The following is a 72,089-nucleotide window of genomic DNA, read 5'->3' as shown; positions in this document are numbered from 1 at the left end:
ACTACATTAGAGCTAGATCTGCTTTGACAGAATCATCCAGCAGAGGACAGTAAACACCAATCATACTCCTCACAGTGTAGGCTCCACATTCCCAGACTCAGCTCATGCGTGGAAATCATTTGTTTTTACTGTACTTAGATCTCACTAAACGTGCAATGGTTCACAAAGTTTAGACACATATCAGGCTACAGCTTACATTAAGTAATCGGGTAAAATGACCAGGAACATGAATCATAATATTTGTCTAAATACTTTTATTTACATGCACGTAGATTAAAAACGAATATGTAATAGTAAATATGCGAAGAAAATGTAAATCTATGAATTACATTACAATAATGTAACAACAATATTATTATTCCAAGGGAATGAGCCATTAACGCCTTTAAAATATATATATTTGTGTATACTTTTTATACATACACTTGGTTTAGACTACACCAATAAATTACATTTGTATGACGGTAACTTCAAATAATATTTTCATATTATTATGGACATTGCATAAGGACATTGCATATTATTATTATTATTATTATTATTTTGCTCAGCGAAACGTCAAACGAGTGTGCAGTATAAAAACAAGTAGCTACCGCCCGCTCACGAGACTATAGCCTATACTCTCGGTTTTGATTTTTTTTAAAATGTCGTCGAACACGCAATGGTTTACAAAGTTTTGACATCTGAAAATTAGACCCCTGCAGAACTTTCTCCATGTAAGTGTTCATGTTTGTAAATATAAATACAGTCTGTGTGTTTTGTTGTTATCTAGATTGTTGTGTTTCTATTTGTGGGAACTGTACGCAGTGAGTCAACATGTTTATTCTATGCGCGATTATGACGATGATTTTAGCGAAGTTTTTAATATATTACATATATATATAATCTTATAGAATCGTTACAATGTTAGCCTACTGAATGTGTAAAGCCTGTTGTAAATTTGACTGATCATTTTGAGGAATCATTAATTAATTATTCATTAATTATCATTAATTACACCAAAGATTAAGATTATAGTTTGATTAAGATTATATACTTCTTTTAACGTCACATTAAGATCCACAGGTGTTAAATATTCAGATAGAATGAAAGTGAAAGTGAATGTTTATATTTTACGATCAGGAGGGGTTTTTTTTTAAAAAAAAAAAAAAGAAGGTGTTTGTGATGTGTCTTTATCTTCACATAAACCATCTTTTCTGTTTTCTCATCAGGTTTTCAAATCTTCTGCGGCTGCTGTTCTGCTTTATCTGTTACAGTGGTAAGTATTTGTGTTTACAAATTGTAACTTTTATTTATTTATTTCAGTAGCATGTAGAGATGTTGTAGTTGCTTATTTCACTTTCATGTCATTTAGTCAAGTGACTGTGGGAGATTGATTATGAAAATTTCCCATCATGGTATCATCACACACAATGACATAAATGTGTTATCAATGCAGTTCAGTCCTGTTCATTAATTAATAACTGCACTGACACATCTGATACAGTTTAGCATTTTTGTCATCAACATTTGAAGCTTTTGAAATGTGGCACAGCTAATGTTATTGGCTCCTTATTACTTTCATTTATGTAGTCTTTAATCCAGTTAACTAAAATATTTTAGATGACCTTGATTACCGAGAATAAACAGAAACACATGTATTGATACTTTGTATTAAATTAACTGTCTGTATTTGCAGGAACTCCTCGTGCAGGAACTAAACTTGTACATGTGACAGGAAAAAAGGGAGACAGCGTCATCCTGCCGTGTGAATTTGAGGCCAGACAGATCTCTCATTATCATTTAAGCAGTTGGTCAAAAACGATCTATGTTTGTCAGAATGAAGAATGTGAAAGTGAAAATGGACGAGTATTTAAACAAGGAAACTGTGACGTCGTCATCAAGGATCTGAGTTTCAGTGACGCAGGGAAATATGTTTTGAGAGTCAATTACAATAATGCTCAGTCAATGCTTGAGCGACTGACCCTGGAGTACTATCTTCATATTCAGGGTAAAGTCCAAACTGATCAAAGCATCAGCATGTGTTTTCCTAACAACAGTGTGATAATGTTGGTGTTGCATGCAGGGCCATAACCAAAGACATAAAGATTGACACGTCCCATCTAATATTCAGATTATTTCAATTCAATACAGACTTTCCAATGGCTGATTTTTAAAATAATCACAATTTTGTCCCCTAATATGTGTTTATGGTCTGGATTGATTCCACTATAATAATAATGGTGAAGGATGAACTGTCTGTCTGTTTGTCTGCTCAGATGAGATTTCTGTGAAAATGGGTGAGGAGCTGAAGCTTGATGATCTGTTGAGCAATACTAAAAAAGTTGTGCATCAGAACAAAATCAGCACAGAGTGGACGGAGGTCTGGAAGAGAAGAGCCGGGGTCAGGAGCGATCAGTTGACTGTCAGAGATGGAAACCTGACCATTAATGCGTTAACAGTCACTGATGAAGGAACATACAGAGTTCTGGACTTTGATGATGAAATCTTGATCACAGTGACAGTCACAGGTGACAGAAACTCAGTGGATGTTTAGAAATATTATTCTTAAAGTGGACAGCTGAGGTTTATTCATGATTTGAACAGCAACTGTATGACTAATCTTTGATATTCTCACAGGATCCGGTACAGACTCAAAGGAAAACCACACAGATGATGACAAAACTGATGACACTAAACAAGTTTGTAAGTAAAACAGGAGACAGTAATAAGGGATTCATTTTCTGACAAATGTTTTGTGGTCACAGATCAAAAACAATAGGTGTGAATCAAAACTTTAAACACATTTAAAATTATATTTCACAAAACCAGGTGTGTGAAGTAACAAATTACAAATACTGCTGTTACTGTAATTGAAGCTGCAGTCCATAAAATTTTTTGGTTAAAATGATTTAAAATAGATTTTGGGTCAAATACATAACCAGCCACTGTTCAGTCTTCAGTCTTCTTATTTTAGCCTGCGATTCACAACAGTAAGCTTGTAATAATGTTTTCTAATTTGAGTGGTACAGGTAGATTTTTGGGGGAAATTCGAGCATGCTTCCGTGTCATTATGTCACATCTGTAAACATAAAGAAGTTGAAATTGAACTTAAAATTGACTGAAATTGGGTTAAGTTCCAGTTTTAAATGTGCATCTGATTACAGATAGCCTATGCAGGATTACACAAGATTTGTATTTTAAAGAGAAGCAGTTCTAAGAAACAAAAATTTGATTTTAGTGTTAAACGAACGATTTCGTTATATAATTTATTTATATTGGTTTGGAATTTTGTGAATATTATGTATTGGAATTTAAATATATATGATTGTATATAATTCACACATGTAGTCACACAATGCTGATGTTGTTAACATTAACAATTTGAGAACAATAATAATAATAATAATAATAATAATAATTTGCACGGTTTGATGCGATGCTTTTTTCCAAAGTTGATCAGAACATAAGCGGCAGACTTATTACTTGTTCAGATGACAATATCCGGTGAAAGTTCATATTTGGGTAAAATATTCAAAGATGTAAGCTTTAATCTGTGATTCCAAAGTAAAGTATCCACTCCTGTGTGATGACTGACAGCCACACATTCACCTCAAAACATTAGATTCATTCGCACTGGAGCCGAGCCGCTGCACAACCCTCGCAAAGATGATAATTCTGCAAATAACTGCAATTGCAGGTTTCAACACAAAGAGGGTGACAAAGAACAAAACTTACCGACTGCAGCTTTAAGTAGATTTTATTAGAAAATGTCAAAATACTTTAAGTAGTTTAAAAATTGTGTACTTTAACTTGAGTACATTTTAAATGATGGAACTGTACTCCACTATTTCCATTCATTTGTGGTCATTGCATGCTTGTTTTAATTTTTTTTTTTTTTATATAAGACTAAAGTAGTCCATAAGACTCCAGTGGGTTAATGAATGCCTTCTAAAGCCAAGCCATGTTTTTTTTATTTGTAAGAAAAATATCCATATTTAAAGCTTTATAAACTATTATCACTGGCTTCCGGCAACTGCGTATGCACTTTTTACGAGAGAGTGACCACTGACTCAATGTAGGACATAGCTAATACAAAACGTCTCAGGTTACGAATGTAACCATGGTTCCCTGAGTAGGGAACGAGACACTGCGTCCTCTAGGGGTCGCTATGGGGAACACCTCGTCGTGACCCGTGTCTGAAGCATACAAATGAAAAAACCAACGACGAGTTGGCCGGCGACAGCCTCTGACGTCACTACCGGTGCGACTCTAAAACAGGCACTAGGAAAACACGTCATTCACTTCTTCGTCTGAAGCTTGCGTCCGAAGCATGGCAGGGAGCTAGAGGTCGCAGTGTCTCGTTCCCTACTCAGGGAACCATGGTTACATTCGTAACCTGAGACGTTCCCTTTCAAGGGAACTTCGAACTGCGTCCTCTAGGGGTCGCTATGGGGAACAGTATACCCACGCCGCCATGCTGAGGGGAGTGCAGGCCAGAATCATGGCGAACACTAAGTACCAACTCTACCATTTCAATGGGAGTTGCCCCCGGGACGTTTAGACGGCTGTCTGTGACAATACCCCTTACGGCCAAAGGCCTAAGCTACATACCCAACTTAATTGTTAGGGCCTCGGCCCGGTGGTAGAGCTAAAGGCTTGGAATCAGGAAAGATTCCTTTAAAGGGATACGGCTAGGAACCTAGCATTTTATACTAAGTCTTGCCTGTCACACAGGGGCTACAGCTTGTTTCCGCAAAAGCTTGCTGAAGGAGCTGTCTCAACAGATCTCAAGTAGCAACACCCTGTTTAGATAGGTATCCGAGGATACATAGGTGGAGTGGCGCCCAAGATGAACGGGGCTTTTTACCAACTCAAGAAAGGGCACGAAGCAACCGCGCGAAGCCCTCACCATATAGGATTTTAGAAAGAACGCAGAGTACTAGCGTGCGAACTTACCACAGTGTGGATTTCAGTTGCAAAGACTTCACGTGCACACTTACCATATCATGGATTTTCAAATACTGTTCTAAGGAAGGGCTCTCGTGGCACTCTGATAGAGCAGCTCATAGATGGAATGGTGCATCTCAAAAAAGTATGTTTGAGAGTCATCAACTCGATCTGTGGAAATAATGCTGGAGCGCTCTGGGAAAAACAGTTAACTCAGTCTCATATGAGAGGAGAACTCCTAAATCCAGAGTAGCACGCTCATAGGCGACCCTTCTTGGAAAAGGGGAGCGCTGCTAAACTACCACGAGAATCGCCCGAATAGCCCCTCATGTTGAGGGAAGCGATGCTTGAAGTGTATAAACAAATACACACTGGCTGAATGGAGCCCAAGGAACCAAGGTCTAATCATCTCAAGAAAGAGAACGAGGCGGAGCGCGTAACCCTTACCATACAGGATTTCAGAAAGTGCGCAGAGTCTTGCGTGCACACTTACCAATACGTGGATTTTTAGAAAGTGCGCAAAGTGTTCACGTGCACACTGACCACCATGTGGTTTTCAGAAAGTACACAGAGCTTAGCGTGTGTACCTAAAAGTTCCTAAGCATCGCAGAGGCGCTGAACCGCACGGGAGAGGCAAGCTCAAATTTTATAAACCTCTGGCGAGGGGAGCATCACCTGAGGCAGCATATACAAAAAGACTTCTGTAACTGCCACCTTCACTTCCCGCTGGATGCGACAGCACCTAAGCGGCCAGGAGACCCCTCAGAGTGACCTGGCCGGACATCCATGAAATTCCCTGCAGTGCTGTGCCAGGCCTGATGATCAAGGAGGCTCCCGCAGAAACCTGTGATCTCAGCCGCCTAATACCGGAACATGAAGCCGGATGGCTGGTGCTGACGAGTGTTTAGTAAACACTGTAACTGAGCACTGCAAAGGAAACTCACAGAGTTTATTAGTAGACATAACCACCAGAAATTTACACATAAGTATATACAGAAAGGGTTATTTTTATACTCCCACCCTCCCGCGCTGGAGCCCCGCTCAAGGGGCGCCTCCTTTTAGTCCGGACCATCAGTAAGGTGGTTGCTATGAACATAGAACCAGCCAAAAACATTATAGGTCCAGCATAGGAGACTGTTATGCGTTAGATGTTTCCACCTAACCTCGATCAGGTGGAGAGCTGGTGGTTACAGGGGAATTAGGAAGGGGAGGATAAAAGCAGAGGTTAAAAATCCCTAAAGGGAACGAGTAGATACCTCAGTATCACTCTGACTCAGACGAGAACGCTGCCTCGTCTGGATCACATCCCTTAGGTTCTGCTTACCCCCTTGTGACCCACAAATCCTCTTAACCCTGCCCGCAGGTGGGGGAGGAGCGTGAGTCGCGACACTAGCCTTCTGGTGCCCGTCTTTGATCCTCAGATCGAGACAGGCCAGGACCACTATGTTGTTAGGGCTCAGACCTGAACCTTTGTGGAACGAAGGATCTGAAAGCAGCGGAGTGCGCCTTCATCTCCCCGAACTTCTCGATCACCGTCTCAACGGAAATACCGAAAAGTTCAGAAGGCGAAACCTGAGCATCAAGAAGAAAGCCTTTTCTTTCTTCCCGATGTCTGCCAGGTTCATCCACAGATGTCTCTCCGCCACCACCATGGCCGCCATAGTCCTGCGCTTGGCAGAGGCGGCCTGCTTGGTAGCCCGGAGAGAGGCCTGTGGTGCGGCGCAGCTCGGCTACCTGATCAGGAAAAAGGCTTTCGCCTTTATCCAGGTCTCTTAGCAGATCAGTCTGATATGCTTGAAGCATTTATTTTGTAATAAAGCCACAGCCTGACCTGCTGCTGCGTATGCCCTGCCATTTAAGCAAGATGCATTGCTTGAAGGGGCTTAGATGGCAAGGAGGGAGATTAAGAGAGGATGTCTCCCCCGCAGAACGAAAGCTCTTTCTGCAGGGGGCATCCTCTCATAGCCGTTTTCGCGCATCGCCTCGATGTCGGCAAAACTCTTATGCTGAAACCGATGGATGCGAGAAGAAAACGGCCTCTTTCATTTCCTTTTGATCTCTGTATGGAGATCAGGCAGAAATGGAAGGCTCACCTGAGCTGGAGGGCTATTGTCGGAAAGATAACGCTCATCGAGGCGCGATCCATAAACTCCAACAGCTCTACATACGCAGGGCAGGAGAATTGAGAAGGCTCAGCCTCAGCTTCTTCACCATCCTCAAATATCTCCTGCTTTTCCTGGGTAAAAACCCAGCAGAGCACTAACCTCAGTATCAGAAAGTGTTAAAGATATAACATCGTCCTCCCGAGGCTCTCTCTCGTCCGATGCCATTATGAGCGCGAAAGGGAAAGTCCCTCTCTAAACCATTCAGACAGATCCACCTGAAATTCTCACGAGCTCATTCTCCTCCGTGCCTCAGCAGCGGCGGGTCCTGAACCGGGGGAAGCCGATGGCTGCCTTTTTTTTTTTTTTTTTTTTTGAAAGAGAGACGAACGAGAGCGGAGCTTTTTCCTTGAAAAAACGCTCGCAATGCACGCAGACTGCCTCCTCAAAGACATCGCGTGCGTGCTCTTTACCCAAACAAATCACATAAAGATCGTGTGTCATCGGGTGTCAAATAATGCCGACACGGATGCATACATTGTCTAAACGCTTGCTAGTAGTCGCCATGATAGACAGAGAAAGAGCGCTCTTACCGGTTCTTTCAGATGCACGCTTCAAACAAAACAGTCAGTGAAGACGAAGAAGAGAATGACGTGTTTTTCCCGGTGCCTGTTTTATAGTCGCACCGGTAGTGACGTCAGAGGCTGTCGCCGGCCAACTCGTTGGTGTTTTTTCATTTGTATGCTTCAGACACGGGTCACGACGAGGTGTTCCCCATAGCGACCCCTAGAGGACGCAGTTCGAAGTTCCCTTGAAAGGGAACCTACAGTACAGTCGTGGCCAAAAGTTTTGAGAATTACATAAATATTAGTTTTTAAAAAGTTTGCTGCTAAACTGCTTTTAGGTCTGTGTTTCAGTTGTTTCTGTGATGTACTGAAATATAATTACAAGCACTTCATACGTTTCAAAGGCTTTTATCGACAATTACATGACATTTATGCAAAGAGTCAGTATTTGCAGTGTTGGCCCTTCTTTTTTAGGACCTCTGCAATTCTACTGGGCATGCTCTCAATCAACTTCTGGGCCAAATCCTGACTGATAGCAACCCATTCTTTCATAATAACTTCTTGGAGTTTGTCAGAATTAGTGGGTTTTTGTTTTTTCCACCCGACTCTTGAGGATTGACCACAAGTTCTCAATGGGATTAAGATCTGGGGAGTTTCCAGGCCATGGACCCAAAATTTCAACATTCTGGTCCCCGAGCCACTTAGTTATCACTTTTGCCTTATGGCACGGTGCTCCATCGTGCTGGGAAATGCATTGTTCTTCACCAAACTGTTGTTGGGTTGTTGGAAGAAGTTGCTGTTGGAGGGTGTTTTGGTACCATTCTTTATTCATGGCTGTGTTTTTTGGCAGAATTGTGAGTGAGCCTACTACCTTGGATGAGAAGCAACCCCACACATGAATGGTGTCAGGATGCTTTACTGTTGGCATGACACAGGACTGATGGTAGTGCTCACCTTTTCTTCTCCGGACAAGCCTTTTTTTCCAGATGCCCCAAACAATCGGAAAGGGGCTTCATCGGAGAATATGACTTTGCCCCAGTCCTCAGCAGTCCATTCACTATACATTCTGCAGAAGATCAATCTGTCCCTGATGTTTTTTTGGGAGAGAAGTGGCTTCTTTGCTGCCCTTCTTGACATCAGGCCATCTTCCAAAAGTCTTGGCCTCACTGTGCGTGCAGATGCGCTCACACCTGCCTGCTGCCATTCCTGAGCAAGCTCTGCACTGGTGGCACTCCGATCCCGCAGCTGAATCCTCTTTAGGAGACGATCCTGGCGCTTGCTGGACTTTCTTGTATGCCCTGAAGCCTTCTTTACAAGAATTGAACCTCTTTCCTTGAAGTTCTTGATGAACCAATAAATTGTTGATTTAGGTGCAATCTTAGTAGCCACAATATCCTTGCCTGTGAAGCCATTTTTTTGCACCGCAATGATGGCTGCACGCGTTTCTTTGCAGGTCACCATGGTTAACAATGGAAGAACAATGATTTCAAGCATCACCCTCCTTTTAACATGTCAAGTGTGCCATTCTAACCCAATCAGCCTGACATAATGATCTCCAGCCTTGTGCTCGTCAACATTCTCACCTGAGTTAACAAGATGATTACTGAAATGATCTCAGCAGGTCCTTTAATGACAGCAATGAAATGCAGTGGAAAGGTTTTTTTTGGGATTAAGTTTGCCTTCTTTGCAAAGAAGGACTATGCAATTCATCTGATCACTCTTCATAACATTCTGGAGTATATGCAAATTGCTATTATAAAAACTTAAGCAGCAACTTTTCCAATTTCAAATATTTATGTAATTCTCAAAACTTTTGGCCACGACTGTACAGCCAAAACAACTCACTCCAAAGAGAGGCATCAATTCTCACCTTAGCTTCTGCTACACCTGCTTATTTTTAAAGAGTCATGAACCCCCCTGTTTCAGCACCAGTTAGTTCTAGTTTTGAAAATGCTACAAAAGTTGGCACAGTAAAGCTGCTGACTGGAGGGAGAAGAGGGGAGACAGACACACAGTTTTATTTCACTCTCACTGAGTTAAATTAACCATTTTTTCCCCATAAATGCACACTGCAATTTACCATTATATGCATCAAAATGAACATATACACTGCCTGGCCAAAATAAATAAATAAATAAATTGTTCACATTTGAATTTAAATAAGCAAATACTGAAGAGTTTAGGATTGGATCATTATTGCTGTGATTTATAAGTTTTCTAGCATTATTTGGCAACAGTTCTTTTAAGAAACATGCAACATGCCAGAAACATATTAATCCAACATAATCTCATGATAATTCATATGTATTTTACGTAAAATGTGGTTCTACAAAATCGCTGCATTAATTTTATTATTATTGTATTCAGTTGTCATATTAATGGCTTTATGTTTTCAACTGCATTATTAAATTGTTTAATTATTAAATTGTTTAATTTCATTTAATATGAAATGATAACATTTTGTTCTGTGTGATATCTGCTGCCAGCTCATTTCGAAGAATAGGTCTACATAATGTTACACAAGACACTTTGAACCCTTAAAATGAATAACATTTCTGCAATCATTTAACCATTACTTGTCATTTAATATGGGATGATATTGGACTCAAAATTATTCGTAGATGCGTGCACAATTATCCATGTACTGCATAAACACAAAAAATGCCTTTCATAAATTTTCCCTTTGTATAATTGTATTTTATAAATATATAACAATGTATATAAAAATACTGGTTATATAAATTGACACAAACCAGTTACACCAGCTGGCCGTGTTGCTTCTACACTGTAAAAAGATTACTGTGAAATTTACAGTAACTTGCTGGCAGCAATTGGCAAGTAAGTTGCTGTAATATATTCCACAGTATGCTGACTGTAATTTTAATCACAGTACATGGATTAAATACTGTATTTTTTATTACAGTAAAAATCACAGTACCGTAATTGCAATCAGAGTAATAGAATACTGTATATTTAACACACCAACATTTTTTTTTATATTACTGTGTTAATTGTGTGTAGTTTAAAAGGAAGATGGTTTTTGCCACAAAAAGAACATTTATCGACTTTAAAATGTGAAAATACACACAAATAGCATAAAATATATTTCAATTTTGTATTTTTCAGTCAGTAAACACTTTTTATTTTGCATAAACCTAAAATGTATAGTTTTTTAACTATAAAATCTTTTGTGACTGACTTTGTTCCAGTAAAGGGTATATGTCAAACATCACATGACAAACCAGAAAACTCATTACTGCCGCTCCTCAGAGAAAGTGTTAACAGCATTACAAAATAACAGCGATATCTATTGATTTTATTCTGAGGTAAAACGCTAACTTAGCTAAGTGTTTTCAATATCATTTTTCAACATCAGTGAGAAGAAAAATAAAGAAGATTTATATATCAATCTTCATACAGTTGCAGTCAAAAGTTTACATACACCCTGCAGAATCTGCAAAATGTTAATTATTTTACCAAAATAAGAGAGATCATACAAAATGTGTGTTATTTTTTATTAAGTACTGACCTGAACAAGATGTTTCACATAAAAGATATTTGCATTTAGTCCACAAGGGAGAATAATAGTTGAATTTATAAAAATAACCCTGTTCAAAAGTTTACATCCCCCTGACTCTTAATACTGTTTTGTTAACTGTATGATTTTGAGATCCATCTTTTCACACTGAAGACAACTGAGGGGACTCACATGCAACTATTACAGAAGATTCAAACATTCACTGATGCTCCAGAAGAAAACACAATGCATTAAGAGCCGGGGGTGAAATTTTGAATTTGAAGATCAGGGTTAATTTAACTTTTGTCTTCTTTGAAACATGTAGCTTCTGAGCAGGGACGGACTGGGAGTAAATATGGCCTTGGATTTTCCCCCAAATAGGCCCCAGCACAACTACAAACAGCCACTAATATCTCACAGTATATTACAGCAGTCAACGCATCGCATTTATGGCAAATAACATCACAAAACCTATAGTGATTGAAAAATATATATATATTATATTAACTAAAATACTTGAAATCTACATAAAGCTACATAAAGAGCAGAATGCAAAAAAATAAAAAATATGACATATAATGATAAACATAAACATAGAATCAAGAAACCTAAAACAACAGAATTATTCTAATATTTGAGCATTCATGTTTACTTGTGTGTGTGTGTGTGTGTGTGTGTGTGTGTGTGTGTGTGTGTGTGTGTGTGTGTGTGTGTGTGTGTGTGTGTGTGTGTGTGTGTGTGTGTGTGTGTGTGTGTGTGTGAAATAGCAGTGAATGTTCGGACTAGGGCAGTGGTTCTCAACCTTTTTTATTCCAAGGCATCCAAACCTTATATTGCCCCTTAAAATAAAGTCAAATGCGTGATTCACAATTCATTCATTTATTTTTGCTATTCAATTTTGCATTTGTATTTCAGTTTTGTGCAATATATATTTAGGTGTGTTTTAAAATATTTAATTTAATAATTAGATTTTTGATCTGTGACTGAACACTTTTGCTGCAAAATTAATCCCACACATTGAGAGCTTTACAAATTATTTGAGTAGTGAGTTTAAAGAACATTAAAAATGTGTTCTCTTCCCAATTTCCCTCTTCCAGCTGTACTTGATTGGATTATGCGTGTTGGAATGGGTTTTTCTCTGGTTCTGATTGGCCTGGCTCTGATTATAATTATCACCAGGAATCACCGACTATTACGCTACGTAGTTTAAATTTGGTTATAATTATTTCAGACAAGATATAATATATTGCAACACACATTATGGATAATTATAATTTTATAATGCATTATGTATAAAGGCTTTAAAGGGATGCTCCACCCCAAAATGAATATTTAGTCATTAATCACTTACCCCCATGTCGTTCCAAACCCGTAAAAGCTTTGTTCGCCTTCGGAACACAATTTAAGATATTTTGGATGAAAACCGGGAGGCCTGTGACTGTCCCATAGACTGCCAAATAAATAACAGTGTCAAGGTCCAGAAAAGTATGAAAGACATTGTCAGAATAATCCATCTGTAACTGTAACATTATGAAGCGATTACAATACTTTTTGTAAGCGAAGAAAACAATCTATACATTCCATTCTATCTAAATATAATCGATGTATTTTTGCGTGTCCTCTAAAAGTTTTTGAAGAGTGCGCATGCTGTGCACAAACACCTAAGGGGCCCCTGGAGTATGACGTAAGAGGGAACCCGCGATTAATCAAACATCAAATAAAGCAAAATGACAGGGAACAAAAAATATCAAATCAGTCATCAGGTGTCATGTTCAGTACAGCAGCATCTGATGTCTAATCGGTGTGTGACATCATTAACAGTGGCCCTATGTTGTTGAACTAATGTGGTTCAAATGACGGGGATGTGACCGTGTTCGGGAAGCAGTCGTTACTAGTTGGTTTCCACAACAATGCATCACACTATGGTGGTTAATCAGCTAGTTACTGTACTTCGTTACAAGAAACACACCCCAGATCAACAGATCTGCAAAGGATTCTGTCAACATATGTCTAAAATATTGAAGTTTGTTTGCATCAATGTTTATTTCTTTTATGTTTATTATTGTAAACCTGTTTTGAAGCAATCTGTATTATATAATCTGTACTGTATCTGTAATTTTGCATTTATATTTAATATTGCATAAGGAAGAGTCCTCACTTTTCCTAAAGTGTCTTCATCATCATCTGCTACAGTTTTTCCTTACCAATTTTGCTTAAGCTTAATAGAGCATTTGCATTATTCTTTTTGAAAATGCTTTAAAGAGTTATTGTAAAAAACAACAACAACAACAAAAAGTTGCAAAGCATCATTTAAGAGGCCACTTTGTTGATGTTGTTTGTTCATATGTATTTTTGTATGAATAAAGTAATTTTTTTCCAATATGTTCATTAAAATATTTGTATATATTTATATATATTATGATCTGAAGAAAAAATTTAAATAGTTCATTTCTGCTGCATTTACTTACAATCTAAAGAGCTGCATGACAGATTCAGACACAAGTAGAGCTGAAATCTGCTGCTCAAACTGTTGATCAGACAGAAATCTCTGAACATGCATCATGTGGAAGCGCAGCAAACAGCCAGAAGATGCACAATGTTTAATGGACTTCCCCCGCTTAAACTGTACAATTATACTGAGATTCTTTATTTTAAAAGATTAAGTAAAATTGTTATTACACTGTTTTATTTTGTAATAAACTCATATATTTGAAACTCTAGATGCTTCTTTTTTCTCTCTAATCTGTTTATTTTTTCTCAACTGAAAAACTAAAATAAAATTAAGTTTGACCAAATCAAATTTCTAAAGTCAACTGAAACTAAAAATTCACTTCCAACAAAATATATATTTTTTTACATGATTGTATCACAAATTATCAGTATAAATCTATTTGGATTAACTTACATTTTTACACATTTTTTAATCAAATATCCAGATAAATACAAATCTAAATTGTACCTTGTTTGGAAAGAAATGTACTCTTGAAGAGTAAAATGTACATCACAGTGAAATCTTCAACTCTCATTAACACAATTTCCACTTTTTTGCATAGAAATTTGAGAAGGAATGTATGACAGTTAATAATGAAAATTGTTTTAAAACTTTATGGCTTAATAAAAGCATAACATTCCAGAATAGAACATCATACAACAAAATTAATATACCAAAGCCACTCACATTCCAGATGAACTTGCATTAACTTAAAAAAAAAGAAAAGAAAAAAAAGAAGAAGGACAGTCTCTCACATTTGAACAATTTAGAAAAATACATTAGATTTAATGTCAACATTGTAAACTTTTCAAGATTTCAATACATTTCATTTAATTTTTCCGGGGTAAATCATCATCATAATCGTCATGTACTCACCCTCTTGAAGATCCAAAAAAAAGTCATAAATGTGTCATAAAATGAATCTGTATGAAATGTATGTGTGTATATATGTGAATAAAAGCATAAATTAAATCTGTTCATCATAAAAAGCGGTTGTATCTCTTCACAAGAAAAAACAAAAAACAACAAATGTTCAGTTCATATGGAATACTTTTAAAACACATTTACGACCTTCTAGGATATTCTAGTTTTGGTTATCTAAACTTTCTATGGATGGACAGAAATCTCTCAAGATTCATTAAAAAAAAAAAAAAAACCTACTGGACACGACATGTTGACACATCACGCCGCAACAGCTTGAGGCTGTCTACACTGGATGCGACAAAGTGACCTTTACAAATCATTTTGAACTTTGTGTCATACATCATAAACAGAGCGAGGCATCAGTTTACTGTCGGGAACTTTTTGTTTGGAAGAACAATACAAGTGAGAGTGGGTTCTGCATTCTCTCGGGTTCTTCCAGTATAGAGAACAGAACTCCTCAAGGCAGTGTAAGTAGTCCTATTCTTTTTAACTTAATGGTTAATTATATTTTTTCTAATATTGACGTCGGTGTGAGCAGGTCATTGTATGCAGATGGTGGAGTGTTATGGTTTAGGGGGCGAAATGTTTTATATGTAGAAAAGAAAATGCAAAAAGCTGTAAAGGAGGTTGAGGATTGGGCAAGGAAATGGGGTTTCAGATTTTCTGTGGCAAAAACGCAAGTAATATGTTTTTCGAATAAGAAAATAAATCCTTCTCTGAATATAAAAATATATGGGCAACAGCTAGAACAAGTTAATGTAGTCAGATTTTTAGGAATGTGGATGGATTCAAAATTTAACTTCAGAATGCATATTATGAAAGCTGATAGAGAAATGTAAGAAAGGGATAAACATATAAAGATGCTATCTGGAGTTGAATGGGGGCAAGGCTTCAATCAATGGAAAGAATATATAAAGCAGTGATAAGAGCCAACATTGATTATGGTTGTATGGTGTACTGTATACTTCTGCAAATAAAACTTTGATTAAAAAGGATTGAGAACATCTGTACGCAGGCGATGCGAATTTGTTGTGGAGCATTCGGGTCATCTCCTGTGGCATGATACATTTTAATACAATTATAGTCATTACGTGATCACACATTTAAGGTTTAAACTGAATAAGCTCGTTGTCTTGCAGTAATTATTTCTTTGTTGTGTTTGAACACTTAGTACTGTAACACAGAAAAAAATGCTGCTTTTTAATTGGTTTTACTACCGAGGCCTCAAGTATATGTATAGAAATGTTCTTTCTTTCTATTGTAAAACATGCAAATATCAAGAAATGAATGTGTCTTTGTTCTACAACTCACAACAGTAGTGGAACTTGCCTTTATCTGAAGAATTATTTTTCATATAATCCTATATATAGGAAGAAAGCTTGTGGCAACGGTCTTCTCTGAACAGCGGTCTTGTGAGCACGGGCCTCAGTACAATAAAGGTAAGGTATTTCAACAGCAGTAGAGCAGTTTTTGACGCAATCATGTGCTATGCTATATTTGCAATTTCAAATAATTTATTGTAGCTCCAGTATACCTGTAACTGTATTTCTGTATTTGTAACTGTATATCTTTTCACAAATCTAAGAGGACACTTCACACCCTACAACCCCTAAAAATGTTTGTTGCTACCTTAAATGTTTTCAATATTTTTTTATATATTTAACAATAATATTTAAAATAAACAGCGTCAATGACTTCTTTATTGACACTTTGACAAACATATCTCTACTGTAATTTTTTAATGTCTTAAACCTTTGTTTTTCTTTTTTTACTTCTAGAACCCAGATTCGTCAGAACTACACACCCATCTGAGGCCTACTGTACTTGTTTTACTTCATGATCACCCCAGATACTTCTACAATTAACCCGCTTTGTAAGTTCTCATAGTTACACATTAAAGAAGCACATCATTTTAGAAAAAAAATGCATGTGTATTTGCTGGTATATTACTGAGATACCTTTATAAAGATTAATGTTTATTACATACCTAGTTCAACCAAAAATGAAAAATGTGCCATTTAATCTCCCTCCTGTCATTCTATTCCATAAAAAAGTGTGCATCTTCATGACACGAATGAAGATATTTAATCCAAATCTCTAACACCCAAGAAACCATCAAATCAGTCTATATGAATGGAGCCGATTAATCTACTTTTTGGGCCAAACTGTTCAATGAATTGGAAGGAGCAGTTTCAGTTATATTTCCACTTGAACTCTGTTAGGCATGGTCTGATGAACTGTTCTTGATCCAGAACTCTTAGCTGAACACAATGAACCGTGCTGTAGAACGCCTGGAGTGATGTCGCTGCTCAGGATTGGTCGTTTGTCTTTGGCCTAGACACCAGTTTCTCTGTAGCTGGCCAACATGCTATTTGAGTGAAGTAAACAAGTTATTAGTAAAATTAAAAGAAATATTTAATCTTTCATAACATGGGTGCTATTTACATCAGGTACGATATCTTAACTATTGCATTACTAAGGCAACGACTGACACATTTATGTTGCATTCCAAAGAGCTCTGTTAACAGCCCAACTGTGAAAAATTAAACTATACCCGTATTGTCACAGCATGGAATGTTTAAAGGGATAGTTCACCCAAAAATCAAAATTATGTCATTAATGACTCACCCTCATGTCGTTCCAAACCCGTAAGACCTCCGTTCATCTTCGGAACACAGTTTAAGATATTTTAGATTTAGTCCGAGAGCTTTCAGTCCCTCCATTGAGAATGTATGTACGGTATACTGTCCACGTCCAGAAAGGTAATAAAAACATCTTCAAAGTAGTCCATGTGACATCAGAGGGTCCGCTAGAATTTTTTGAAGCATCGAAAATACATTTTGGTCCAAAAATATCAAAAACTACTACTTTATTCAGCATTGACTTCTCTCCCGGGTCTGTTATGAGCGCGTTCACCTCACATCCGGTTCGCGAACGAATCACTCGATGTAACTGGATCTTCTTGAACCAGTTCACCAAATCGAACTGAATCGTTTGAAATGGTTCGCGTCAACAATAAGCATTATTAATGACTTAAGCTGTTAACTTTTTTAACATGGCTGACACTCCCTCTGAGTTCAAATAAACCAATATCCCGGAGTAATTCATTTACTCAAACAGTACACTGACTGAACCGAGCCAGATAACGAACGAGAGATTGACTCGTTGCTCTTGTTCTGTCCAGGCTAGACTATTGCAATGTTCTCTTGGCAGGTCTTCCAGCCAGTTCTATCAAACCTTTACAATTTATCCAGAATGCGGCAGCAAGATTAATTTTTAATGAGCCGAAAAGAATACACGTCACACCTCTGTTTATCAATTTGCACTGGCTACCAATAGCTGCTCGCATAAAATTCAAGGCATTGATGTTTGCATACAAAACCACCACTGGCTCTGCACCCCTTTACCTAAATTCATTACTTCACAGTGCCATCCCAAAGAAGCACAAAGTCACTTTTACGGACTTTTACATTAAATGTTCCCTCCTAATAGAATGACCTGCACAACTCAATCCGAGCAGCTGAGTCCTTAGCCATCTTTAAGAATCGGCTTAAAACACATCTCTTCCATCTTTATTTGACCCGCTAACTTTAACACTCTCTATTCTAATTCTATTCTTAAAACAACAACAACAACAACAACAACAAACACTAACACTCGCTTATCTAATCTTTTTGTATTCTATCTGTTTTCTTTTTATTTATTATACAATTAATAAAAACAAAAAAGGCCTCTAACACTAGCTTGCTCTATTCTTTTTCTATTCTATCTGTTTTCTATTTATTATATTATTTAAAAGCCCTTGCTACGTATACTGCGTTTAAGCTAACTGAGACTTGTTATAGCACTTATATATCATTGCTCTTTTGTTTTTTTTTTTTGATTGCTTCCATTGTCCTCATTTGTAAGTTGCTTTGGATAAAAGCGTCTGCTAAATGACTAAATGTAAATGTAAATATCAGCTGCTCTAAACATAATGCAGCCGTATGTGGAATCAAAGAGCCAGAAGGTGAAAAATGTTTGGTGGATTTTTATTTTTATTTTTTTGTCTTATTATTACTTGTGTCCTCATTAATTGACTGCATCTGGACTGTCTGGACAAATCTACACACAGTGTTTTGTCAGCAAAGGGTTAATGCAAACTGATGGATCACTTATCTGCTTAGAATAACCAGCAGAGGGCAATAAAGACCAATCATACTCCTCCATCTGAGGCTCAGACTCAGGAAGCTCAACTGTGTGGGAATTATTATACTTTCAGTTTTATTTTTACATAGGTCTCGTTAAATCCGCAGTGGTTTACAAAGTTTAGACACACAGAAAGCAAGACTTATGCAGAACTTTTACAATGTAAGTTTTAAGCTTGTGGATTTTTGTGTTATTATACTAAAAGTTTGTTTGTTTGTTTGTTTTCCTTTTTGGTGGAAAATAGTTACCTGCTAACCTGCTAATGATGCTAAGGAAATGTCAACATATTTACCATTATAATGATGAACAAATATTATGTTGAAGTTTTCTATTGGTGGATTTATTCATGTAATTATCAAATTGTTCTATACAGATTGCTTGTAATCAAATGATTTTAGGTAACAGTTACTGAATTTCTATGACTTTCAGTTTTTGTCCTTTGGACATTGGGTTGAAACTAAAATCAAAGCTGCACATTATAGTTTGATGTCTCTTGTTAGACATTTTTATCATGTCAGATCTACGTGTTAAATCTTTAAATGAAAGTGAATCTGTAAGTTTAGAGACGGCTGTATTGAGGTCAGCTGTATATTATTTTACCACACAGCAAAGTATTTTATAGTTGTATTAATGTCTTTGTGATGTGTGTCTGTATCTACCACATAACAGCTCTTCTGTACTTTTATCAGGTTCAGATTCTTCAATCTGCTGCTGCTGTTTGCCCTTGTCTGTCATAAAGGTCAGTATCAATTAAATTGATTCAATTTGTTCATAAATTGTGTTTATTTCTTGTAGTCAGTTGTTTGTCTCTTTTGTCACTCAGCCAAGTGACTTTTGTTGACATTTGTGGATTGGTTGATTTGAATTTCCCAGCATATTATATGCATATCCCAGCATATTACATCACTGATTTATCTTTTTAATAAACATTTGGTGCTACTGTATAATGAATGAAAAAATTTTCAAATGTGCCACTGCTTATTGGCTTCATTTATATGTATGTTCATTCTAGTTGACTAAAATAGCTATATTTTATGATGAGCTTGATTACAGAGAATAAACAGATACCACATTTATTTTTCAGTATTGATACTTTTATTGAATTAATATTTATGGTTTGTATTTGCAGGAAACACAGATATACCAGTGACGGGAAAAACTGGAGGCAATGTCACCCTAACATGTGAATTTAATGCCAATACGATTGTTCAAGTTGAGTTATTCAGTGATTCAAAAGACATAAATGTTTGTGAGACTGAAGAATGTAGAGTATTTAAAAAAGCAGCCTGTGATGTCGTCATCAAGAATCTGAGCTTCAGTGACGCTGGGAAATACACTTTGAGAGTCCATTACAAGAATGATCAGACCAACGTGGCAAAGCAAAAGGACCGGATATACCAACTTCATATTCATGGTAAATTCATAACTGATCAAACCATCAATGTGTGTTTTTTTTTTTTCTTTTTTCAATTATTACATTTGATTAAACATTATAATAATGATTGATGTCTTTGTGTTTCTCCTCAGACGAGATTTCTGTGAAAACAGGCACGCCACTAAAAATGCATGTTCTGATGTCCTTTGCTAATAAAGTGGAGAAAAACTCCAGTGAAGGGTGGAAGGAGGTGTGGAAGAGAGGTCATGGGGTCTGGAGTGATAGAATGAATGTCAGTGATGAAAACCTGATCATTAAAGTGTTTACGGATAATGATGCAGGAACATACAGAGTTCTGGACTCTGAAGGAGAAATCCTGATCACAGTGACAGTCACAGGTGAGAGAAACTCAGTGGATATCTGAAAATATTATTTTTATAGCATTTAGACAGCTGAGGTTCATTCATCAGGATTTGAACAACAAATTGATGTTAAACTGTGTGACTAACCATTCAATATCCTGTACAGAATCAGGTACACAATCATCGGGAAAACTGGACACAGATAAAGACAAAACTGGTGACACTGAAGAACACAGTAAGTAAAACAGGAGGCACTGAGAGCTTTACAAAAATGTAAGCAGTGAGTTTAAAAAAAATATAATAATTGTGCACTCTTCTCACTTTCCCCCTTCCACCTGTAGATCACTGGTTTTTGCCAGTAGGAGTGTGTTCTGGACTTCTGTTGGTTCTGGCTGTGATTGCTGTCATCATATGGCGATGTTGGCCCAGAGGTTACACGCCGGCTCCAGGACAGGAATCCAGAGCACCCAGAGGTATTGGGGAACCTCTAACGATCTTAACTGAATGTGATTAAACTGCACAGGAGCCCTGAACACCTGGTGACACCACTGTTATTGGAATTTGCCTTCAACACTAACAAGATTCTGTCATCCTATACTGGCAGCTAAAGGTGTGCCATAATATCACTGTAATTGATGAGCAAACTGACTGAGTATGTCACTTCATAAAAGCAAAAGCAAACCTTTACTGCAACAAATAAATAGTTGAGAAAAAAATGTAAAAAAATAAACAAGGTAACTTATTGCAGTAAGCGTTTGGAGTTGTCTCAGATAGTTTTTTTTTAAAGTTCTTCTCAGTAAAGATACTTTGTTTAGCCAACATAAATTTACTTGTTCATGCAAGTCCTATTTTGCTAATAGAAATATTCTTGTCACAACTGAAGCAAAAATTACTGTTGTTGAGGTAATTAATTTTTTTCCTGGATTATTATTATTTATTTTATTTTTTTTGTAAAAAGCCACCATTTTTAGATCTATTTATGAATGACAAACATGGACTTATTCCTTTATCAGTTTATTTTAGCATTAAGGACATAAGGAAATTCTAATGATTGTATTGAGAACATAGTGAAATATTAGAGAAACCTTAACAGACAACGCAGTCTTATTTGTAGACAGCATTATCTTTGTAAAGCATCCTACAAAACTAAGATGTCCAGGAAATAGATTTAAGTAGGTGAACATACTCTAAGCCTCAGTACTTGACACAAAAAACCTTGAGAACGAGAGATGAGCTTTTTACATCACACAACACAACAAATAACAAACAGTAATGACAAAACAACAATGAAAACGTTTAAAAAGTCAGCAAACAAAAAACCAATAATCCTATAACAGTAACTGCATACTTTATTCATGCTGCAATGCATGCTGGGAACTCACAAAGTCTTAACATTTCAGCAATATGAAACTGGTGTTTGAGTTGAGACAACATTTGGGGTAATTCTGACAAAGGTTTTTATGAAGTTTCAAGAAAACTGTGTTTCCTCTTATTGAAGACTCAAATGGACAGGTTTCGTAAACTGGAAACTATGCAGTTGCCTTTTTTTACAGAGTCTATAAACTCACTGTGTGATTAAAGTAAGTCTATTAGAAGGCAGTTCATAGGATAAAGATGACCAACTTCATGTTGATTTGCACTGACTGTTCCCTCTAATGATATGATAATATGATTTTACTGTAATTGGTCATGTATGTTTTGCACAGTGTGTGTCAACACAAGGCAGAGGACAGACAAAGTTGAGCCTGCGAGAGAGTTTTTTTCTTTCTTGCTGCTGTTACCTTCTGCTTACTATGGGATTTTAAGGTACTATTATTTGTAAAGCTGCATTATATATACTTACAATATATACTGAGAAAAAAAGGCAAATCCACTTTTAATACAGTAATATTTCTTTATTTTCAATTATGTATTTTGTATGAATTTGATAATTTTATAGTTTTGTAATGTGTGTTATTTAACTTAAAAATCTAGAAGCAGCACAACTTTTTTGTTCATTATATACTGTACCAAATTAATTTATAGTCCTTCACTGTTTCACAATTTTGATCATCAAATCTATGCAAATTAGAGCAGTCATGTCTTGTGAAGTTTCAATTTTTCTGTGCTCTTCTTTCCTTTCGGTTGTATTTCACTCATGTTTATCATTGATTTGTTTTGTATATAAGAGGGAAAATTAAGATTGTCTATACTGTATGGTATATATATATATACTGTATATATGTATGTATATATTAATAAAATGACCTTTTTTATTATTATTCTTTTTACAGCTTGAGAATTTTTCCTTTGATCACCAAAGGCTAAAGTGACTGTGACCTTAAAAATGACGTCCTCTTTCCTCTTTAAAAAAAAAAATAAATAATACCAGAAAACATGAGCACTATTATGAAAGTTTAGCCAGAATACTTAAAAATTACATGTCTTAATATGAGACTGATATAGTCCTGCTGTCTGTTAAGTTACATACACTATTTCAACTCATGACATGTAAACCAAGAAGAGACATGACTTGTATTTGTAAATTTTTTTTAAAGTACTTTTAAGTATTATGATAAACTATCATTAATCAAAATTACATCCCAGATGCTGTTTATAGGGCTTCCAGTATGTTGTATGAAACCTGGAATATTGATGTCTGTACTCACAAATCTAATGTTGACTAAATATCTTTGCAAGACCACATCCAGTATAAAAAAAAAAAAAAAAAAAAAAAAAAAAAAAAAACTACACTGCGTAATCATGAGTATGTTTAACAGATATTTGCAGTGTGTTGATGTTGTAAATCAACTTTGTAATGCAACACCTGAACTGATATGAAGTGGGTATTTTTGGAAGTGGGAATAATTTGTGGTTTAGTGTTCTCTGCATTGTTGTCTAACTAATTTTAACCCGGTCTGGTCCGGGAGGAGCACTCAAAACACACTCAAGAGCAGGAATTACAGAAGAATACACTTTTTATTAACAACCAGGGGCGGACTGGCCATCGGGAGCACCGGGACATTTCCCGGTGGCCTGATGGTCATTCTGGCCTGCCGGCTGCCGCTGTGCAGTCGATCAGGCTGACGTGCAATAGGCTGGGATGCAACTGCGAATTAATTGACGGATTTATGAATCTACGAATCAGGCGATCGCGGAGTGAAAATGACACCACCACATGACATGACCCAACATCAGCGAAGCACTGCCTAATTGGCTATATCCAGAGGCAGGCTTCATCTTAGAAAACCGTGCAATTTGGGCGATTCTCGTGGTAGTTTAGCAGCGCTCCCCTTTTCCAAGAAGGGTCGCCTATGAGCGTGCTATTCTGGATTCAGGAGTTCTCCTCTCATATGAGACTGAGTTCACTGTTTTTCCCAGAGTGCTCCAGCATTATTTCCACAGATCGAGTTGATGACTCTCAAACATATTTTTTTTGAGATGCACCATTCCATCTATGAGCTGCTCTATCAGAGTGCCACGAGAGCCCTTCCTTAGAACAGTATTTGAAAAAAAAAAAAAAAAAAAAAAAACCATGATATGGTAAGTGTGCACGTGAAGTCTTTGCACACTTTCTGAAATCCACACTGTGGTAAGTTCGCACGCTAGTACTCTGCGTTCTTTATAAAATCCTATATGGTGAGGGCTTCGCGCGGTTGCTTCGTGCCCTTTCTTGAGCTGGTAAAAGCCCCGTTTATCTTGGGCGCCACTCCACCCATGTATCCTCGGATACCTATCTATACAGGGTGTTGCTACTGGAGATCTGTTGAGACAGCTCCTTCAGCAAGCTTTTGAGGAAGCAAGCTGTAGCCACTGTGTGACAGGTAAGACTTAGTATAAAATGCTAGGTTCCTAGCTGTATCCCTTTAAAGGAATCTTTCCTGATTCCAAGCCTTTAGCTTTACCACCGGGCCGAGGCCCTAACAATTAAGTTGGGTATGTAGCTTAGGCCTTTGGGCGTAAGGGGTATTGTCACAGACAGCCGTCTAAACGTTCCGGGGGTAAACTCCCATTGAAATGGTAGAGTTGGTACTTAGTGTTCACCATGATTCTGGCCTGCACTCCCCTCAGCATGGCGGCGTGGGTATACTGTTCCCCATAGGGCCCCATAGAGGACGCAGTTCGAAGTTCCCTTGAAAGGGAACGTCTCAGGTTACGAATGTAACCATGTAGGGAACGAGACACTGCGTCCTCTAGCTCCCTGCCATGCTTCGGACGCAAGCTTCAGACGAAGAAGTGAATGACGTGTTCTCCCGGTGCCTGTTTTATAGTCGCACCGGTAGTGACGTCAGAGGCTGTCGCCGGCCAACTCGTTGGTGTTTTTTCATTTGTATGCTTCAGACACGGGTCACGACGAGGTGTTCCCCATAGCGACCCCTAGAGGATGCAGTGTCTCGTTCCCTACTCAGGGAACCATGGTTACATTCGTAACCCGAGACGTTTTACATTACCTTAGGAAAAAAAAAAAAAAAACCTACTTCCTCAAGTTTTCTGAAAACCCATGTACAGTAATGCAGTTATGACATAAAAACCAGAGTAATAATTTGTGTCTGTATATTTTTGTTGAAAAAAGTAGCATATTAGGTAGTTTGGTCAAGATTATTAATCAAAAGCATCTCCCAGAATAGAGCTTAACTTGTATAAAACCTGTAATATTTATGATCATGCGCACAAAAAAAAAGCAACTAAAATGACAACATTAAAGTCGAAATATTTAGAGAATAAAGTCAAAATAATCGAGAATAAAGTCTAAATCAATCCAAACAAAAAAAGGCAAGAAGGGGGAAGATGGGAAGAGAACACAATTGCAGTAAACTGTACAGGGGCCAAGATCACCTAACAACAGCAAAATTTTTTTTAAATCATTTCAGATTTTTGTATTCGAACTATCTTTTCAAATATATCACATAACCTATGAGAACACATATAACCACTTTATATTGGATTTGCACTGACCCTACCCTGGCTTGAATTTGTTCCCGTCAATATGAATTCTTTGTATTAAATTGTTTAAATGTGTGTCAACACGAGAAGCACGTTCAAAGTTGAGTCTGTGTTCCTGCCAAAATGTTTTTCCCATTTAAACATTTTTAGATATTTTATTCCTTGCTGCTCTTCAATCCAATCCAATCCACTTTATTTCTATAGCACATTTTACAAACACAAAGTTGTATTAGAAAGAAAAATAATAATAATGTACAAAATATATTTGAAAAATAGGGGTTGCTTCTTTTTCAATTTCATAATTCGTTTTGATACAGTAGTATTTTTTAATTGTTTTTATAATATATTTTGATATGGAATTTGATAATGTTTTATATATATATATATATATGTATATATATATATTATGTTATTTACTTTGCAATCTAGAAGCAGCAAAGGCTTGGTGGACTTTAATGTTCGCTAAAAACTGTACCAAATGATAAATATATCTAAAGTCCTTCTTATTACCTCACTGTGATGTATACTGTAAGTGCATTAAATACGAGAAAGTGTGCAAGAGTTTCACAATTGGAAATATTTAAGGTTTACTGTCTTTTTCTTTTGTTTGAGTTGTATTAACATTGATTTGCTCAGGGAATATGTGGGAAAATGTACATTTTCTATGCAGTATGTCATTCCATTCTTCTCTCTGTATTTTTAAACACCTTAATAAACGACTTTGTTTATTTTAAAAATTTTGTGAACCTTTCCTTTGATCACTGGAACAGGAGCCCATCCTGGGCTTAACTCGGGAACAGGCACTGGAGAATTGGAAGCCCCCTAAGGGCTGGACAAGGAAAACAAGGACGAAGGAGGGCTGGACGGGACCAGCGGAGACGTCGGAGAGAGGAGAGAAGGCAGTTCATCCTCCATGTCAGATTCCCAGTCTATAAAATCCACCTCATTTTGGCCCTATTAGCATTCCATATTCCGCTCACCCGTCGCAAGTAGGGCTCGCTGCAGCCTGCGGTGGACATCCAACCCCGCCCACATCCAAGTGTGACGTCAGAAGTCACGCCCATCCCGACACAACCCTGCCCACGTCCAAGTGTGACGTAAACGAAAGCCACGCCCATATCAAATACGTCTCCTCATGTGATTTCCCCATCCCCGTACCTGGAAACCCGGAATTATGTTGAAGCAATTTATGGAAGTTAGTGGGATCAATATTAAATAATATTGTCCTTCGTTTTACTAATACACGTTTCCTTATTTTTGTAAAGGATGTCTAGGCTAAAATGGCACAACTTAAATCTAATATATATTTAATATGTCTAATATACGGAGCTGATTTCGTCGTCATAACAGCTCCTAAAACGCTTATGTTGATTAAAGTAGGCTAATTGTCAATTAAAACTTTTAAACCTTACCTTGTTCATTTATGTAATGAGATAAATTCACATTTATTAAAAAACGATTTTGACCTACCCAAGGCAAAATTGAAATGCATCAAATTTAAAGGGGACAATTAGATTTTGGTATTGTAAAAGTATGCAAAGTTATTGTAAAAGTTGGTATTGTATAATTGTCATTTAATTTTCTAAAGATTTATTCCACTTATCATAAAGTGTTAACATTTGAATGATAGAATCAACAGTTCCCCATATGCAGTAGGCTACACATACTTAGGCTGAATAAAAATTGCATTGATAGATTATATAAGTAACATGACATTAACCTTCAGGCCTTGTTCATCACAACTTGATATGAAACATGTCCAGGTCCTCCACATACTTAAAGATGAATGAATGAGGCATCCATTGTTTCATTGGGTATTTTTATATTTATTATTTTACAAAAAAATAAAAAAAATAAAATAATAATAATATACACCACCAGTTTTTGAACAGTAAGATTTTTATTATTTTTTAAAGTCTCTTCTGCTCACCAAGCCAGCATTTATTTGATCCAAAACACAGCAAAAACAGTAAAGTGAAATATTTTTACAATTTAAAAGAACTGCTTTCTATTTGAATGTATTTTAAAATGCAGTTTATTCCTGTGATCGAAGCTGAATTTTCTTCATCATTACTCCAGTCTTCAGTGTATTAACATAATTATAATAAAATGTTTTTTTTGAGCATCAAATCAGCATATTAGAATGAAGGATCATGTGACTGGAGTAAGTTACCTTTGAAATCACAGGAATAAATTTCATTTTAATAGAAATATAGAAAATTGTTATTTTAAATAGCAAAATATATTACAAAAGCAAAATATTATACAAATATTTTAAAATTGGACTGTTTTTGCTGTACTTCAGATTAAATAAATGCAGGCTTGATGAGCAGAAGATATTTATTTAAAAACATTAAAAAAATCTCACTGTTCAAAAACTTTTGACTGGTTGTGCCAAATGAGCAGCTGAATGATCAGATAAACAGTTCTTGACATGCAGTACACACACATACATACATAGACTACACAGAGAGATTCCTTGCTTCAATATATCCTCCGATTCTCCCTCCAGGTAGTCTCTGATGGCATTCTGTTGATTTTTACTGTCCATCTGGAGAACGGCAGGGCCTGTCACCTCCCCACAGAATAACCCACGAAGACTCTACCACGCTGGACCAATGTCCCTTACAAACTTCCACTTTATGTCCTCTTGGCGCACCTGTTAAAAATAGAGAATACATACGTGTTGGGGGTATATGTGTCCACTAAAAATTATTTACCTCATCATTCTACATAAACATATTTATGATTTTAAACCACAAAAATCAATCAGTATCTAAAGAAATGCTCTCACCATACCTCCATGCACCACTGCATGGCTTATGTGGTCCTTCAAGTGAATTGTAACAAGTAATTTTCTTTACTGGTGAAACTGCAGCAGGGACCCCTTAACCCGGGAGAACTGCCCTGCATCAGGCTTGGGCTGAAAATGTGTAGAATGCTGTAAAACATGACAAACAAACATTAGGTGATCTTTTCGTTAATATAGAAGAATAAAAAGATAATTTGTGGCATACACAGAGTTATCCAGCAAGACATTGTGAAATGATGCGGTTGCCCAACCAAGTTACTGTGAATGTGTACTGTGATCAGAGTATATCATTAAAGATGTCGGGTGTGTGTGTGTGTGTGTTTGTGTGTGTGTGTGTGTGTTTGTGTGTGTGTTTGTGTGTGTGTGTGTGTGTGTGTGTGTGGTGGAGGCAGGTAAGTACATATGTGTGAGAGGGATGAAGTGTGTGTGTCTGAGTGGGTGAGATGAGTGTTATGTGTGGGGGGAAGGGTATAAAAAAATATTGCACATTGATTCATATTTTATTTTATGTTGTAAGACTTGTGCCTTCTATCTATCTATCTATCTATCTATCTATCTGTCTCTCTATCTATCTACACATGTATGTATGTATATATGTATGTGTGTGTGTGTGTGTGTGTGTGTGTACGCATGCATGCCACGAATACATACATACATATATACATACATGTGTGGATAGATAGACCCCCCCAACATAAAAACACTCATCTCACCCCCCCACCCCCAAACACACACACACACACACATACACACACATATATATATATATATATATATATATATATATATATATAAGTATATTTTTTGCTAGCAATAACGTGCCTGTGTGAAGTTGAAATTAAAAATACTTACTGTTGTTTATGCACATGCACACAAATATCGCACACGTTCTTAAAGTTGTCAACGTTTGGTAAAGACCAAAGATATTTTTTTTTACTTACCGACATGGCAAACAACAGCTTCTTTTTTAGCGGTTGGCAAACAATACAAATTATCTTCTTATCGATGCTTCTTCCTGTTTCAAAATGATTGAGAATCTGACGTATTTTGACATGGGCGTGGTCTGTGACGTCACACTTGGATGTGGGCCGGGTTGGATGTCCACCGCAGGCTGCAGCGAGACGCTCCTCACCCGTCGCGATGCAGGGGGCGGAGCTCCACTCCGCCATAACACCGTCCGCAGCTCTCTCCCTTGCGGTGGGTACTGTTGCCGGCTCACACACCTGGTCTGACGTCACGGCGTCTGGCTCCGCTGCGACCCTCAGCTCTGTCGCTCTATGCTGTGATGGCTCTTCGGTCGCGGAGGGCTCTGGCTCTCTGTCAGCGGCAGGCTCGGGAATGCGCTCTGTACATCAGGGAGATGGTGGGCTGGGCTCTGGGTCCAGAGTGGACCTGGCGAGATCCTCCATGGGGCAGACGGTGAGAGGTGACCCGCTTCTCGCCAGAGTCCACTCCACGAATGCGGGGAATTCCTCTCCAGGACCATCTTCAGACGACGGCGCTCTGCACGCAGTGTTGAGGCTGGCATTATAGAATGCGCAGAGCGCGTCGTCTGGGTAGGTGGTGAGATGGGCTAGCAACAGGAACTGCCTCGCATGGTCCTCGAGAGAACGTCCTTCCTGCTCAAGCAGGAGGAGGAATTCAGGGCGAAAGAGGGGATCCATGAAACACAACGGAAACAAAAGGACTGAGGAAAACCAGAAAACAAACGGAGGGTAAACACGAAATTTAAACATTTGTAGGTCAGGTGTTCTGTCACGCTACACTGCTGGAAGGAACACAGAGTCAAGAGTAATCGAGAGAGTCTTTATTAATCCAACACAGGGGTAAATCCAACATGGAACACAGGAGGAAGACACAACATAATGAGTCCAGGGGTGTGACACTCTGCTTTGTGTTGGAACCTTTAGTTTGATTAACACCTTTATCAACAACAGACACAATGGAGAAAATCATTTTCTTCTTCTGTGTATTTTCTTGTTGGATTATGCAAACCACATCCAGTGGTAAATTTATTCTATTTCAAACTATTTGAAATTAGCAAATCAACCTCAAATACAATAGCTATTAACATAGTATAAAATTATGTTATAAATGTCTCTCCAGATGCATCAGTACAAGGATCTTCTGATCTGTTAAGGGTTCAGATGGGAGAAAACACCAGTCTGAACTGCAGCATGAGAAACCGATATGAAGTCACCTGGTATCACCTCAGATCTGGAGAACAACTTGATCTACTGATTTCTGCAAAGAAAGATGAATCAGGAAGAAAACTCCCGACTAACTACAATCCAAACAGCCCTCTAATGAAAATGACTGCAGATAGTTGGGTCACCAGAGCCACGCTGGTTTATTTCTGGAGTAACAGAGTCAGATGTGGGTCTTTATTTCTGTGCAACAAAGTCTGACGCTCAAGAGATGTTCTTCGACAAACCCATCAGACTAGAGATCCAGGGTAACAGATTTCAGTTGTTATATCATATGTGAACAAATACTGTATGTCCTTGGGGGGGGGGGGGGGATTTTTTTTCTGATTTAATCCATAAAAGTAGTTTTGTTGGCATAAATGAATGTATATAGGTTGAGTCAGTGATGCTGGATAATATGTTTTTCATTTGAATTAAACCAGTTTTCTCCCTCATATTTATACTGAAAGAATATTTCATATTCCTTTCATATTGGATATCAGATTAAATTTTCAGACCACCAATAAACACCTACCAACCTAAATTTCTTGATCTGAAAAAAAAAAAAAATCCTAAAGGCCCTGAAATGCCATTATAATTTTATTGCATAAAGGACAACATAAAAACTAAAGAATCTTAACCCAATCTTATACAACTAACAACTAAAAACAGTTGTGTGTGTACATTTATCATATATTAACAGGTCTTATTGTAGTACAAGAGACAGATGAAGAAGCTGACAACACAGGTAACATGTTGATTGTAATGTTAATGTTTTAACTTCTGCGTTATGTATTGTACTGTATTTTGCAGTTAACACTTTCTGGTGGTGCAAACATGAATGAATCTTGTCTCTATGTAGATGAAGTGACTCTGACGGAGCGTGTGCTGATGTTCAGTGGTGTTGGTCTGGCTGTGTTAGTGTTTTTTCTGGCTACAGTCATTGCAGGAGGAATCATTCATTATCACAGTTGGCAGAAAGGATAGGCCGCAGCCAAACGCTCATCTCTCATGAATCACAAATCAGCTCAATAACTTCTATTTCTGCTTTATTTTACAGTCTAACTCTATATATATCTGTGATCTGCATTGTTTTGCTGTACCACAAATTAAAACAGGAATTGTGGGTGAAATGCTTTTCCTATTTTTGCTTCAGAGATGTTCTGGCAAATGTTGCATTGTTTCAGCACCAGTGAAACTTACACAATCATTTATTGTGGTTATTATTCAGGTTCATTTATGCTTGTCAGTAACATTAAGTTAAATATAAAAAGACTGTTACTACTTATTTTTTTTAATGCAACATGATTCAATATTCAATATACACAATATTCAAGCCAGAATAGCATGTTTTAAGCAACCAATGTTTTTACCTAATGTAGAGATTGAGCCTATGAGAGATCTGTCAAAACCAATATGAACAAATATATGCTTTAATGTCATTAGATCAGCAGGACTTGGGATAAAAATGTGTTATTAATATGTACATACAAGCTATTTTCAGGAGAAAATATAAATGCAAGTCTCTTCTGTGGCACATAAAGCTTTATTAAATAATCAAATGTCTTAATGTTAAATGTATTATTTACAGTTCAAATTGTAAAACTGAGAAACTATATGTTTGTGCATTTTCTGAAAGAAAATCTGTGCATTATCAATGCTAAACCTCTTCAAACACAACAGCAGGATTTTCATCAGATTTTTTTGGGTTCCTGCAGGAGTGGATGGTAATGAGGTGGTAGATAAAAAACACTTATACAAAATAATAGATAGCACTATGACTGTGAATTAATGTGTAAGCGTATGAAGCAGTACGTAACACCTTGCAAAAGAGAGAGGAGGGAAGGTGAGGCATCTGTTCGAGATTCAGAAAAATATGTAAACAGGAGATTTGACTTCAGTATCAAGAAGAAGGAAAGAATCAATACCAGAAGACTCTATAGGAGGCAAAGAGTTGAATGGCAATTTACATGAAATTAATAAGCATTCTGGAAACAAGTGCAATGAACTAGAAATAGCTGTACTGATGTTAGCCAATCAAAACACTGACAAGCAAAACACTTTATTAATATTACAAGGGAATTTAAAGGAACCTATTTAAAAAAAGAAAGAAAAATTCCATGTCCTTCATACTTTTCTGGACCTTGACAGTGTAAGTTACTTGGCACTCTATGGGACAGTCACAAGTAGGAATGCAGCTATTATAGATTTTGTTGGTACGATTATTGTGTGAGAAATAATCACGGTTTTACGATTATGATGATTATTATGCATTTATAATGTTTACAATCACATGGATGCTCTAGATATTAAAGTGTCATTTATTGCTGCCTTTTGAAACAGAAATAACACAGTGACAAATAATAAAGCACAAAATAATAATAATAAAGACAAACAAAAATCCATGTCTCCAACTGGAATTAAAAAGGTGACCTCTGCTCTGTAAACATCCATGTCAGTATTTCCCTTTTGAAAATAACTAATGAAAATAGATCACAAAAGTATTTAGTGTTTTTAGAGTGTACATTCTTTACATTTCTTTTGGACCTGAGGCAGAGAAATGGAAACATGGTTAAAAAATGTTTTGTTGGTTTTTGACATGAATAATACTGTAAAAGGGATAATTAAATAACAATGTTAATGAAGTATTATTAATATAAGAATATTAACTTTATTTATCCCACAGGGCAAACTATTAATAATGAGGGGAATAAGCTGAACTATTATTATAATCAACTATCATCCATACGTATTCATTTTAATAATATTTATAATAATTCATATGATTTTACATGTGGCCTGAGAAAATCATGTTGATTATTTTTTTTATCTTATACTACGGGGCTGTTGAATGCTTGAATCTGATTGGCTGATGAACGTTCTGAGGTGTGCAATTATTTTCTGGGAAACGTACGGCGAAAATAGTTCCAGGCAGCTCTCTTGACCGCGTTACAGTTCCATATCACTTCACATAGTAAAACTCTCTATCTATCGAATAATTAATTAAATTAGCTAAATATTATAATTAATCAAGTCCAATAAATGTGATCTTACCACATTATTTCATCTTTGTCTGATCTGAAGCGGAATGCTGAGTTAAGTGACATACAGCCAAGTATGGTGACCCATACTCAGAATTGGTGCTCTGCATTTAACCCATCCAAAGTGCACACACACAGCAGTGAACAAACACACACTGTGAACACACACCCGGAGCAGTGGGCAGCCATTTATACTGCTGCGCCCGGGGAGCAGTTGGGGGTTCGGTGCCTTGCTCAAGGACACCTCAGTCGTGGTGTTGCCGGCCCGAGACTCAAACCCACAATCTAAGGGTTAGGAGTCAAACTCTCTAACCATTAGGCCAGGACTTCCCCCTGAGCTAACGAGCCGTAGCTTCACGTCGGTCTTGCCTTCAAGTTGTGCATTAAAATAGTTTAAAGCCGTGGATTCGCTCTTCAGCAGCAGTTTTTATGGCAATATTTAAATGACACCCTGGTCTTTTTTGGTGTACCCAAAATAGTCCCACACTATCGACCTCAGTCATTTCTCTGGTGGAAATAAAGGATCGCTGTTTGGTCCCTCCGTCATAGTTAAAGGAAAACGCAACCGTTTTTCCATATTTCACTATGTTCTTCCTTCAACTTAGATGAGTTGACATGTACCTCTCCCGTCTCAGTGCGTACACTTAAAAAATAAAGATGGCGTCTGAAAGTTCTGGTCGTTGGTCAGTTTGTGAGTAAATGTACGTTTTTGATCAACGTTTTCCACTTTTGATGTCATTTCTAGCGAGAAATTTATATTGCAGTGATGAAATATCCACTTAGTTATAACCAAAGCTCTATATTTTGCTGTAGATCATTAAACCGTTACTCTGCCACAGAAGCCTGTCCAAAATCAGTTTCATGAGGTGCCTTCGTGCAAAAACGCTGCCTGCAAAGTCACTTCCTGATACTGCAGCGAGGCAGCAAGTCACCTGCCTAAGTTTTCGGATGCAGCCAATGTTGGAACAGGAACAAGGAACACAGTTCCTACCAAGGGGTCCCAATGCAAGAAACTGTACAGGGGCCTGTACTAGTGTGCCTTCAGTGCCAACAGATCTGCAGAGGATCCTGTTAGCACATAATTCCTGTCTGAATCAGTTGATTACATGTCTCCACCTACTGGTCATTTCAATTTCATGTTTCAAGTTTCAAACTTCATGGACGTTTTAAACACTGTACCAAATGGATAAATTTTTAATATATTTGAAAACATTTTTTAAACGTGTATCATGTCTACAGATACAGCCAGACACATTCTTAACATGAGACCTGCTGGTGTAATGATATTAATATGTTTGCTCATATTAGCTATTGTTGAAACCATTGCTGTTGTTTTTGAATAAGAACATTGGCTCAATCTCTATACTAAAGTAATGGTCTCTATAATAAAGCCATAATAGAGATGGAATATATCAATAATTTAAGAGAAACAGAAAAATTAAATAAAGCACTGTATACAGAAGTAGAAATTTAGAGAGAGATAGAGAGAAACATTGTTTAAATTAATGTATAAATATGCTATTTACAAGTGAGCAGTTTACAAATGTATAATTTTCGGATAGCACTAATAAATGTGCTAGCTGTGTAATTCGATGTCTGCACTATCATGTATGTTTGCAATGTCTCTACTTTCTTCTTTCTGCACTGAAATCTTCTTTCTTCCTTGTGTGTGTGTGTGTGTGTGTGAACACACTTTAATGAAGCTCTTTCTGTCTTCTGACTAAAGTAATAATGTAACTTACTTAAAACATGCTACTCTAGCTTGAATATTGTGTATTGATATTGAATTATGCTGATTTAAAAACAGGAGCAGTAACAAACTTGCTGCTTTTCAAATTTCACAGCCATTTTTTTATATATTAAATAATTTTTATTTTATATTTATATAATAATATTAAAATATAAACGGTTTGGTTTATTTATATAGCACAACTAAAAGACTAAAAGACAGTGCTTTACATGAACAGATAAGAAAAAAAACCGGTCACACGCATATTGACAAATAAAACAATCACAAATACATACATAACATAAATAATATAATAATTATATATAATTTATATATAATAATTTATTATATTTTAAAACTGATCAACCAATACAGGTATAAAATAATTACAAGGTGTTATCATAAATGAACAATTATTATTGAACAATTGCATCTAGCAACGTAGTTCATGTGATATGTGTACTGCCAGATGCCTTTAATTTCTTCTTTTTGTGTAATTTAGAGGGAAATTTGAGTCACAGTTGCGAAATAAAATTTTAAAAATAGCTACATTTGTTGCCAGGAGCTATCTGAAAGAAAAAGATGGAAAGGTAGTCTGAAAGTTGCTAAATCTAGCAACAGATACCACAAGAGTGACTGGAGAGCAGAGATAAAACAAAGCATCTAATCGCTCTCACGGTACTTTGATGTCAAACACAGATCGGTCCATGAAGGGCTTTTTATCTCCGTTACGTGCACTTATTTACAACACACACTTGCTTTAATGAGAGAAAAACAGTTATGTCTAAACTTTTATTGGATGGAGTTTGTCTGGACAGAAAAAAATGTCAGGAAACACAAAGCATTTGTTACATTACTCTTTTTACACATCCCCTAAGTGTAAAATGTTTGGTGCATTTCTTTGACAATATTAACTGAAAGAGAGCGCGGTTACTGCCTGAAAACTGATGCATTTCTAATAAAATCAGAGAAGTACATTTTAATATTCGACATAATGGCTACTGCTACTTTTGTTGATCTTTCTAACTTATGTGTATTGTGTAAATTTGAGGAAGAGACCTTACTTCATTTATTCTACCATTGCAATCGTGCTAAATCTCTTTGGGAGAATTTAACTCCTCTATCTGCTATAATAAAATGTGATTATTTTAAAATGTGAAAACTATTATTTTCTCGTGTGGACTATATGTAAACATCTTTTATGTGAAATATCATATTCAGGTCAGTACTAAATAAACAATAACATGCATTTTGTATGATCCCTCTTATTTTGGGGAAATAATTAACATTTTGCAGATTCTGCAAAGGAGATGTAAACTGTTGTCCTCAAGTGTATTTACAGCTACACTGTAATATATTTAGATTGATTTAGTATGTACTGAATGATGCATTATTCAGTATATTATTATGAGTATTAAATAGAAACATTGACTGATTTAATTTTTTTTAGCACAGATTTAACATAATGAAACATCTCCATATATTCCTCCTGGTGGTCATAACGCATTATTGCAGCCTCTGTGTTGAGGGAAGGCTTTTTTCCCGGAAGCAAGCGCTGTTTGAAAATAAAAATCAGAGTTAAAGTTCATTATTAAATACGGTAGAATTGTCCCATCATATTATGTTGCACATATGGTTTGATGCAGTAAATCAAGTGTGGAGCAACACTTGGACTGATACAGAGACTATTCTTCAACGCTTTTCATTGCTCTGGAACGAAAGAGGAAGACTTTGCGTTTCAGTCTATCTCTGCTTAGTGGTCTGATGATAGAATACAAACCTCGACATGTTTTAAACTCTACGCACGCGGCTGCTGCGTTACTTCTTCTTCTTCTTCTTCTTCTTCTTCTTTGATGTTTGTTCACTGACTGGTGCATCCACCGACTGGAATACATTTATGAATCAGGGTTTTGCTTTTAGGACGAAAATGAACCATAAAAACCAGTCAAAACAAATAAACAAACTAGAAAAAATAAATAAATAAATAAAATAAAATAAAATCAAAAATACTACATTCTTTTATATGACTCGATTTCACCAAATTGTTTTCTTCTTCTTTAGATTTGATTGGTGGCTGGCAACCGATTTTAAAGGTGCATTATCGCCACACACCGGACTGAAGAGACAAACAAGGGAACTAATTCTATTCTTTCCATCAATCCTGTATTTTTTAGGTAAATCATGAGATGTTTGTATCAAGCACTTCTTCTAAAAGCGTCTGAACATTAATATTTACAATGTCTTTCTCCAGCACTTGAAACATTTCCCTTCTTTGCTCCTCATATTTCCTCCACTCCAGTAACACATTCACACTGACTCCGATACCTCACAGTTTTCACACAAACCTGCTGATGTTTGTCTGTTTTGAATATTGTCTGATTCAGTCCAGTGTGTCCTGTTCTAAGCCGAGTGAACAAAACCTCTTCTTCTCTGTTTCTGATTCTAAATCCAGTTTTCGTTTCTTAAACAATATATCCAGAGTCGGCGTCAGAGCAGATCTACTGGAGGGGCATTGGATCATCGGCGGGGGGGCACTGTCGTTTGATAAATATTTTTTTGACGCATTGGCAACATCATAGTAGCATGGAAATCCAGACCTAAATCTGAAAGATCTATATAGAATGACAATGAAAGATTTAGACTTGGGTTTTTATCTAAAAGAGGAACAGAAGACAGCGCTGAAATTTGCTGTTTTGCCGACCGGATACGGTTCCAATGATCTATATAGAATGACATTCTACCCTATAATGTTAGCTCCAATGATCTATCTATATAGAATGTCATTATATAATTTTTTTTTTTTTTTTTTTTTTTATACCTGTCTTGATTCCTAATACACAACAGATGACGATTGTTAGGTTAAACGTTCAGAATACGATTCAATATAAGGTTAGTATAGCCTAGTTCAGCACGTCAGCGAATGGACAGCGACTCATTCTCGCGTTCTATGAGTTCAGTAGCCTACATTTTTGGGAAAATGTAAATTTTTGGGGAAACGCGCGAGGAATTGCGGCTAACGTTTATAACCTTGCACGTAGAGAGCGCTTTTTAAGAGCTAAGATAGGCTAGGCTACATCGAGGGAAACCCGGCCCAGAACAGATAGCCTAAACAACAGAACAGGGACAGAAAATAATAATATAAATATAATATAGGCTAAATAAAAAACATAAAATTGGCCTACAATGAATAGCTATATATTTTTTATACTTAAATAATTTACAAATTACGACGACAAAAATAAAACACTGAATCAGTTTGAAGCTTTGAAAAACCGGCAAAAAAAATGTCCCCATCAGACAAAGTGTTTTCGTATAGATGTTTCTGAAAACTTAAGGCTTTTTTTCTTAATAAAACGAGTTGGACATCATCACACAAATGTCTGCGTATGGACCAGTTAAATCAGAAGACTAAAATTCGGTTTAACTGATTTTGTAGTTTTTGATTTGCGTAGAATGCAAATTCTGTAGAACTTGAGAGATAGATAAAAGAAAATAAAATACAGGAAATGGAAAAAATTAAATACAGAAAATACAAAGTGTGCTTCAACAAATAAAATAATTTCTTTAAACACCGTTTTTTCTTAGGGTTTGAAGGACTTTAAATACTCTAAAGGACTCATTTTCTAAACAAAATAAATAAAGGACAAAAATAAATGTATTTTCTGCTATTACTTTATGCTAATACTTGGTTTTAACCTGGGTTACACACCTCCCAACAGTTTATGCACGCACCAAGCAGAAATGACATAAGCCCATATATCTTTACAGACAGCCAAGTATAAAACACAAATGCAGTTAGAACCCACAAACATTCATCAACAATTCACCTGTTTTTTTTTTTGTTTGTTTGTTTTTTTTAAATTAGCTGCTAACAACTGTCTATAATATAGACGGACAAACTGTTCTTCAACTTGAAATGGATTTTGCGCGCGCGCTGCAAATCAAATGTAACAAGTTTACTCGGCGACCAATAAGCATTCACCATGACGAAGCCTAGTAACGTGCCATGAGCAACCAAAATTATGCATTTTCCCCATTCTTTTTATTTTATTTACTTTAAGTTTACAGTTTGAACATTTAATATTAAAATAATAACTAAAAGGGATATTTTTTTTTGGGCCATGCCATGGCCTGTAGGAGGGGCATCAATGACCGCTAGGGGGGGCACGGCCCTCGAATGCCCCACCACAGCGCCGGCACTGAATATATCCGTCTTATCATCAGTTTCATTCTCCTTAACTTCTCCAAGAGCAGGAACCAAAACAAAGAAACACTGCTGCAACAGTTTCACATCAGTCACGTGACCTTATCATGGAAACAGGTGTTTCCTTCAAAATAAAAGTCAGAGCGTTTCATGAGTTAATTGTTACATTCATTTGTGGATTATTAAATGAATAATTGACAAGATTATGTCAGTCGCTGAACATCATGCAATATTACGATAATCTTCTCAGAGGTAGAGGACTTTAATGATTAGATATTCCCAGACTGTCAACACACTCACTGTGTGTGTGTGTGTGTGTGTACTTTCAGTTTTGTTTCTACTTAAAAGTGTAGTTAGTCTCACTATATATGCTGTGGCTTGCATCAGTTGTCATTTGAAGACAGGAGAAAGAACAATGTAAGTCTTCATGCTTCTTAATAGGCTATAAACATTTTAATATAAATATAAAGCTTAAATATAAAGTTGTTTTGGGGTTCTATACCAATTTTGTTTCTTTGGGAATTTTTTTAAATTTGAGTCAGTGTGTTTATGCTTAATTTATTTATTATTGCAATTATGATGATGTTTATTAGTGCACTGTAAAATATTATATATATTATCTTAAAGTATATATATTGTATATATTAAAGTTATATACATAGATAATACCGGTTTGATATATATAGAAGCTCCCAGTGTATATATATATATATGATCTTATCTGAAGATTTATTTGACAAAAAGTAAAAAGCTGTGATAAATCATAAAAATAAAAATAAAAATTTGGGGAGTTTTAAAAATAATTTCCGTGGGGTTATTAAATAGTAATTTGTTTTAAAGGATAATTTTAAGCCTTGTTGGTCTAATTTAATACAATTATGACTTTCCACAGAGGTGAATACATTAATTTGAACTTAAATTAGGTTAATTGTATCCTGATGAGTAAAATTCATCTTAATTCACTGTGAACACACCGATTTCATTTGATGTCTTCTGTGATTCGTTGATCGGACCAGTGCTGTCTCTAGTCAAACTAGTTTAAGTGACGTTTAAGAGTTTAGTTGGACTGTAAAAGAGTTTATAGATGATGGTGTTTTTGTGGTTATTATGCTGAAGAGAACATATGTTGACTGTGTAAATGCTGTACCAGTCCTTGAATTAATTTATTTTCTTATTATTAATTATTTTATATTCACTTTTAATCATTTATCCTCTTCAGTTAATATCAATAGCCAGCATAGCACTTGTTCACATTAAACGTAACTCTTTTAACATGCAAATATAACAAACAAATCACAATGACGTCATTAGTGCTCAATGAAAGCAGCAGTTCATGCTTCCACCCACAATGTAATCACAAGCTCCTGTAACCACGAACACGTCAGCGTAACACATTCTTTTCAATGGTAAACACCTATCAAGCAGGATCAACATGTGTCAAACATTCAGATAAAGTGAAAGTTATTAGTCTCAGGAAATATCTGTCAAATAAAGCAGCTCTTCTGTGTTCTCCACAGGTTAAACTACTTGTGTTTAGTGCTTCTTCTGAACCTATTCATAAACAGCGGTCAGTATACAACCATTTTTGTTGACGAATTCTAACCATTCTTGGTGTTCAGTGTCAGCTGGAGTTGTTTCTCTGTTTCGTCACTCAGTCTTTGTTTGACATTCTTCAGCATGTTGTCATCACACACTATTCATTCATTCAGGAACTGCACTTGTACATCTTCCACAGCTTTATTTTACTGTCATCAACATTTCTAATGTCAAAATAGGGCACTACTAATATTGTTGGCTCCTGAATGCCTTTATTTATATAAAATAAATATAAATAAAGAACATTCTCTGATGACGATTACAGAGAAAAGAGAGAAAGACCACATGTTCTTTTCAGTACTGAATGCATATTATACTCTCTGTTTTTTTGCAGAATCCTCCCCTACACTTAAGGTAGGGATAAAAGGAGGCAACGTCACACTGCCATGTCACTATGATGGCAGTGAGATGCCTGTTATTCGTTTAATCAGTCGGTCAGAAAACATCCCCGTCTGTCAGACTGAAGAGTGTAGTTGCAGAGTCTGTAAGAAAGGAGCCTGTGACGTCGTCATCAAGGATCTGAGCTTCAGTGACGCTGGGAAATACATTTTGAGGGTCTATCATCACAATGATCAGACAGAGCTGGAGCCACACATCAGGACGTACCAACTTTGTGTCGATGGTAAAGTCAAAACTGGTCAAATTATCAGCATGCTTTCTGGTTTTCTTTTAGTGACTGTGTTGATGTTGCATCTAAGAGACCCTGGGTTTTCCTATCGCTGATGTTTAAATGATTAGATTTGTCCCTCGAGTCCTAAATATTTGCTTATGGCTTCGATTGATTGTAATGATGATTAATGTCTTCAGATGAGGTTTCTGTGAAAATCGGCGAGGAACTGAAGTTGGATGTTCTGTTGCCAAACGCTGATGAAGTGCAGCATCAGAGCAGAAGAAGCACAGGTTGGAAGGAGATCTGGAGAAGAACTGATGGAGTTCAGAGAGAACGGATCTCCATCAGAGATAGAAACCTGATCATTAAAGAGTTTACACTCAGAGACGCAGGATCATACATAGTTCTGGACCCTGATGGAGGAATCTTGATCGCAGTGAAAGTCAGAGGTGAGAGAAACTCTGTTTTAATCCACTTGCACTGCTGAGGTTTATTCATCATGAGCTGAACAGCAAATTAATGCTAAACTGTGACTGATCTTTCAATATCATCTACAGCTGAAAAACTGAACTGACGAGAGCTGATGACACAAGACAACGGAGTAAGTACAACAGAAGGCATTTTACTAAATCTTTTAAAATGTTTAAAAATGAACATAAGTAATATATGTTCTCTCTTCCCATGCAGCTCTCCTCCTTCTGCCTTTAGAATGTCAGATTTTCCCATAAAACCCCCGTCTGTGTTTCTGGATCTGGCACGGATTCGCCTTCACAGCCAACAGATCTGACTGAAAGTTGTTTTGCTCATATTCAGAGTCGTGCAGCGTTCAGTCAGTGCACAATGTTACAGTGTTTCAGGGCACAACACAATAAGTATTGGATGCTGCTGTTTTGCACATTGTAATATAACTATTTATTATACTGTACAGCACGTATTATTCCATTTTGAATAATTCAGGTGGAAATGCATTTCACTGTAACGTTCTGTCAGTGTTTGATGTTTATTTATATTATTATTTAATATTTATACTGAATATAATATAAATACACTGAATACTTTACATGGTGTTCGATAACAGGTCAAAACATTGCCAAATTTGGCTACATTTTTAACCTTTTTTGCAATGTAAACCGGCTCGGCTGTTGTAACTTCAATGGTCAAGGCCTCCGTTTTCATTCGCTTTCAGTTATCCACAGCAGTCGACAGCAGATACGCTAGTCATACTGCAAATGGTATTTCTTACATTATTATAATTTATTGTTGTAATTACTAATAGAAAATAATAATGTATAGCCTGAATGCACTGTAAGTCGCTTTGGATAAAAGCGTCTGCGAAATGCATAAATGTAAATGTAATTACTGTATAAACATACTGGTTTGTACCGTTTATTGCATTTTGATATTCTTCTAGTTATTTACCTAAAAGTCTCATGCATTCACAGAAAACTGAGTACTTCTGTGCTGCAAAGTAAGGTGAAAAAAAAAGCTAGAAGTGCTACTAAACAAGGACTGTCTCTTACGTTTTCAGACTGAACGAGCCAGTCCTGAGCCAAATGTTCCGGCTCACCACAATAAATAAATAAATAAACAAATAAAATAACTAAATAAAGCAGGGTTCCTCATATCTCGCCCTGGATGGCGAATCAAACTCACCTACCTGTGATTTTCTAATGATCCTGAAGACATTGATTAGCATGCTCGGGTGTGTTTGATTAGGGTTAGAGCTAAACTCTGCAGGAAAGTGGATCTCGCGGACCAGATTTGAGGGTCACTGCCCTACTATTACATTCTAAGATGGTGCTACATTTGATGAAGAAATCACTTTATGAATGTATGTTCATGTAATCTGTATGTACTATGGCATAATTCCCTCTGGTCATAGAACAACAACATTCCCAAGTAATGGAACCATAAAACCACATTTTGTCTGAAGAAAATGTGTACAAACCTCTTTAAAAGGATGCACAGAGTCTACAGACATGCACCTGCTTAACTACAGTATGACAGCAATAACACTGCTATTTCTGCTTCCTCAATCTACTGAAGGACAAAACAGAAAGAAAACCTCTGATCAACTAATCAAAAGTTCAAGTAGTTAGTTTTATGCAAGTTTTATGCAGCAAACATGATTTATTTCACATTATTATGTTCATCTAGAGAAGCATTATGTCTGTATAAACTGAGTTTAAGAGAAAATATAAATGTCATGTTTTATGGCATATAACACTTGATTTAATAAAAATGTCTTCAATGTTAAATGTGTTTATTGAGAATTATGATAAATAAACATCAGTGAATCTAAGAAATCACATGTGTTTGTGTATTTTCTGGCAGAACACTTGATTATTAACCGTGCAAAACGTCTTCAAACACAACTGTTTGTGTTCAGTGATATCAGATCTGTGTCACAGTTTCAGAACAAGAAAAAATGGTTTCACGTCAGTGTCATGCAATGAACAATCATGACTGACAAGCATTACGATCATGCAACTAAAACCACAAAATATGAGGTGAAAATAAACCGACTATTACTGCCATTATAGAAGAATGTTGCTCATGCAGATAGATAGATAGACAGATAGATAGATAGATAGATAGATAGATAGATAGATAGATAGATAGATAGATAGATAGATAGATAGATAGATAGATAGATAGATAGATATTAAAACTAATATAGCGAACATTCTTATAGCACAGGCACAAATTTGAAATCATGACCATTTCCGCCGACTGCTGGTTTTGGCGCGTTACTGCAGCCGCTCCTTCCGGAAGTTCCGTGTCGTCCGTTGGAGATATTAATATTATCATGGCGTCGGTGACTTTTCGCGACTGTTTTCTCTGCGTTTCTGCTTTAATTACCTTCGTTTCCGTGTTCGTGACCGGTGCGGACTTTGTTCGCTTCGTGTCGTTTCGTGCCATCTATCATAACCTGAGCGGAGCCGCGCCTCTGTGTCGAGGTAAGCGCGCGTCAAACAACACAGACACTGCGAAAGTTTAATAATAAAGAAGTTATGCCTAAATATTAACATGCAGTTTCTGAACCCATGTGCACATAAATATATTAAGGAATCCTCTTTGTTTAATTGACTTATATTTGCTCTGTAATAAGTAACGTTAGTAAGGCTGTTCTAAGTTTTTACTTTCTCGGTAACTTCGATTTTGAGCTGCCTTTTTTTTAATGTTTACTTTAAATGCAATCCACGTATTGCTTTATTTGTATATTGTATTTCATAATGTATTTATAGCAGGCTGCATAATTGTGCGCAAATGTACGTCATATCGTCATTACGGAACCTGTGCGTCGCGTGCGTACAGCCCGGCTAGCTCAGTCGGTAGAGCATGAGACTCTTAATCTCAGGGTCGTGGGTTCGAGCCCCACGTTGGGCGGAAAGTTTTTATCGTGTTTTCTGTTTGTATTTTCTCAGACTCTGTGCCCTGGTCCGTGGCTCTGCGGGACGGGGTGGTCCTGAAGGCGGTAGCTGTGGATGTGTTCCTTCTGGTCCTCTTCAGTCTCCAGCACAGTCTGCTGGCCTGGACTCCAGTAAAGCAAGTCTGTCAGAATGTGTTTGGGGTTTTATTCAGATCCGTGTACTGCTTCACCACCGCCGCAGCACTGCAGGTATATCTATGTTAATGCACTGTGTATATATATACTGCAAACTGCCTGATTTTCTTAAAAACTGGTATGTGACAGTATGCAAACGTTTCTGACATTAGTATGCTGCATTGTTGTCACGTGACTGCATCATAGGCATATTTAATTCTGCAAGTGGGTTACAGGTATAATAATAGAAATAATTTGAGCTATTTTTTTTTTTTTTTTTTGTGGGATTTAGTATTTTCAGTCTTTCAGATGCCATGGATAGGTTATATAAATAAGTATAAATATGTAAGTATAAAGACCTTGTTATGTGTAAAATATTATTTAAAGAATATTTAGTTTCTATTATGTTAGATTTTTTTTTACTCACTATAGTACTGTACATTTAGATTTATTAATTTTATTTTTTTAATTTCCTTTTTTTTAGATTTGTAATATAATCAGATTTATTATTAAAATAAAACATTAACAATTTAGTTCATTATTTTCATGACTCAAATTTATTATTCAAATGTATTTTTTTAATCAATTATGCATTCATTTATAAATTATATATTTATAATGTATATAGTTATATATTAATTCAAAACATCTTTTTTTTTTTTTTTTTTTTTAATAAATTTTAATTTTTTCAGTTTTTCTCTAAACTTTTCCACATATCCTCCTAGCACTCTCTTGAAAACCCTATTTCTAAAAAAACAACCTGTAAAACCCTAAGAAACATTTGTAATTAAATAACTTGGTAATTCATTTAATAACACAAATGTAACAATGAAATATGACAGTATAAATTCTGCTCTAACTGTAGATTGAATCTCTGTGTAGATATTGATGCACTACTGGCAGCCGGTCACCAGCGCCCCCTGCCTGTGGTCAGTGCGCACTGCACCCTGGGACATCTGGTTCCCACTCATCTGTTTTATCTTACACTTCCTGTGCTGGGCCATAATCTGCAGCATCCTGCTCATCTTTGATTATCCCGAACTACTGGGCATCAAACAGGTACATCTGCATCTACAATACGCATTCAGAAAAACAAAAGCTATATTATGATATGCACATTTCTAAGGCCTCTAAATGTTCAAAACTTAGCTGTAAAACCTGTTGCATACAATCTACTACATGCCTTCTGTCATTTCAATCCAGTGAAAGCTGTTTTAGTGTAACTGTACAAACATTCAGCTTCTGCTTCTGGTGTCAGATCTTGAGTGATTTTGATCAAGTAAAGGTCAGAATAACTGCAGTAATATCTCCAGATGAACTCTTCCTGGACTGAAGCAGCTCAGCTTTACTTGATTCTCCATCAATCATGTTTTAGAGTCTCAAATCTGATCATCAGGATCTTTTGAGGAGCGTTTGTTTCCAGAAGCTTTACTTTCACTGTTCCTCAGCGGAGGAATGATCTTCACAAGCCTCCAGAACATCTCACATCTTCTGAGGAGCCTTTATTTCTTCATCTCTCAGTCACTGCATTATATGTTTGGATCATTTCAATCTTACTGAGACAGATTATTGGAGATATAGAGCGACAACGACTAATATTTAGATCATTTTATGTCAGTATCTAAGCATCAGAATTTCAACATATAAATATCAGCATGCACCAAATTGCATATTTTGCACGTTATATTTCATATTGCTTTTTTCACCAGTTTGCACATCTTGAAATCACCTGTCCTCTGTGTCTGTCAGGTGTATTATGAGTGTCTGGGTCTGGGTGACCCTCTCCTGCTGAAGTCAGAACGAGCGCAGCGGCTCTACGCTCACCTCAGGCATCCCGTCTGTGTGGAGCTGCTCACGGTGCTCTGGCTCCTCCCCACATTCCCGCTGGACCGACTCCTGCTGGCCGTGTACCTGTCCGCTTACCTGATCCTCGCTCACTCGCTGGACGCCCAGGACTGCGCTTACCTGCGCCGGCAGCTCCGCAGCAAACTGCAGCTCTTCTCTGCACCACTAGAGGGCAGCGATCAGAGCAACAACACGCATAAGACAGACTGAAGACAGTCGTGGTCAAAAAATAGTGTAATGCTGCCTTCAGATTATTACCTAGAAAATAATTTTCATATTTCTTTTCACTCAAAAAGTCAGGAAGATTTACCACTAGTGCAACCGAATGAACAGCAAATGTAGTGAGTAACTGAGGCTTTATCTGTGCATTTTATCATTCTTGTGCTGCTACAGGGAATGATGGGAAATGTAGTTTTGTTACACAAGCCTCTTGCCTCAAAACCAACTATATTGTAGTCCTTCAACAGTACACAAATGCACGCAAACTAAATTGTGCTGTTAACAGTTAAAGCTGTTAACAACAAAAATGCTTGCACCTTGATGCTTTAATTGTCCTGCCTATTTTTGACTTTGGGTGGCGTAAATATGGTCATATTGATGTGATTTGAAGGCAGCATTACAATTAAAGCTATGTTTGGAATGAAATACTAGAATACTGCATAATATACACTATAAACTGTCCAAAATATATTTTTTTAAGTACTTGAAACGTTATTTGCATGCATCAATTGCAAAATTTCAAATGTAACAAATGCAGCACATTGCATTTCTTATCATTACCATGCATTTTTAATAAGTTTGTGTATTTTTGAGCAATATGACAGTATGCCACTCCAAAATCCGCCAGTATTTGAAGTCTTCATCCTTTGTTCATTTTTTCTATCTGCAGTGTTTACTTTAACTTTCAACAAATTAGCATTTACAAATGAATAGTTACATAGAAAGCTAAGTTAGTTGGGGGAAAAAGATGACAGATTGGATGAAGTTATTTTGGTCATTTGTTTCTGCTTTTTATAAAGACTTTTGTACTACCACAGTTTTGCCTCTTACTGCATGTTTTTATATAATACTTTTATTTTTTGCAAATACTTTAGCATCGCACAACCAAGAAGTGAGCAGGTGATGGGATAAATACTGCGTTATGTACTGAGCTCCTGTGTTTTTCATGTTTAAGTGTCATACTACTACAAAACATGCCTTTTATTTTATGCAAATGTTTAATGCTTGAAGTGTGTTTACATAATGACCTCAGAGTTTGGTACAGAATGTATTTTTATATGGTCAATAAACTTGAAATTACTTTTGTAGAAGTACATGAAAAACTGCACTGTTGTTAGAGCTAAAAACCATTATTAAACTTTGTTTATTGACTTTTATTGGCTTTTTTCCGTACCATGATGTGTGTTTTATAAGGTTATCATATTTGCTAAATAATGCTGAATAAAAAAAAAAATGCAAGAAATTACGTATGTCTTTTATTATAATTCGAAATTAAAAGTATATTTCAGGAATCAGACAACAAAATGTCTATTATGAGCTTAATTGGGTAAAATGTTATGCATACAGTAAAAATACAAAGTGTATTTTGCATTAACCGCTCACTATTATATATAATATTTATATAATATCTAATAAAGACTACAATTAATGCATGCGTGTTTGGACTGCAACTGAGCGGTTACGTTATCTAAGAGCTGACGTTTAATTCCCGTGCATCCGTCACCTCGCGTCTCTCTCCCGTTAACGGCTCCGGTGTCCGGGAGGAGGGACTCGAGGGGGGAGATGGAGGACAGCAGACGGCGGTCTTACTTAAAAGTCTTTTCTTAGGCATTATGTTGTGTGTGTGCCTGTGATTCTCCCGCTGGAGTTTAATGTAATTATGGGATTACAGTCCTGCGCCTCTAAAGCCGGTAATATTTACTACACTGCCGCTCCGGTTCACGAGACCGATATAGCCCAAGGAATCACAGAAATATGAATTAACTGGAGGTTTCTTACGCGGTACGAGTTAGAAAGAAGGTTGATGCTTCGCTTTTCAGAGGATTGAAGGAATTATCTGGACTCGTGAGGCATCTTTTTGTAGTTAAACTAATGGTAAGATGAACGTCGAGCGCGTGCAAACGAGGAAAACTGTATTCCACTGAGTCGGGAATTCAGTCATCCCACACAATCTGAAGCAATAAGGTTAGTAAAACAATTATTTAAAACATTATATATTGATTATTGTGTTTCAAATAGATCAATGCCAAAATACAAATACTTTGAACATGATTTTTTCTTAGCAAATCTTTTTATCCAACAAATCACCATTCAAGAATCCATATATGCACGCAAACAAATGCGTATTATAATGAACGTATTATACGCAATTATAACACGTGCGTATCCTGTGCACGCCGAAGTCAGTTTCTGCATAAATGGCATGTAAAGAAAAAAAAAGAAGAAAAAAAAAAATAGAAAGAAGTGCTATTAATACGCATTTTCATGAGACTGGACTCAAGCATGCAAATGTTTGCATGGAGAAATTGCATGTAAATGTGTGCTTTTAAAATCAATTTTAAAACACAGTGACCTGAAATGAAGAGCTAAATGTTGCACAGAAAAAGGGATCGGTCAGTGTACAGTAAATATACCCTCTGTTTTCCATTCAGATTTATTTTAAACCTATTATCTTGATGCTTGAATAAAAACCGTTTACCCATTTGTACTCCAGGAAGACTTGCATTTAGCAGGATACTGCTGATATAAGACAGTTTATCTGACAACGTGTACATATCCATTTTAAATATACCTGTAAGAGCATCAGTGTTTATTCTGACAGTGGTGTTGCACTGTTAACTGCATGTTTACCACATAATAAATACAACAGCTTATGTATACATCAATTTGTTTTGACAGGATTCCTGGATGTCATTGGATAAAACTGCATTTCTGCAAAAGTTCTGATTAGTAAAACAGCACTGTTTCATTGAGTACTCCGTGGTTATGTCTCTCTCTGCTTTACCGGAATGGAAGCAGCTGCTACTGGAGCGAAAGCGAAGAGAGGAGGAGGAAAGAGAGAGACAAGAGAGGGAAGAAGAGGAGCGGCTGGCTAGCATGCCGGCTTGGAAGCGAGGGATCATCCAGAGAAGGAGGGCGAAGCACGATGAGGAAAGAGAGAGTGAGAAAGAGAGAGATGTAGGACAGCATACTCCAGATATCTTGGGCATTACTGAGGACATCGTCACGGAGCAGGTGGACAGTAAATTTACACTTAAACTCCAGACTGATCAGACTGGGTATAAAGTACAAAAACAGACATCCAAAGAAACCATCAGCCCCATCCAACAGAACCCCTTCATTCGTTCTGAGAACAGTTTTAGGAGAGATAACAGAGGGAAGGAGGTGATTAGAGATGGAGAGAATGAATATAAAAAGGCCGCCAATAATAGAGGGAGAGAAAGAAATAAGGAAACGGAGAAGGAGATTTGGAGAGAACGCGATAGAGAGATGTGGGTCGAGAAGATGGGAAGTAAAAGTGAGGGAAGAGAGCGAGACAGAAGCACTGGGAGAGAAAGCAGGGAGACAGACAGTAGCGCATCCTTACTTTCTCCGGTCGTAGGTCTTCGCATGATCCAGGCAAACAATATTATCATCATTGAGAAAGACAAAAATGGTAAGGAAAAACTGGATAAGAGAGAAAAGGAGGCTGAGGAGGAACAGAAAAGGATGAGGATGGATTTGAGGGAGTTTCTAGCTGGCGGAGGAAGCGTGACGGAAATTAGGGCCTCAGAAGTATTAATCATCAAACCTCCCATGACGGAAGGAAGAAGGGAAACTGAGATGGTAGGGATCCCAGAGAGAGGGAGCAAGAATTTAGAGAAAGAGGGGATATGGTCCTCTATGCGAATGACGTCGAGGACAGTCATGCAAAAAGCAGAGAGAGTCCTGAACCACAAGGACAGGGGGACTCTAGAGTGTAGTGGTCGGGTCAGTCAGCTGCTTAGTAAGTTCGGTGAACACCCAAAACCTCCAACCCGCTCCAAGAGCATTGAGTGCTTCAACCAGCCAGGCAAGAACTGGGCCAGATACAGCACAGGAGACCTGTTTGTGCAGGAGGACCAGAGTACTGAAAAAATGGACTCGAGTCCGACATTCGGGGGTGTTCCCAAACGCTCCTTTAGCTTCTCTGACCGTGTGGTTTGCCAACAGGAAACCAGAGATTGTGAGGAAAAGACAGATTTTAAGATGGTGGAGAGGTCGTACTCCGACCGCAGGGTCAAATCGAGGGTCACCGATGAATCAGGAAGTGAACCAAAGGTCACCAGGCGATGGGGACGACCCAAACCTGATGAAGTGATGCATGAAAAGAGACAAAAAGAAAGAAGGGTTGAAAATAAGAGGAACCACTCCATTCGTGGAGAGACAGAGGAATGGACGTCTAGTTTAGACAGAGAAGGCTTCACTTTGGCCTCCGTCAAAATCCCTGAGGAAATTGCGTTTGCACAACTAGTTCCTATCAAACATGATGGGAGAGAAAGCAGTTCAGAACAAGAGATTAAGAAAGTGAGAGAGGAGAATGAGAGAGAGATAATGATAGATAAAGACATACACAGAGATAAGAGGCAAGTGGAAAGAGAGACGACGGTAAGACAGAGACCCATAGAATTCCAAACCGAAGCCACAACAGAATCCAAAGAAAGATGTAATATAGATGAGATAACTGTTGCAGTTTCAAAACAACCCCATGGCATATATATCCCACCCACGGATGACAGTACTATAGATTTCCCTGCAGAAATTCAGTGCCAATGTGTCGACACTCCCTTTGTGGTCTCTAGTTGCCCAACTACAGCCTATGCTGAACAAGCGATCCTTACCCAACACACAGAAGACCTAGTCTGTAAAATAGCAAAAGTCCAATCAGACAGAGAACTCAAGAGGGCTGGGTATGTGTTTTCACATGGAGACATGGAAAGGATCTCTGGTGAAATGGGTAACCAGGATCAAAAAGAACATCAACAGTATCAAAGCTTTCCAAAACAAGCAACTGAGGAAATACATTTTACCTCAGAACCCCCACAACAAACTGTTACACTGGACCAAAGCAAACTCTGCACCCAAGAGAGAGTCACCATTCCCAGGACTGTATTTTATGGAGTCGATATATCAGCAGAAAGAAGGAGGGTGAGTCTCCCTGCTGGGGATAAACAAGATGGAGGAAAAGTGGAGAGGAGAGGGAGCTGGAAGGCTGGGCGACCGCTGACCCGAGTGGAGTCTCTGAGAGAGAAAATTCGTCAGCAAGAGAAGGAAAGACGGGATGATGACAACGAAGAGGGCAGCAGAGAAGCAGGAGGAACTGTGAGAGAACAGGAAGAAACCATATTAGAGACTCTCAGACTGTTTGACGTCACACAGGAAGTTAACATGACAAAGTCAAGCCCTCAACTTCCTGTTCCTGTTTCTCTGTCGCTCTTGCAGTCAGCTTCGACAGAAAGAGAAGTTGGGGAGATCTCCAGAGATGTATCAGAGAGCGATATCTGCCCAAGGCAAGCAGAGAGAGATGTAGAGGAGTGTGGGACGTGCATCGCTTGGAGAACACAGGACGTTAACAAAAGAGTAGAAGAAAGAGAGGAAGAGTCGTTAGAGGAAGGATACCTTCCTCCCTCTCTTTCTCCCTCCCCACCACTTTCAGACTCATTGGATGCCATGAGCCGGATCTATAACCTCAAGACTGTGGGGTCCAGGACCGCAGTGTTTATCAGTGAAAGGAAAGCTGATATGCCCCCACACAGCGGACCTCAGGGTATATACAACCCCATCAGACAAGCACCGTCACCGGACATCCTGCCAGAAACTGCTAAGCTGTGGAATCATGGAAGGGATAGTGACAAAACCGAGACGATGGAGTCGAAAGGTGCTCAGATGGTACAGCGGCAGGTGGAACGACTACAGCTGAGAGAACAGGAAGCAGGATGTGGTTCCCACAACGACAAAAAGGCACAGCCAACCATGGAGAGTTGTCCGCTTGTAGAACCAGAAATTAGGGTAGCTGAAGGCCAGAAGAAACCAGACATACTAAGAGAGACGCAGAAATCCCAAACACCTACAGGTCCCAGATTTCCACAAGCCCAACAGAAAGTCGAAAGACAAACCCCTAAACCCCAGCAGGTCAGATCATTCACAATCAATGCCCGGAACAGCGAATCAACAGAAAACTCCCAGAAACCTCCAGAACAAAACTCTCAATCATCATCCTCTCCCTGCACCGCATCTCCGTCTTCATCTCCATCTCCACCTCTCTTTTCCATTAGGAGTGCCTCGGGTGGACCAGGTAAGAGAGGAACGACCATCACAATCACCCCTAGAAGACCTGCAGGGGCAGCCTCCTCTGGTGGCATCGCAACAGTAACCCCTGCAGTGCCCAAAGCGGCCCCCCAGGGCCATATAACCACCCCTGCTCCCAACAGCACCAAGGAGGCAGGGAAGAAACGGTATCCTACAGCAGAAGAGATTGAGGTGATTGGAGGCTACCAGAACCTTGAACGGTCATGCTTGGTGAAAAGCAAAGGGACAGCGAAAGCGGTGAGTGGGTTTTTGTGTTTTTGCATGACCTATACGATGAGCTGCTATGCACATTGTATTAGGGCAATACAAATGGAGATACAATGGGATATGCAATGAAAATAATTTGCAACTTGCATTTTGGTTTAGTGAGATTTTTTTTTTTTATTTCAGAGAAGAGACAATTGCACTTGAGTAGATTCCTGAAAGCTAATCAAATGTGATCTCTCAATAGTCAGGCCAGAATATCTCTGTCGTCTTTGATTGCGGCCAAAGCAGTTGCTCAGCGTTAAGCCTGGATTAGGCTTATCTCTCACGCCATCACAGTCCACAGGTGAAGATAGTCCCTGTGCAAGTTAACACATTTAAATGCTGCATGAAAAAAAGAAAAAATGGAAAATGACTTTAGGAAACACCTTATTCATTGTGCATTATTCAGAAGTAATTAAATGAACCAAGTCATAAAAATATGATTACTCCTACCTTTAAAAAATGATTGACTTACACCTACACTTACTGACTCCAAAGTAGAATGCAAGTCTATGAATAGATTGGGATTAATCTATTGCGGTCATGCCTTCTTCAGTACCTTTCACCCTGACACTGTCCTGTCTGACCTCGATGTTTGTTAGTCCAGAATGACCCAGGGCAGAGCATTATGTAGTTTTAAGTCTACAGAAGAATAAGAATAACAGTGTCAGGATGTTTACAGAACACTATATACTCGACCTCACAAGCATGAAGAAGCATGTTATTCTATTGCATTGTCTATGCTGTTTTCACACAAAACAAACCTAAAGCATGACCAATGGAGTCTGATTCTTACAAAAGACAAACTCTGCAACTATCAGTTTCACAAATCCTTCACTGAATTAACCACAGGGTTTGCTTAATGGACATCTGACTTATTGAACTGCACATCATCATTACTTCCAGTCATGTCTTATTTTTATTCTTAGGTTACACTATAGGGGGAATAACAATACATAGAGAAGACTGATGTGACCACAAGTCATTTGTGATGGTATCTGATTGCAGGATATGTCAGTGAGACTGATATACATGATATACTACTGAATGCTTGGCTTCCTCTCAATATCTTTGTAGTTCCTCCCTAGAGCTGCAAAAATACTAACACACACAATGCTGTAAACTTTCACTTCTGGAAAACTCTGCATCTCACCTATCAGCAACTACTCAGAGAGATATATGGTCCTGCTCCTGTCTTCCGATATGAGGTTTAATGGCACTGCTTGTTCTCATCAAACACAGCTTATTGTAGTAAGTGGGACACAGCAAACACAAAGGAACTCAACAGAGCAGAAAGAGGGAACGAGAGAATTTGGCAGCATTCTCCTAGGAACAGAAGGATGACCTTTTAATTTAGCTGGGTTTTCACAGGGAGTTAATAGAGCAGTATGTTTGCATTGTGGCGATCAGTGTAACCACATACACTAACTTCTGCCAGGAACTGGAGTCAAATGTACATGAAGGGAAGACAACAATGAAATCAGACTCCTGAGAGAGAAGACCACAAGCATCTATGATGTTGGAGAAAGCATTCAATTTTATTATTGACATAGTTGTGTTACCTTAAGTAAAGTTGCAGAATACAGATAAACGTGCAGCTACGACTGCATGTTATAAATTAGAATACAAACTCATTACATTAGCATTAATGTAGGCCATTTATGACAATGAACTACAGTATATTATCTGCCAAAGTGTTTCTTCCTTAAACCTGGATTTGTAGGGGAAATACATAAAGTTGATGAAATGTTAATAGTTATATTAAACGTTATTAAAATTAAAACAAGAGTTCATGGAATTTAAAATTATTAAATCATAATTTTTTTTAAATCACTTATATATATATATATATATATATATATATATATATATATATTGCATTGCAATATATATATATATATATATATATATATAAAACTCAATGACATGACTAACCAGCATCACAGTGAATAATTTGGTAAATAATTGAAATATTCATGTAAAACAGGGGTACTACAAGTAAATATTTTAGATTAAAGAGTTTCAACTGATAAAAAAAGGTTTTTATAAAAAAAACTAAAAAATCTAATTATTCAAAAAAAAATTACAAAGTAGTGTAAATAAATCAATTTTTCCAATTAAAGTGATAAAAACAAGACATTTCAGCAGAGCATAGCACGAAAAGCTAAACTGTACACATGGATGAAGGTGACAAGCATAATAAATGTACTTTTTATAACAAGCTACATGTGTTTTATATAGCTGTAACATTTTGGAGTTTTTAAAGCAGTCTTTTGACAACTCTTTGGCTACTTCCTCCTCTGAGCGGTGTCACTTCCTTCAGCACATACAGAAGAGAATGCATAAAACCAAGAGCAACCTAGGGTTATCAGTTTATTAAAATTTCCGTTAATGCTGTACGACCGACAGTATCACGTGTACATGCGTTACATTTAACAGCGTGTGTGTGTGAAAGTGTGTTTTCTCCAAGACTCATTACCCCGGTTTACACTCTGACCACATCTAACCTTCATTCGTCTTACAGTTCACGCTTGTTGACTGTCTTTTGAGACAGTTTTATGTTCTGTGACTGGGCTCATTTGGCCTGTGCATACAGAAAATCTTGTACTGTTCCCATGCTTCATACATCAGAAACAGTAAAAGCAGTATGCCCCCTGCAGAACGATTGACGTCAGTCTCTTCACCAGCTCTTAATCTGTCCGAGGGGGTGACTCTACACTTTCCTCATTTGAACCTTAGGCCATTATAGTGCTACTTTTCTCTCTGTATTACTATATGTCCACTGTTATTTCTGTTTTCTAATTCCTAAAATTTTGACCGGTTTCTCAGAAGATTTCAAATCTTCATTGTGTATCTCAAGTAAATGTACCTTGTCTTGAGGAAGTTTCAATAAATGCAAGATATATGTATATATATATATATATATATATATATTTTTTTTTATATATTTTTTTTTTTTGCAATCCATGCAAAATTTTATGTCATGACCTTATGAATTTAAGATTTTCTGTTTTGATTTAAGGGCAATGGTTTCAATTGTGGTTTAACCTTCTAACACGACGTCTGTCCTGCTTTAACATTTACACATTTTAAGAAACTATATGCCAGACAAAAACATTCAATTATGTCTTATTGCCAGTGTTGGGTGTAACGCATTACTTTATAACCATTACTGTAATTTAATTACTTTGCCCTTAAAAAAGTAAGGGATTACTTTTAATTTCCCTGTAATTTAATTACAGCTACTTCTGATGTAATTGCATTAAATGCTGTGTAGACTAGATCAAGTCTATATAAAACAATAGTGGGTTTAACATCAAAAATGTGACATCTAATGTTAAAATGTATGTTTTAATGTAATCTTCTCCCTTTAAATACTTCGGTCAGTTCAAGAATAATTTATACAGTTTTCTATTATTTATTTGAAGGAATTAAAAGAACAGTTTCATGTCTATCCTTGTATTGTTCAACTGGTTGAAGTTTCAGAGAGAGAGAGAGAGAGAGAGAGAGAGAGAGACAGAGAGAGAGTAATTAGTATCCAATTACACTTTTGAATATGAAATAAGTAGCTTGTAATTAATTACCTTTTTTTTAGAATAATTTACCCGACACTGCTTATTGTATGCTAAATAAAAAAAACGGGACAGGATTTACTTTGAATTAAACTTGAAATGGTTCTGTAGAAAAACTGAAATAGTATTTTCTTGTCAAACATACTCCAATAATTTTTGTTTAAAATGTACAACTTTGTAAAAATAATTTTTAACGGTGTATGCATTTACACATTAGTTTATCCATAATCAGTCACTCACCCTCATGCTGTTCCAAACCTGTAAGATTTCTTCTGTGGAAAACAAAAGCTGATGTTATGCCAAATAAACGTTTTAGTCTTTTCTAACTCTTTTTTAGCATAAGCACTTGGATTTTCCAGACTGTGCTGTAATGTGTCTTTCCTGACTGCTCCGTCACTCTTTCTCTCACCGTCCCTCTGGTTTAGGTGAAGGTGTGTTTCGATGACGCTCAGCTGGAGAAAGTTTGTGAGTACCCTTCAGAAGACTGTGCGCTAGCATCCCTCCCTTACTCTCCTCACCCGGGGCCAGAGGACGGCAGGAGGGAAGGGGGCGAGCAGGAGGCCGAGGGACAGGAAGAAGACGAGGAAGAGGAGAGCGTGCCGTTTGTGTCTCGCAGTGGCATGAATGAGAGCGCAGGAAGGGCTCGGTTCCTTAAAGTTGGTTAGTGGCTTCAAATTACATCATCAAAATATAAGCAAACCAACAATGGAATTAACAAACCTTATATTCTTTTATATAAAAAATAAACATTATTAATAAACTCTTTAGGTAATTCTGTGACACATTAATGAACGACAGATTTAGAATTCTGTTAATAACTTTCATTTCTGATAAAGCAGGAAATTAACCATAAGCTACACTGACACTTAAAGTGCACAAAATGAGGTTGATTCCCCTGGATGAAAAAATAACAAAGATATATTTTTTAAATAGATCTTAAATTCTGCTGAATGACTACATGTAGATGTTGCATTTGTGAAAACTCATGAAAAAATAGTTTTAAGGAGTTTGGTGAACATGTTTGCCTTTACTACATAAATATAAAGAGTGTTTTTTTTTTTTTTTTTTTTAACTTTCAGTGTTTTTGCTTGCACTGCTCTTAAAGGGATAGTTCACCCAAAAATGAAAATTAGCTGAAAATTTACTCACACTCAGGTCATCCAAGATGTAGAGGAGTTTGTTTCTTCATCAGTTTTGGAGAAACGTAGCATTGCATCACTTGCTCAGCAGTGGATGCTCTGCAGTGAATGGGTGCCATCAGAATGAGAGTCCAAACAGCTGACAAATCCATCATTAAGGCATTGCTTCTGGCTAAAATATGAGTTCATGATCAAGTGCAATTTTCTGCAAATTTTGGGTGAAGTTCCTTAAAAATAATTAAAAATAAAAATTGAATCTGGCACAGTCCTGCTCCAGTAAAAAAAAATAAAAAAAAAAAAAAATAATAATAATAATAATAATAAATAAAAATAATTCATAAAATTTATGAAAATGTTTTTCATTGTCATTTAAAATATTTTTCTCTGTCTTTTCCCCCCAGATGAATCCTGTAAACGAGTTTCTAAATGACAACCCATGGCGTCCTTTAAATTTTCAATTCTTTACATTTGCAGGAGGTGTAAGTAATGAAGTTTTTTTTTTTTTTTTTTTTAAAGTGGTTTTAAAAATTATTTTATTTTATTAATAATGAATTAGTTTTGCTTGTCCGAACAGAGAATCAAAAATTCTTTACAAGCGTAACATTTTTAGAGATTATTTTAATGAAATTATTTTAAAAGCATTTCTGCTTCATGTTCAGAGATTTAATGTCAGGGACAAGTTGTAAGTGCTGCTCTGATTCACAGAACAATATCCTCAGGTCTCATAAGATGGTTTGCACAATTTAACGCGTTTTACGATTTAAAATCTTTATGTTTTGAATGCTTTGTTCATTTTAAAATGCTTAAAAAAATTAAACCCTCTTTATCTGAGTGTCACATGTTTAGAGTTCACTCCCTTTTGTGATGTACGATTATGATTAATAAAGCTTAGATTTAATATTTTCATTGGACAGTGACATGATATTTGTATAGGAAATGGATAGGTTTTCATCATGTGATTGTAAAATAGGATTCTGACATTGCATATAGAGTATGAGTGAGCGAGAGAGTTTTGTGTTTTGCAGTGGGACACACGTGGATTTTTGCAATGTGATCAAATAAAAATCCAACTTTTGTATATTGTTTGTACTTGAATACCAGTTTGTCTATTTTAACTTTACAACAAAATGAAGAAGCACCTTCAAAATGTTAATAAACATTACAGGCAAATACAGTGTGTGTTTTTGATGTGTGTGTGTGTTGGTGTGAGTGGTTATTTTATCCATCCTTCTACACACTGGCTGTATTAAAGCGCCACCTGCTGGATATTCATAGTAACAATGAGTGTTTCTTCACATCAAATCATTTTAAATATTAATGAGCTGCCCATCTACACAGTCTCTGTTGACAGTTACACTAAAAAAAATCAATGTAATCCAATTTAATGCCTTTGCCAAATTTAATTAGAGGTTGTTTCTGCTCACACCACTGGTTCTTTAAACCAAAATAAGCTTTCAGGTGACATTTTTAAGTATTTGTAAAGTACTTGATTAGGTACAATACTTCTCTAACTTATAAGTCACACTTAATATTTAAATGTATGTCTTAGCATCGACTTATTTCAACAGCTGTACAACTGAAAATGTCATCTATGATTGACGATTTCCGATGCAGTATTGTTCAACAATCAATATCTATAATTTTAAGAGTAATGAAATCCTCTTTCAGATGTGTCTTACAACAAAATAACATTGTTCAATGATACACTTAGTATGTAAACAATGATAGGCCTACTCAATGCTCGCTGTATACAGTTGTTAATGTTAGTGTTAGCTTGCTAATGTGGAGTCCCTTCCAAGCATATCTAAAATGTTTGCTAATATTCAAATCTTACCTGCACTGTCTTTCTTCTCTTCAGTTCGACTCACATAGCGTAGTAAACACGCTCTATCATTCAAAACGCGTTAATTAGTTGTTAAATTGCTGTTTGTAAATTAAACCTGCGATGCCAAAACACGCCGGTATCGGCTCATCCAATCACAGCAGACATGTGATCACGTGACAACATCCAAATAGAGCTTCAAAATGTATTTTAATAGAACAAATTAATATCATACGATACATATGATTATTAACCTATTTTAATGTTATTAATTTAATACTTTTTGATATTTTACATCGATAAAGTTTTCCCCGCCGAATCATTTTAAATTCTTGATGAGCGGAAAAAATATAACGGCTCTGTTCGCGTATCGTCAGTTAAACGACCTTCTCCCCAAGATTATGAAGCGGACAGTAACCTTATGTCATAATGTAAGTATGTTTTATAGTAGCCTACTTATAAATGTACCATAATATTGCCATGTACATATTCATTGAAACAGCATGTTAATACCATAACTAATATATCAGTACAGTAATACCATGCTATATTGGCCTATTGCAGTAATGGTATATTATTGACAACCCTGTACCGTAGTGCTTCAGTAGGCTACTGTTGGTAAGGGCGATAAAACCACTAGTTTTTATGCTGTGCTATGATTTTGCGGGGACACTTTCTTTCCTAACTTATCTAGTTTGTGAGAAATTTGTTGGTCCAAATCAATTATCCATAAAGACCACTAGAGAGCAGCAAAAGACTGAAAACTGAGAAAAACTTTATGCTTCAATAAAGAAAGATTTAGACAGCTTCTGTTTTTCGGACCCCACATAGGCCTGGTCCTCGGGTCTGTCACATGATCCCAGTAACCCATCCATCAAAACCCAGTTTCTAATGTACATATCACTCAACATCCATTTTTAAAATGAGTGTTAAGACACCTGCTCATGATGGGCCAGCTCTGGGACCTTCATCAGCTCTGTTCTTGCTCTATAAATACTCTGTGCTTGTTAGGAACTCTTGTGTAGCGATTAAAAAGGGTGTAAATATATGCTCCGACAGTGATTCAATTATGATTCTTCACTAAATGATCACAGAATCAGAAATTTGACTGGGTTAGATCAAACTAGATTTGAATAATTTGGTTATCCTCCACATCTGGGTCCTCAGAATCAGCATATTTACTAAAAAATAATTATGAACCATTATAATTACATGCAGTGCAATTGTAATTGGAGGGATGTTTTACACCGTAGTAAAATATTGTCAAAAACAGCAGACCCGGTTTTACATTCAGTGTGCCAGGCATTGTATTTTGAATAAGAAATTAATGCATAATACTTTAGATATTATTATGCTATTTATGAATGATTTCTTAAATTCTGTGTTTATTGCATTCCAATTTCATTGTCAAAGCGATGCATAACTTCACAATATGAACAGCTGTGTGTTTGTGCATTGTCAGTCTAATGCAATATTAGTTTAACAGCAGCTTGAGTCAATGCATTTGCAAATATTACAGGTTATTTGTTGGGTTTTTTAGTTTTCCTCTTGTCATTTGGGGCCTATCTGAGCACATGCTGTGTATTTTCTCCACTCTATCATGGTAATTTCCACGTAACATAATTTGTGCATTTTATTGTCAATTTGGCATGAAACATCTGCTTAGTGCATAAACATAAGTGAATTTTTAAGGCTTTAGGAAGCTCATCTAGTCATTAACAGATTGCTTTAATCTCAATTCCCTCTCTAATGATCTGATGGCTGCTTGTCATGTCTTTTTAAGGCTCATCTGATATATTCATGTTTGTTTGGTTAAGTTTTCTCAGTGTGTGTCTAAGAGCTGTACAAGACAGAAACTTGCTCATATATAGACATAAGTCTGTCTGAAAATGACAGCAAATCTCTCTGTTCTATCGGCGGTGTGCACTGTAAGATGTCAGATGTGGCTTTCTCACCGTGCAGGGGGTTCAGTCTTGAAATAGTTCTTTTCCCAAAAGGCAAATCACACCATAGAACACGGATAGCACAGACAGTCTCACCAGTTAATTACACCTCAATTATATAGTTCTGTTCAGATCCTTTACCACACACCGAGTACCAGAGGTGTGTGTATGGGTTTGTCAGATCCAGACATTGCATTGCTTTACCTGAGCACACCTTTGATGCACAGATGTGATGCTTCTATTGGAGCATGAAAGAACAAATAAAATAAAATCCCATAAGTTGTCAGATTCACTTTGTAGTTTTGTAAACTTTTGCTTTGATTCCCATCATTCCTTTAATAGTTTGCAAATGCCGGTTTGATTCCCAGGAATACACATACTGGGTTCATTTAAATTTTGTCAGGATTAAACCTGTCTGGCACCTGAACAAATCTTTAAAAATAGTCTACTTGTATTTTGGGCGGCTACCACCATTACAAATAAAATGCTCATATTACAAGTAGCCTTCACTATTCTCCTAAATGCATGCACTTCAATATTTTCCTAAACGCATGAATTTCAATATTCTCCTAAATGCATGAATTTCAATATTCTCCTAAATGCATGAATTTCAATATTCTCCTAAATGCATGAATTTCCATATTCTCCTAAATGCATGCATTTCTTTCAGTGCCAAGCTTGTAGAATAGCACATTTTATTGTCAACAAGCACTGCTATTGTTGTGTTGCACTGAAAAACATTGTTTTTGGCTATTATTTATGTGTCATACAGAGCTGCTGTCAGAAATTTGTCTGGATGCGAGTTGCCAGACATCACAATGCAATGCAATGGAGTCTGAAACGCTCCACTGCCAGAGGCTTCAGACATTCACGTGTACTAGAACCGTTAGGTACAAACACCATCAGCCTGCGGTAAAAAAGATTGAGTCTTAAAGGAATAATTGACCATCATTTTTATTGATTTCTTCTGCAACAGAACATTGCTCTTTGTCATACAATGAAATAGTGTCAAAAGTGCACCATAAGTCCTAGTACTTTTTCTTTGTCTTTTCTTAACAGCTTTATAGTCACTGAAAGGAGTACAACAGCTCCTTTTGTTTCTGTGAAGAAAGTAAATCTTAAAGGACAGTTTGGGACAACATGAGCATGAGAAAGTGGTGATTTAACCCTTTAAACAGCATTTATCTGGGAGTATTAAGTAGTTTTGAGTTTGGATAAATTCCAGGTTGTTTTATCCGGCTCTGTGCTCCAGAGGGACCAGTTGTTTTGGTGTTTTTATAAATCTTAAGTGTTTTCCGGAGGGTTTGCGGTCTGGTGTGGTTTAGTGTTGTGGTCAGAACTCAAAGCTGGTATCTGGAAGGTTGCTGGTTCAATTCCCACAAGGACTGACCTATTAATTATCACCAGTGTGTCTGTTATCAAGACACTTAACCTCAGGTTACTCCATGGAGACTGACCCCATCATAAATTAATGTCGCTGCTCTATGGCATATCAAGTCACAAACACTGGTTCAGGTGTGGACATGTCATTTATATTATGTTTTAGTCACATTTAATGTGTCCTTGCTAAATAAAATTATTAAATTCTTTCAAGATCCCGAAATTTTGACCTGTATAGTGTAATTTACAAACAGACTTTATGAGGGAGAAACATTTTAAGAAATATATTTCAAATGGTATTTTTTTTAATTAATTGAATGTAAAAACGAATGCTTTAAAGTGTCTTATAGTTGACTTACCACAGGTTTAGTCCATCTAGTCTAGAGTAACCTGTGGTTAAGTGCCTTGCACAGAGACACAGCGGTGATGGTCATAGGTCAGTCCTAGTGGCGACCAAACCAGCAAGCCTTAAGCTTTTATCAGGTACATCATACCTCCAACACTCATGAGATTATACTCTCCTGCTAATTAAACTAAGACAGATGAACTCCCACAGATCACTATGAACCAATGCATCCTCCGGTTCTCCTGTAGGTCTGTCATAACTGGGGCCAACGAGGTCAACAGTTCAGCTCCAGAGGAGCCACCATCTGCTCCAAAAGGCATTTGATCACACTGTTGGCATGATGCTTTATGTATATTTTAGCATATTAGAAATACCTCTAAGTTACACTAGCATTTAAAAGTTTATTTAAAGAAAATAATGCTTTTACTCATCAAAGATGCATTAAATTTATCAAAAGTGACAGTGAAGACATTTTACATTTTAAGATTTCTATTTCAAATAAATGCTGCTCTTTTGAACTTTCTATTCATCAATTAATCTTAAAAAATAAAATGTATCACGGTTTCCACAAAAATATTGTTTTCAACATTATTAATAATCAGAAATGTTTCTTGAGCAGCAAATCAGTATATTAGAATGATTTCTGAAGAATCATGTGACACTGAAGACTGGAGTAATGATGCTGAAAATTCAGCTTTGATTTTTTTTTTTTTTGATCAAATAAATGCAGCCTTGGTAAGCAGAAGAGACTTAATTTTAAAAACATAAAAAAATCACACTGACCCCAAACCTTTCAACAATGTATATGTATTATTTAATATAAAGATATAACTGGTGACTAAAACAATTGCAAAAAAGTACAATAATTAGACAGAAAGCTAAACTTAACTTATTTATTTGTAGTGCTTTGGAATACTTGATACTTGATTCTGATTGGTCAATGTTATTGTTGTCCCGTGCAAAGGATTCCCTACATAGCTGTGCTAGTCTTTCTTCTAACATAATGAAATAGTTTACACTACAATATTTAATTTACATTAATTTATCTGATAAGTAGCTCTAAAATGCAGAAAGGTTTGGAGCAATATATCATTATTTCAGTGTTAAAACAATGAAAGCCAATGAACAAAAGTGTGTGTGTGTGTGTGTGTGTGTGTGTGTGTGTGTGTCCAGTGGGTTATTAAGGATGGAGGTTATCAAGTGTGTTGCATTTGTTCCCCGGGGTGATGGAGGGATAGCATCCCTCTTTCCCTGGGGCTCTGGAGGGATGGAGGGATGATGTTTTTCTTTTTTTCCAGCGGTTTAAACCCTACAGGGACATCCTAAATCTGTCGGACGCTCCTCAAAGTGCCAGTGCATTGATTTCAGCCACCGCGACTTTCCAGCCCGCCGGCTATGGATAACACGCTCCCTGTACACACACACACACACACACACACACACACACACACACACACACACACACACACACACACACACACACACAATTGACTGGAACTTGTTTGCAGTCATGTTGGAAGCTTTAGTGCTCTGTGTGTCTGCTGGTGTCTCTGGGGAGAGCCACAGGGGGCGCTGGTACCGAACGACAACCCCGACCCACCATCCTGACCCAGAACTGATGTAGTAAAAGTGTGGCTGCACTCCAAATGGACTATTGGCATAATAGTTACTGTACAGTGAATAGTAGGCCTACAGTATATGAAACCGTGCCCATTATGCATCAAGAAGCCATATGCTGTATTGTTGTCACATGACCTCTAAATGAGTATTTTTAATTCAGCAAATGAGATCATCCCAGAATTTTGCATTTCTAACCAATTTTATGTCAAATCATCTTAAATTTACAGTGCAATCCTTCCAAACCCATAAGACTTTCATTCATCTTTGAAACACAGATTACAGTATTCTTAATGAAACCTGTCTCTTCTTTGGTGCAACCAAAACTTTGAAGATCCAACAAGGTCACAAATTTATCATAAAATGAATCCATATGAATCAAGTGGATTGTGAAGAGATATGTTTGCTTTATATGAACAAATCATATTTGATGCACTCTATCATAATAACTCAAATGTCCAACATTAAATCTGTCCACCATATAATGCATTCATATTTATTTGCAAGTCTTGACCAGTTAAATGCTTGATTCATATGAATTCATTTAAAAATGCATTATGACCTTTTTTTTGGATCTTCTAGGGTTCAGTTATCTGGACTTTAACTGTCTGGTCTCATTAAAAATATCTTAATTTGTGTTTTGAAGCTTAACCAAAGTTTGATGGATTTGGAATGAGATGAGGGTGAATAAATGATGACAGAATTTTCATTTTTGGGTGAACTGTTCCTATAACTTTTAATTTGATTAAATATAATGAGTAAAAAATTCTTAGATATAATAAAAAATGTTAAAAGAATCACTTCCGTTTCATTTGTCATACTGGAAATAAAGGGTTTCATAGGGTGCATTGCATTGTGGGATACAGTAGTGCAGAGCTCACTGGCTGTATACACTCTCAGAAATAAAGGTACAAAAGCTGTCACTGGGGCGGTAACTTTTCAAAAGGTCCATTTTGGTACCTTAAAGGTACATTTTACTTCTTAAAGTGTGCATATTAGAACCTTATAGGTACAACATGTACCTTTTGAAAAGGAACCGCCCCAGTGACAGCTTTTGTACCTTTATTTCTGAGAGCGTATTGCATTTTTGACAAGTGTTTTTCATGCATAAAGAAAGTTTGCATACTATATGCATGTTAGTATGCTGAACATATAGCCAGTGTTTTGTTCTTCTAAATCAGTGCTGGTGTGTTCAGTCTTATGCAGAATTTTGATTTTACAGTATGTATGTGTGTGTGTGTGTGTGTTGGGGTTATTCTCCAGCGGTAAAGCCCGGACCCTCCCAGGACGGCAAGGGGTGTCTGAAATCAATTCAGTGTTAAGTGCAGGTCTGAGCAGGGGACAGTTTCAGTCCCCAACACTGTTATTCACGCACTACTGACCCAGACCATACACACACACACACACACAGAGCAGTACAGCCACATACACAGGCCAGGATACAGCTGGACAATCTGTGTGATCACAACCCAACAGAACAGACCTGACCTCCTCAAATCAGCCTAAAGAGTCAGATGAATCTGAGAACAGACTGATCTCAGTTCTTTCTCATTCCCCACACCTCCTCCTGAAGCTACATGTCCATTCACTCCGTCCGTGTTAGAGGACTGTTTCACTGTCTGTTACTGATGTTAGAGGGCCTTAAAGGGATAGTTCACCCAAAAATAGATACTGTCATCATTTGATTACCTTTATGTAGTTTATTTATTTATTACGTGAAACAAAACAGATGTTCCACAGTTATATATATATAATATATATTATATATATTATATATATATATATATATATATATATACTATATTATACATATATATTGTTTTTTTTTAAATGTTTTCAAAACAAGTCTTTTCTGCTTACAAAGCCTGCATTTATTTGAGAGAGAGAGAGAAAGAGAGAGAGTGCTGGTATGAAACTCTAGATGGTGCAGTCTGATAACTCAATCTGACCTAATGACATCATTATCTCATGCTAATTAGTTCTCTCCTGTATCGGTAGCCAATGGACTTGCTGCTTAACATTCAAATATATGACTAGTGCTTGCTGTAGCAGTTTGCAGCGTGCTTCAGAAACCCTCCACCTTCCCCAGCTCCACCTGTATATATATCTGCTATTCTTTTTTTCTTTTTTGATAAAATTAAATGATGTTTTGCAGCAAGAAGTCACAGTGCAATTTGTTTGTTTTTTCTGACCTCTGTTTTTTTTTTTTTTTTTTTTACACCTTAAACCTAAGATCAAATGCGAAGTGCAATGAAGACTTATTAGTGCAAAGTCATATTAGTGCTTAGACAAAGCTGGTGCAAACACAAAATGACTAGTGTAGTACTACTCATTTTATCTTATTGCCAGACACATTTGGTTGTAGAATAAATGAATCATGGGTGAACAACTGCGTTTGCATGAGGCAACGCTGACAGATATCACAATAAAGTCCAAATTCACTCTCTAATGATAAGAAATTAGTTTAAAAAGAACTGTTTGCCTGTTAATATCAACTTTCTCATGTTGCTGCTCTTACTGTTCATGATTTAGGCCAACGATGCAGCATTTCTCAGAGCTCTTGCTGTTTTCATGATGTTGGCATGTGCTAAACTGGTTCACACATAAAGCCAGTGCAGTATAAAAGCATTTTGGAGTGAATCTGGATCACTTCCTCTTTGGAAATCCCTTCAGGTGTCTGATGGCCCAGGATCAGACGGGTCATGTTTTTCTCTCCTCGTTTACATGCTTTGACTCTCGACATGCAGAGCGCAGGTGAAGTGTCTATTGATTAGAGGAGTTCCTGCATTAATGCGTGTTAGTGTTGCAGTCGATTGACTCGTTGTAAGAGTACAGTTCCTGTCCTCCCAAAGCTCAGGGTCATGTGTGCATGTGATCCATTAGCTAAACGAACAAGACAAGATCAGACATCCTCCAGTTCAATCTCAAAGCACCATGACACATGGAGAAAACTTTCCTTTAGAGGTGAAAAAAAAATAAATAATAGAAACACGCCACTGCAACATCATTTCATATCTACATTATATCAGCCACCAGATCTCTGCTAGAATGAGTCACTGAAAAACTTACTACTAACTAACTAACTAAACTGACTACTTACAACTGTGGCATATAATCTAAATGTCAGCATGTGTGCTGTGTTTCATTGACATCATCTCCATATAGGCCTTGAATTAATTTTAGTCACCATTTGTTTACTTACGAGTGAAGTTTAATGTTTGATTAAAATGTTTCAAGAAATGAAACATACTCAAAGCTTTGAGGGATTTAGTTTATGTAGCATGAGTCATGATTTTCTATTTGCTACTGTTAATGGTATTTATAATGTTGGAGAGATACATTCTTAACCTGTAGATTATTGGATTATACAATAATAATAATAATAATAATGATAATAAATTATAAGCCTCTGCATACAAGATTATTCCAACAATATGTTTGGTCTGTTTTTACGAAAGATAATAGCTGTAAATTTTAAATGTGCAACACTGAAGTTGTTTTTGTCATCTTTCAGGAGAACACAGACATATCTATCTTATTTTGCATGAATGTGCGAGACTTCCAGTTTATTAGCCACTATAAACAAAATAAAAGCACAGTTAAAGGGATACTCCACCCCCAAATGAAAATTTTGTCATTAATCCAAACCCGTGAAAACCTGGAGGCCTGTGACTGTCCCATAGACTGCCAAGTAAATAACAGTGTCAAGGTCCATAAAAGGTATGAAAGTCATCGTCAGAATACTCCATCTGCCATCACACATGCATTTTGGGTTATATGAAGCAAAGGGAACACTTTTTAAAGTGAAGAAAACAAAAATAACGACTTTATCCAACAATTCCTTTGTCAACAATCTCCTCTGTGTCTCTTCATATCACCGTATGCTGATTATGCTCTTCTGTATCATCCACGCCACAAGGATGCGCTGTTTTATTTAAAATCAAAGCTAAATACACATAGAAATATCGCATCCTTGTGGCGCGGATGATACAGAAGAGCATACGCAGCATACGGTGATATGAAGAGACACAGAGGAGACTGCTGGCAAAGGAATTGTTGAATAAAGTCATTATTTTTGTTTTCTTCGCTTACAGTGTTTCATATAACCCAGACTGCATGTCTGATGGCAGATGGAGCATTCTGATGATGTCTTTCATACCCTTTATGGACCTTGACACTGCTGTGGGATGTAAAGTCAAAACTGCGAGAAAAAAGTCAGAATTGTGAGATAAAAAGTCGCTATTACCTTTTTTTTTTTTGAGTGGAGGGTAGATGTTTTCTTATTTTTTTTTTATTTTTGTTTTGGGTAATGTATTTGGTAGTGAGTTGATCTAATGTTATAGTTAAAAATTATAATCACGATACAAACTAATTTTCATTAAAAAAAAATTAAGGTGATAATTAAAAATAGTGTGTACATTTTATTAAAGAAATTGTGGTTCAGTGTTGTAAATATTGAGAACTTTTTACTAATAAAACCAAGAGATATGTTTTCCTCATTTTTGAGCCTTGAATTGAGAAACCGATTAAACTAAAAAAATAAAATAAAATAAAATAAAAACTTGAGGAAAGAAGCCTACCTATTAACCTTTTTACCTTTTTGATGCTTTGTTCAGTGAGCAGTAGCTTTGCTAATGCAGTGAAGTTTTATCCTACCTGGCTGTATACTTCTACAAAATAACTCAAAGTCAAATACAAACAGGCCTTACTCAAAATCACAAACTATTGAGGACCAGCTTAAAATAAATGAGCACATTTCACTAATTATATTAAATGCATTGGTCATGAATTAAATAGGCCTAATTTAGGAGATTTTACATGATTTATTCATGTAGATTCCATTAAAAGTTCCATTATAATGTCTTCAAGAAAAGACACACTTTTGTCTTCTGAGACTCGCGAACTCCGAGTCAGAAACCGCCCGTGAACGCGAAGCAGCAGCAGCGAGGCGCGCGCGTCCGCGCAGATGCTCGTCACCGGCAGGAGTTGGTGCACGCTGCGCGCGGCGGATCGGTGATCCGGTCTGGGATTCGCTGACACGGGTGATGAAGGAGCACAGAACATTTTTAGCCCCGCTACCCCCATCAGTACCCCGCCCGGGGCAGATGATCTCAGCGCCATCAGGAGCTCAGCATCATTAGAAGGTGTTAATTGGAGTTAGTCGGAGTCTTCGCTTTCTGTCAAGACGTCTGACAACAGAATTCATTAGACTTAAAAATACCGGGGCATTGAAATGAATTGAAGAGGGATTCGCTGATGAGGAACGATTGTGAGCTGACAGACAGAACAGAGCTCCGAGAGGGTCCAACTCTCATTAAAGATGCCAAATATGGGCCCAACCTCGTGCATCATGCTCAGAAAGTTTATCAGCACGACCAGCATCTCATATTTGATGCGTAACATTCACACTTTCACTGAGCTTCTTCCGAAAAATACAGCAGGAAGGAAGTCACTTGCCTCCTCAATTAAGAAAACTGCATGTGTTAGAAATTTAGGTTTAAAACGAACGGTCTTTAATGATAGTTCAACCTTAATCAACTGCGCTTTTGAAAATGAGGTCTTCAAAACAACATCCAGTTTAGTAAAGTATTTATTTTAATAAGCTGTTGATGTTTATAGGAGGTTTATGGTTTCCTAAAAAGCACATAAATGCTGTAATGAAAATTAAAGAGGCTTCTGTTGCTGAACAACATACATGTGACCCTGGAGCACAAAACCAGTCATAAGGGAAAAATTGAGATTTAGCCTGTACTGTACATCATCTGAAAGCTGTATAAATAAGCTTTCCACTGATGTATGGTTTGTTAGGACAATATTTGGACAATATAGGCCTATAGGACAATTGGCTATTTGGCAGAGATACAAGTATTTGAATATCTGGCATATGAGGATACAAAAATATCAAAATATTGAGAAATGTGCCTTTAAAGTTGTCCAAATGAAGTCCTGAGCAATGCATAGTCAAAAATTTAATTTTAATGTATTTACGGTATGAACTTTACAAAATATGTTCATGAAACATGATCTTAATATTCTAATGATTTTTTGACATAAAAGAAAAATGCATAATGTTGACCCATACAATGTATTTTTGGGCATTGCTACAAATATACCTGTGCTACTCATGACTGCTTTTGTGCTCCAGGGTCACAAATGCGTTCTATCTCTCGGACAAAATGTTGATCTGTTGAATGCATTGGAAATATACGACCGTGCGGTCACTGTACAGAAGCATCTCTTAATGTGTTCAGCATGGGTTGAAAAGGAAAATGTATTTGTGTCATTTTCATCTAAAGCGCAGAAAATAGTGCCATAGTACGCGAAGAGAGTAAATGAGGAACTGCAGTGACTTCCTCTGTCACATTCACCCAGAAATGCGTTTCGTATGATCCGAAATAACTCCGGGAAAAGCTGCTGAATATACAGACGACAAACTCCAGCTCGCCAGAACGCGTTCAAAATAAAGAAATGCGACAAGCAAGGGTTCAAATAAAGACATAACGGTGCGTTTGTGGTTGATCTGGAGATCGAGATCCATCATGATGTTTTTGGAGAAGCCGAAACAAAACGAACAGAATCTCGAAGAATAATTAGACTACACGATTGTATACAGTGCAACATTTAAAGAGAATGATCCTGCTGATGTTTAAGATTTAGAATATTATAAATAAATTAATTCTAAAAACAAAAATGATCTTTGGTTTATTGCAAAAATGGCGGATAATTCTCAAATGGCTTTATGTCGTTGAA

At 36.9% G+C, this 72,089-nt stretch overlaps 4 protein-coding genes and 1 non-coding gene across 5 annotated transcripts; all 5 read left to right on the top strand.

Annotated features, from left to right (window-relative positions):
* Nucleotides 1-623: 623 nt before the first annotated feature.
* On the top strand, nucleotides 624-12,480 carry LOC122140691. Its single transcript, XM_042745338.1, has 6 exons — nucleotides 624-716; nucleotides 1,212-1,258; nucleotides 1,679-1,990; nucleotides 2,259-2,510; nucleotides 2,620-2,685; nucleotides 12,212-12,480. Coding segments are annotated over exons 1-6 (792 nt in total). The 5' UTR covers nucleotides 624-714; the 3' UTR covers nucleotides 12,325-12,480.
* Nucleotides 12,481-18,744: 6,264 nt separating this feature from the next.
* On the top strand, nucleotides 18,745-22,717 carry LOC122140690. The gene is made up of 6 exons (XM_042745337.1): nucleotides 18,745-18,879; nucleotides 19,407-19,456; nucleotides 19,847-20,131; nucleotides 20,245-20,490; nucleotides 20,621-20,689; nucleotides 20,796-22,717. Coding segments are annotated over exons 1-6 (825 nt in total). The 5' UTR covers nucleotides 18,745-18,877; the 3' UTR covers nucleotides 20,969-22,717.
* A 21,578-nt stretch (nucleotides 22,718-44,295) lies between these two features.
* Nucleotides 44,296-48,412, top strand: nrm (nurim). The gene is made up of 4 exons (XM_019124046.2): nucleotides 44,296-44,515; nucleotides 44,984-45,177; nucleotides 45,985-46,161; nucleotides 46,852-48,412. The coding sequence occupies exons 1-4, from the start codon at nucleotides 44,365-44,367 to the stop codon at nucleotides 47,155-47,157; spliced, it is 828 nt and encodes a 275-aa protein (XP_018979591.1). The 5' UTR covers nucleotides 44,296-44,364; the 3' UTR covers nucleotides 47,158-48,412.
* On the top strand, nucleotides 44,873-44,945 carry trnak-cuu. Its single transcript has one exon. It is a non-coding gene; the product is annotated as a tRNA-Lys (tRNA).
* A 298-nt stretch (nucleotides 48,413-48,710) lies between the features above and the next one.
* On the top strand, nucleotides 48,711-59,405 carry LOC122140684 (trichohyalin-like). The gene is made up of 4 exons (XM_042745316.1): nucleotides 48,711-49,131; nucleotides 49,846-53,511; nucleotides 57,518-57,752; nucleotides 58,633-59,405. Exons 2-4 carry the CDS (start codon nucleotides 49,933-49,935, stop codon nucleotides 58,659-58,661), a joined length of 3,843 nt encoding a protein of 1,280 aa, XP_042601250.1. The 5' UTR covers nucleotides 48,711-49,131; nucleotides 49,846-49,932; the 3' UTR covers nucleotides 58,662-59,405.
* The last annotated feature ends 12,684 nt before the right edge of the window (nucleotides 59,406-72,089 follow it).

This window comes from Cyprinus carpio, chromosome B19, assembly GCF_018340385.1.
Source record: "Cyprinus carpio isolate SPL01 chromosome B19, ASM1834038v1, whole genome shotgun sequence".
Classification (NCBI taxonomy): Eukaryota; Metazoa; Chordata; class Actinopteri; order Cypriniformes; family Cyprinidae; genus Cyprinus; species Cyprinus carpio.
This window is presented reverse-complemented; position numbering and strand designations above follow the sequence as displayed.

What these genes read in the sequence shown, in the direction of transcription:
- nrm (XM_019124046.2), top strand. Translation starts at nt 44,365, where the DNA reads ATGGCGTCGGTGACTTTTCGCGACTGTTTTCTCTGCGTTTCTGCTTTA. An exon ending in AGCCGCGCCTCTGTGTCGAG is followed by an intron (nt 44,516 to 44,983) that starts GTAAGCGCGCGT and finishes GTATTTTCTCAG; the next exon opens with ACTCTGTGCCCTGGTCCGTG. An exon ending in CCACCGCCGCAGCACTGCAG is followed by an intron (nt 45,178 to 45,984) that starts GTATATCTATGT and finishes ATCTCTGTGTAG; the next exon opens with ATATTGATGCACTACTGGCA.
- LOC122140691 (XM_042745338.1), top strand. An exon ending in GTACTATCTTCATATTCAGG is followed by an intron (nt 1,991 to 2,258) that starts GTAAAGTCCAAA and finishes TTGTCTGCTCAG; the next exon opens with ATGAGATTTCTGTGAAAATG. An exon ending in GATCACAGTGACAGTCACAG is followed by an intron (nt 2,511 to 2,619) that starts GTGACAGAAACT and finishes ATATTCTCACAG; the next exon opens with GATCCGGTACAGACTCAAAG.
- LOC122140684 (XM_042745316.1), top strand. Translation starts at nt 49,933, where the DNA reads ATGTCTCTCTCTGCTTTACCGGAATGGAAGCAGCTGCTACTGGAGCGA. An exon ending in GCAAAGGGACAGCGAAAGCG is followed by an intron (nt 53,512 to 57,517) that starts GTGAGTGGGTTT and finishes CCTCTGGTTTAG; the next exon opens with GTGAAGGTGTGTTTCGATGA. An exon ending in GGCTCGGTTCCTTAAAGTTG is followed by an intron (nt 57,753 to 58,632) that starts GTTAGTGGCTTC and finishes TTTTCCCCCCAG; the next exon opens with ATGAATCCTGTAAACGAGTT.
- LOC122140690 (XM_042745337.1), top strand. An exon ending in TGCCCTTGTCTGTCATAAAG is followed by an intron (nt 19,457 to 19,846) that starts GTCAGTATCAAT and finishes TTGTATTTGCAG; the next exon opens with GAAACACAGATATACCAGTG. An exon ending in ATACCAACTTCATATTCATG is followed by an intron (nt 20,132 to 20,244) that starts GTAAATTCATAA and finishes GTTTCTCCTCAG; the next exon opens with ACGAGATTTCTGTGAAAACA.